This window comes from Peromyscus californicus, unplaced genomic scaffold (genome assembly GCF_007827085.1).
Source record: "Peromyscus californicus insignis strain IS unplaced genomic scaffold, ASM782708v3 Scaffold_19__1_contigs__length_69161282, whole genome shotgun sequence".
Classification (NCBI taxonomy): domain Eukaryota; kingdom Metazoa; phylum Chordata; class Mammalia; order Rodentia; family Cricetidae; genus Peromyscus; species Peromyscus californicus.
In genome coordinates, this window is record NW_026294491.1 from 52,519,744 (window position 1) to 52,591,832 (window position 72,089).

Below are 72,089 nucleotides of genomic sequence, written 5' to 3' on the forward strand. Positions count from 1 at the left end.
CCCTGGAAGTGGCTGATGGCCAGTTTATCCAAAATAACTGGATCCTATGGCTTCTGGGTGACCAGGCTTCCTCTGTATTATCACAGCCACGGCCCTCTTGGTCAAGGATGCTGACAAATGAACTCTGGCACAGCCTCTAACCATAACCACACCCTACTGGATAGAAGGCATTCTCAAAACTCCCTTGATTGGTGGATAACAAACACCCAATTGACACACTACCAGGCCCTGCTCCTCAATGCCCCCATCATTAGGTTCTTCCCAAGTACATCTCTCAACCTGGTGACCTTGTTGCCTAATCTGGACTCAGACATCGTCCATGACTGCACAGAGATCCTGCAGCAAGTACATGGAATCCGACCAGACTTGACTGACATCCCTTGACAGTTTCAACTGGGAAGGAACTAGGTATGCAGCAGCAGCAATAGTTACCGCCTCTGAGACTATCTGGGCCACTGCCTTGCCCACTGGCACCTCAGCACAAAAGGCTAAACTAATTGCCCTGACCAAAGCCTTACAGTTAGAAAAAGACAAGACTATCAATGTCTATACGGATAGCCATTATGCTTTTGCAACGGCACATGTTCATGGGGCCATCTACAGGGAAAGGGGCTTACTAACTGCTGAAGGGAAAACTATTAAAAATAAACAAGAAACCTTAGATCTACTGTCTGCCCTATGGCTTCCAAAAAGACTGGCCATCATCCGTTGCCCAGGACATCAAAAAGAAAATTCCTATAAAGCCCAGGGCAATAGAAAAGCAGATCAAGTAGCCAAGGAGGCGTCCCTGGCTGGCACCAACTTGCTGATAACACTCCCAGACCCTGTGTTGCCTGAGATGTTGGATTATTTTGCCCAAGATGATAAAGACTTTACCTTTTTACCTGACACCTGGGTTAAAAACAAATGGAGGTACACTTCGGATGAAAGATTCATCTTACCGAATGAGTTGGCCAAGTCCTTGACCTACCAGATCCACAGGAGAACACACTTAGGCCAAAGGAAATCAAAGAAACTCCTGAGACACTCAAGATTCAGTTTCAGAGGTTTAGTACATTATCATCATGGCAAGAAGCATGGCATCATGCAGGCAGACATGGTGCTGGAGAAGTAGCTGAGAGTTCTACATCTAGATCTGCAGGTAGCAGGAAGTGACAATGAGCCACTGAGCCTGAGCTTGATCTTCTGAGACCTCAAAACCCACCCCCTAGTGACACACTTCCTCCAACAAAGCCACACCTACTCCAACAAGGCCACACCTACTCCAACAGGGCCATGCCTCCTAATACTGCCACTCCCTATGGATCAAATGTGAGAGCCAAAGTTACATTTTAAGTTTTAATTACTATGCCTTAAAGATACAAGAAACAAAATTGTCTCTAATCTGCAAGACCCTTGCTGAGGACAGATAGTTCCTGAAATGCTGCAGGCTATTGTTTATGGAAGAAAACAAGCCACATATTTTTAATCCCCTAAACAAGTTTGTTTGACCCATCTGCACTGGATATGCTTGATCACATGTGGGCAGGAGATTCACAGGGAGGAAAGACATCAGAATGTGTGCTTGCCCCTGACTGGATCTGATGGGAAATACTTAAGGCAATGAAACCCTGATTTTGGCCCATTTTTCTGAAAACCCAGAGATGGACCTGGCCAGAGCCCATCCACCTGGCCAGTATTTAATTAAAACTTGTTTCAAAAAAATATATATATATAAAAAGCCGGGCAGTGGTGGCGCACGCCTTTAATCCCAGCACTCGGGAGGTAGAGCCAGGAGAATCTCTGTGAGTTCAAGGCCAGCCTGGGCTACCAAGTGAGTTCCAGGAAAGGTGCAAAGCTACATAGAGAAACCCTGTCTCGAAAAGCAAAAAAAAAAAAAAAAAAAAAAAAAAAAAAAAAAAAAAACCAAAAAACAAACTTGCTTCAAATTTGGCTTTTAATTGGGGTAGTGGTCTTCTTCTCAATTGGTGGGATTAAAACCAAGCATTCAAACACATGAGTGTATGGGGGCCGCTCCAATTCAAACTACCCCAATATGTGTTCTAAGTACAGGAGCACATGAACCACAGGGCATGAGTGAGATTCCTGTTAGTTCCCTATAACCTATCTCTGTATAGATTCACCCGAGAAAAATCCAACCGCCACATCCTCAAAGGTCACCAAATCCGGGTCCCAGCTTCCAGCCTTGCCTAGACTCCTCTGACAGATTTAGCCAGCTTTGCTCGGAGCACAACATGCGAGCTCACACAGCACCTCCGTCTTTTCAATTTCTAGCTCCTTTTTTGAATACTGGCACAAACCCTATGCCTGCTTTCCCTGACACGGGGCATTTTCTCTCTGTTTCCGAGGAGAGATTCACATCCCTCACATACAAACACCCACAGCAGAGATACTCGTAGACTTGTGTTCTGAGCCTATCTACCTTCCTAACTGGTAACTTTGAAAGCGTGACTTCTTTCTCCGCTCCCTCCTCTTGCGGCTTCTGAGAGCTCCAGACTGCCTGTCCTGTTGTTTGTTTTTCTCAAACTCCAGTAAAATGGTCCCTTGAGTGTCTTCCTGGGTCTGTTTTTAAACATTATGTTATGTTATTTATTTATTATTGTGGGGGGTGGGTAGGCAGGTGTGTGGTGGTCAGAGGATAACCCTCTGAGGTCAGTTCTTTCCTTCTAGAATATAAGTCTCTAAGATCAAACTGAAGTTACCAGGCTTGGCAGCAAGTGCATTTACCTGCCGAGCCAGCTCATAGACCCTCAGTTTTAAAATTCTTGTAACTATGAGTCTAAGACCCTGAAAATGAGCCCCTGTGTCCCCTGATAACAATGGCCGAACCTCTTCATGTGTTTGTCAAATTTAAGGCTTACGTCAGTGGGGGAAAGGTTACCTTTTTCCATCTTATCCTGGTCAAATACCAACAGTTTCCAGCACCCGCCCCCCACCCCACCATGATAAGCTCAGATTCTTAAACTATATAAACAGGACTCATATATTATCAAGAGTTTATTCAGGTGGTTGGGGTGTGTGTGTGTGTGTGTGTGTGTGTGTGTGTGTGTGTGTGTGCGCGCGCGCGCGCCATGAGCACACACACTAGGGGAGGGTATACATAGGCTCTTAATCTGGAAATGGGTAGAAAATGTGTGTAAGATGTTCAAGGAGCTGGGTTAAGTCATCAGCAATAGTCTCTAGTGAGACAGTTTTTCACAGTGTGTGCCTGGAAAGAAAACAACAAGAAGAACAAATCCCAGTGTACCCACAGCTCAATGTCTTTAGACTTTGTTTACTACAAATAATTTCTCATTGAGGACTAACTCCAACCTAATAGGAGGAGACCATATTTGAATCATAGAAACCACCAGGCATCCCTCTATGGGACTGATTTCTCCAACAGACAAGTCTCTTCCAGCCCCACGCCCAACTCTAGTTCAGCTCTATCTATGTATCTATGTATCTATCTATGTATCTATGTATCTGTCTATATCCATCTATGTATGTATCCACCTATATATCTATGTATGTATGTATCTATCTATCCATCCATGTATCCATCTTTTTATGTATCTATGTATCTGTATATCTATCATCTATCTACCCCCATCTATCCTAAAGCCTCATGTTCTGCAGCCTCCAGGAACCCTTGTATCCCTCACTATTCCGTGGGACACGAATCCTCAGGACTGAATCTTTCTGGGACAGTGATTTCCTCCATGTGTCAGGAAATGCTATCTACTGAAATGACAAAGTAAAAGTGAAAACAGATGCAGAATGATGAAAAATAAAACAGCAAAAACATTCTCTAAGGAGTTTTATACATGGGGTGAATTGCTACACAATCAGCAAACTACCAATGATTTCTCCATATCTGCAGAAGCTGACTGTTCTGATGGAAGCTCCACCTTAGGCCCTGGCACCCTGACATCCATATACCTAAAGAGTCTAGAATGTTCTGGTGGAAGGCCCACCTCTCTGTCCAGACCCTGTTCCTCAGAAAGTGCCAAACACAGCTCCTCCCCCAGAGATGCTCAAGACCTCTCCCATAGGGTATTTAAGCTGCATCCCAGAAAACAGACACGTGGTTTTTCAGTCTTTCTTCCCTGTCTCCTCTCTAGAGGGCTGGAAAATCATCCAGGAACGCTTCACCGATTAAACCGGGGCTTTTTCTAATTCGGTCTGATTTGGATTGCTGTGTCGGCAGAGAGGCTTATCGGGGTGAAAAAACTTTTCACTGACAAAACTGCCTGGTTTCAGAATTACCAGATAGTCCATTTTGCCTTTTGACCTGGATTCTGGCATAGGCTTAGTAAATACACGACCACCCTAATTTGTCCCATCCCTGCTTATCTTTCTCCTAAGAATGAGAGGCAATTCTGCCAACTTCCTTTCTTACAAAACCCTCAGTTCTCGTTAATGTTGGTGGCTTACGTGGGTTTCCAAACCAAAACCAGTGTTACTTACAAATCCATGCCGCCCTGGAATAAAACCGCCTTTGTGTCTGTGACATCTTGGCTTTACAGTGCTAATTTCAGAGTGGAAATTTTGTATCTGCCTTTGTCCCTGCAGTCCATTCACCCCAGCGGAAAAAGTCTTTGACCCCAAACCCAGTCGCCACCCACAGGCAGAGTAAAACTATTTGAGATTATCAGTACCATTTTGTCATCTACCTTGAAAAGCAAAACATTAACCCAGTGCTTTGCCGAGTTAGAATGACTTGGCACTTTTCCTTCTAATTGTCAGCGGAGACGACCCCCCCACAACCCCCACCTCACCCCCACCCCCTGTCCAGCCCTGAACGGGGTGGGTGTGGCTTCTCCCTAACGGGACTCCTCCCCCTTCTCCCGGAAGGAGTCAATCTGAGGACTAAACATTTGCACTTGTGGCTCTTTACTGCTGTGGGAGAAAAGAGAATTCTCCAGCGAGGTAAGGACTAGCAGAGTCCTTTTTCCTACAAGTTTGCGTGTCCTGCCTTTTAGATGCTAAGGAGAGTCCTTTAACGTCAACTCCTTAGCACATGAAGGAGTGTTTTATACTCACGCTGTGCTTTCTTGGTCGTGTGCCTAGAGAATGCCGCAGAACTCCCTCACCGCGTTTGTTTGACAACAGTTTTTCCAGAAATGTTAGAAGGAAGAATGTAGAAAATGAGGAAAGGAGAGTTTAATGGCCTGAGCAATTTTATTATCCTTATTACCGGTCCTTCGATTTCTGTGACTTCCTTAACAAGGACTGGTTAGAGGCACGGTGGACTGAAGCCTGTTCTTACACTCATCACGCATTACTCTTACACGCATCAGGGAGGCTGCGAGAGGAATCCGGGAAACTTAGAGCCTCTGGGAACACTGGCCACCAAGTGTCGGACCCTCCAGTTACATCTCCGCAGGCACCAGGCCTCGTCCTCCTCTTGCTTCTTACCCCTCATTCAGCAAAGCTGCACCCCCTTTTCCTTCTCATAGAGGGGAGGGGTGAGGACCGTGCCTTCGGGAATGCTGGAGCCTTTTTTTTTTTTAATTAGAAAATGTTTACTTAACTTATTCTTTGATAGTTGCATATATAACCCGGCCTGGTCACACTCATCCATCCCTTCTCACTGTCCCCACGTTCCCACCCCTACATTCATGTCTTTTCGGTTTGGTTTGGTGATCCACTGGGTTTCGGCAGACTGCCCGACGTGGGTGGGCCTGGCCTCCACGAGCCCCTCCCCCGTCTAGGACAATGTTGACAGACTTGGTCGTGGGCAGGCCCGTTGCTGGCAGTGCAGCTGTGTGACTTCGTGAGTGCCACAGCTCTGTCAAGGTCAGAAGACAGCGATGCACAGCACTCAGTTCTCCGGGGTTTTTGAAGGCTTCCAAACATCGGAAAATTTCACCTAGGCGTGGGGTTTTCTATGGTGTGAGAGATGCTTTCAGTTTCATTTGGGGGCGGGGTTTAGCAAAGTCCAGAGCTCCTAGGGTTTAGGAGAATTTAAATAAAAAAGTTTTGAACCCTTGTTTGCTTTAATGGCTTAGGAAATTAGGGAGCTAGATATCCGTTTTCTCCAAACTCTAACCTATTATACCTTAATCTGCTTCTCCTAGTCTCATAATGAGAAAAGATAGAGCATAGCACCTCACAATAATCACTGCCCTCTGCATGTGCATTTTATTAGTTTTTAAAAGATTTATTGTATTTATTTGTGTGAGAGGGGTGTGTGTGTGTGTGTGTGTGACTGTGGGTGGGAGCCCAGAAGAAGGCTTTAGATTCCTCCAAGCTGGAGTGAGAGGTGTTTTGGGGGATACCTACCTGTCTCCTTAGTTATGTGGGTGCTGGGATTCAAACTCTGGTCCTCTGCAAAAACTGCAAGTGCTCTGCTGAGCTGTCCCTCTAGACTTCCTTTCTTAGTTTTTAAAGAAAAATAACTGCCAGGAATTTAGAAAACCAGGGCACAGAATTGAATGGGTTGATAAAAACAAGTGGGGTGTCCCCAGCAATCTGAAAATATACCCTTGTAGTGTATATTCTCAGCCTGAAGTGTGTGCCTGCAGAGCAGAATCTAAATATAGACTTCATGTTGATTTTCCAGGAAATGTTCCATGTTCAAGTAAGCCACCTTAATTAAGATCAAGCACAAAGTAGAAACTGGTTCTTCTCCTTAAAAAATCAAAACAAAGCAGTGATTATTTGTGAACAGTTACCTAGCTGGGCTGTAATCAATTGGCCGATTTGTGCGCTAAGGCTGTAGTCGGTTACTTCGCTTCCCACCGATGCTGCATTTCTGTTTCTTATGTTTTTAGATCACACTGTTGGAGTTGTCGGAACGTTGTAGTGGTTCCTTTATTTCATTTTGTTGGTGTGTGTGTTTACCTACAATGTGTGTAAGTGCAAGCACCACACAGCTGTGCTCAGAGGACTGGTTCTGTCCTCCACCACAGGATCTGAGGGTGGACCGCTGCTCTCCAGGCTTGCAAGCCTAGCACTTTACCAGCTAAGCCATTTCATAGGCCTTTACTTTTATCTCCTCCTCTCCCTCTCCTTCCTCCCCTCTCCCTTCCTCCTCCTCCTCCTCCCCACCTACCCTCCTCCTCCTCCTCCTCCTTCCCCTCCTCTTCCTGATCCCTCCATATCAAGGAGTCCAAAGATGAGCAGAGTTTAAAGTCTCAAAAGAACAATAAAATGGAAATGTTTAGAATTTTGGGGTGGTAAAGCAAGAAGACCTAGATTTAGACAAGCTAAAGAGCAATGAATGCTCTTTTGAAATGACACATTCCCACACCAGCAGAGACTTTGCAAATTCCTTTTATTTTCTGAGTTTAATATTCCCTTCAGGTTTCCCAGCGAAAAACATATGCAAGTTAAAACAAAACAAAATAAAAAACCCAACCCACTATTTCTGCTACGTAGAAAACTGCCATTATGATTTATTTTTAGAAAGATTTGCTTTTTATTTATGTGAATGTGTGTGGGGGGGTGGTGGTGGTGGAGGTGGACGGGTAGGGGATGCTGATAGAGACCAGAAGAAGGTGTTGGATTCTCTGGCACCGGAGTTATAGCTGGGTGATTACTGCTTTATGTGGGTGCTGAGAATAAGGAGCTCTGTGAGAGCAGTGAGCGTGCTCAATCGAGGAGCTGTCTGTCTGGCTCCTGGAGACTGCTGCTGTTTGGATGATTGTGTTTAAACAGTGGAACAGTAGGGCTGTTACCCTATCAGCATGGTGGCCCTAGTTTACTGTTGAACTGCTTGGCTCTGTCCTCAGCGTTCTTCCTGGCAAGGAAGCGCTGTAAGAAATGGGAAACCTCATCCAACTACTGAGGGATCTGGATGCAGAGATCCATGACTAGGCCCTGGGTGGATCTCTGGGAGTCCAATTAGCGAGAATGAGGAGGGCTTATATGAGCGAGAATTGTTGAGACCAAGGTTAGATAAAGCACAGGGACAAATAGCCAAATGAATGGAAACACATGAACTATGAACCAATGGCTGAGGGGTCCCCACTGGATCAGGTCCTCTGAATGGGTGAGACAGTTGATTGGCTTGATCTGTTTGGGAGGCATCCAGGCAGTGGGACCAGATCTTGTGCTCATTGCATGAGTTGGCTGTTTGAAACCTGGGGCCTATGCAGGATTGTTTGGCTCGGCCTGGGAGGAGGGGACTAGACCTACCTGGACTGAGTCTACCAGGTTGACCTCAGTCTGTGGGGAAGGCTTTGCCCTGGAGGAGATGGGAATGGGGGGGGTTGGGGGGAAGGTGAGGGGGACGGGAGGGGGGAGAACAAGGGAATCTGTGGCTGATATGTAGAACTGAATTGTATTGCAAAATAAATTAAAATAAATTAAAAACTAAATAAATAAATAAATAAATAAATAAATAAATAAATAAATAAATAAGAAATGGCTGTGTCTTGAGCTATGGAGCCAGGTGCTCTTCCGGGCTGCAGAATAAACAGTTCAGAACCTGACACTCTACAAGGCTGTGCTGACTTCCTGGGAGCTCCCTTTGTGTGGGTCTGGGAGGGAAGTTACCTTTGCAGGCTATAAAAACTGAATAATAAGATAGGCAAGAAGAAACTAGTTTGAATGCCAGAACTAGCTTCAACTAGAGTTTCTCAGATCCCTTGCAGCTCAGGACATGGAGAGTCACGAGGGGAGACTAGCTAAGTGGAGCGGATGCTTACATTTTACCGGGCATAGAACCCACCAGGCAGAGGCAGGATTGCCTTGGAGTCACTGCCAACAGAAGAAAGAATGTGACAAATGTCTTACGTAGGAAAAATCTCAGCTCCTCAGAGATACCTTGTGAAAAAAACAAAAACAAAAAACCAATTATTTGGAGTTGCACAGGGCAAACCTAAATTCAGAGAACCATGGTGCCAGTAGGGGGAACATTGAAACGTATGGAGAACATGGTGCTTATAACTACATGTATGTGTGTATGTCTATGTGGGGAAATATTCATGTGTGAGTGCAGGTGCCCATGGAGTACAAGAGAGGTTGCTGGATCCCTGGGAACTGGTGTTCCAAGCAGCTATGGGCCATCTGATATGGATGCTGAGAACCAAATTCTGGTCCCTGTAAGAACAGACCCATCTCTCAAGCTTTTCAATCAGGTGTATTAGACAATGGTGAGGGGCGTCGGTAATCTAAGGATAAGAAGCCTGACCTCTGAGGGGTAAGAAAAGTGCGGGATGATGGTGGTCCCGCAGGCAGGATCCCACCTCAAGAAAAAGCTGGTGCTTTGTTTTCACAATGGCATCCATCTTCCCAGCTCTGACTAGCTAAGGGGATGATGACTCCTGAACCAAAAACTACAGCCACTTCATGGCCATTCTGTTCTCTAACATGTACACAAGTCCGTGGTCAGGACTAGATTTAAACCTGACTAGTGCAGGAACCAGATCAGGTTGGCATGTCACTCTCTACCAGTTATCACCACTGCTCAACACAGCAAAAATGCTCCAAGGAGGGTTATAATGAAAATTGCTTTGGACTTTTAAAAAAGACTAATAGATTACATGTAAACTCTGTGTGTGTGTGTGTGTGTGTGTGTGCGCGTGTGTGTGTGTTAAAGATGTAACAACCCGGCAATCTGAAACTGTGGCTTGCTTTTGTGTATGCACCTCATACAGGGCTTGCCTGAGCCTACTGTTGACTTTCCTGGTCTTAGTCTGAGGTGCTGTGGGAGCCTGCGGGAGTCTAGCTCCGACCTGTGAAGGAGAGAGGAATGAGGAAATGATAGATAGAAAGATAGGAATAGACGATAAGAAAGACAGAGACATGGGATAGTTTCAGGAGGGCGCTGGGTCAATACCCAGTCACCTGGAGGTTTATTCCAAAGGGCTTTTTATACAATGCCAAAGGAGAGGCAAAAGACTCCCCCCTTTCAGGATCAAAGCACAACATACAGCCAAGTGTAGACCCTTCAAAACACCTGGTAACCATGCCTGTGGCAAAAATCATCTTATTATGCAGCCCTGCTGGGTAAAGCAAGCTCAGATTCTCTAACCTTGAGTAATTTGGGCCCCCACAAGGTGCTTTTCTGACTCCTTTCTCTATGCTGTTCTCTCTGGCAGCTCAGAACAGAGCCCGTATTTCTCAATCTGAAGGGCAGTGACTGAGAGGTGCTGCTCCAGGAGCACAGTGGACAGAATCTGAAGACATTTGGGTTATCATAATTGAGAGTTGGGGAAGACTATAATATAATGCCAGAGGTTGCTTAGTAAATACCCTCCAATGATTGCCATAGACTCCTAGAACAAAGATTACCCAGCTCAGAAAGTCAGTAGTGCAGGGGCACCTTGGAAAAGAACAAGCTATGAACCTCATGGCTAGTACCAGGAAGGTGTGATTCTTGAATCTCACTCTCAGCCACAGGTGCATTGCACAACATGAATGGAACCCCAAATGTTTACCTTTAACATACATGCCACACTCCTGAGAGTTCCTATGATATGAAAACTCCTATGATATTAAAAATGCTACTTAGAACCTATGGTGTACTTTCCAACTCACTAATAAATAACGACATGGAGTTTGCAAATTATGTAAATGGGAAAATTTCAAGATTTCAGTGGAAAAGGAAGTGCATTTGAATGACAGATTTGCCACATCATGGTATCTAGAGATGCCAGTGTCTCTTATAACAGTTGAAAGAGGATTAAAATGAGAAACTGCCCATTACTCACTAGGCACTAAATAAACTGGTCATGTTCCTCTCAATATAAAATTATTGCAGCAACTACTCTTTTCCTAGATTGTGAAATAAAACTCACTGTAGATGTGGGACATGGGGTTGTAGTAGAAAAAGAATCCCCTTCAGCAGTGGGGAGAATTAGGCTTTGGCTACAGCCAGAGTGAAGCTGAGCCAGGACCTTCTGAACAAAGCAACACAGGAGCCACAGAGCTGTGGGGGGACTTTGCTCTGGCCCCTTCTCTTGTCAGTGATGTCTGCATTTTAAGGTTTGCCAGGAGCCCAGGCCCTCCTCCACTGTAGGGTCGAGGCTGCTCTGTTTATGTCCTCAAACTACCCATGGTGTGGTTTGATGCAATTTGGATCAAGAAAGTCTGACGGGGATTGCTAGCAACCTTGACGAGAACAGACAGATAATTCTTCTGTACTATTGTATTATTAGCCATAATCCTAAGGTACATTTAGATTGTGTACATTCATTTATTCATCCATTCATTTTTTTTTTAATACTTAGTGAACACGAGGAGCTATAACAATGGCGGGAAAGCCCTTATTTCATTATGATGAGGCCCGGGGCAGAATGGAGTCTATCCGCTGGCTCTTGGCTGCAGCTGGAGTAGAGGTAAGTTTCGAGATGGTCCATCTTCAGATGCACCTAAAAGAGACTGTGTCCACTGAGTTCCTCACATCAGTCAGGAGGTGTTTCCTGTGGTGGTATTGTGTTCCCCAAAATATTGTGCACCCTAATAAACTTATCTGGGGTCAGAGACAGAACAGCCACTAGATACAAAGGCTAGAAAATGGTGGCACTCACACCTTTAATCCTAGCACTCCAGAGGTAGAAATCCCTCTGGATCTCTGTGAATTCAAGGCCACACTGGAAATGGTCAGGCATGGTGACACACGCCTTTAATCCCAGAAAGTGAGCCTTTAATCCCAGGGAGTGGTGGCAAAAGCAGAAAGGTATATAAGGTGTGAGGACCAAAAATTAGAAGCATTTGGCCTGGTTAAGCATTTGGCTGGTTAAGCTTTTGGGTTTTGAGCAGCACAGTTCAGCTGAGAACCATTCGGATATGAGGACACAGAGGCTTCCAGTCTGAGGAAACAAGATCAGCTGAGAAGTTGGCCAGGTGTGGTTAGCTGTGGCTTGTTCTGTCTCTCTGATCTTCCAGTTCACCCCAATACCTGGCTGCGGGTTTGATTTTATTAATAAGAACTTTTAAGATTCATGCTACAGTTTCCTATTGCATGATGTCTAAAGAATTGTGACCTCTGAAGAATTGTGCCCTAGGATTAAGGCATACCTTTAATCCCAGAAGTCTAGGCAGGAGGATCGCAAGTTCAGGGGTAGGCTATGCTATAGAGTGTGACTCTATTGAATAAAAACAGACTTGTAGTTAAGATTATAAGTTTTAAAGATATATATAAATAGCTACGACATAACAAATAGGTGAAATTTTTTTCTTATCACAGCACAGACAGTAACAACTTCGAGGCATTAGTCACAACATGTGCACGACATTCGGATGGAGATTTAGAGTGTGAAAAATAAATAACTCCAACTGAATAGAAGTTCACTGAGTTGTATAGTCTTTGGGTCTGGTTAATTTCAGTGTGTGATTTTCTTTTATTTATAATTATTTTATAATTTATTTATAATTATTAATACAAATTAAAATAAACAAGAAATAGTTCATGGCATTTATAAGAATTAGAATTACAAATATTGGATATTTGGTAACACTAACGAATTATTACTGTTTTAGATGTGACCATGTCTTGGCGGGAGGTTTCTCCCCTAACAGAGTTCTTACAGTGTAGAGAACACATTTAAGTATTTAGAGACAGAATACATGATAGATGATGTTTGGGCTGGGTAAGAGGCAATTTGAGAGGACATTGCTCAACTCATCCTAAGAGAATGGCCTCAAAGAACAATGATATATTGTATTGATTACTATTCCATAGCAAAAAAAAAATATATAACATTTTAGCAAATGAAAGTAGAGTGGAAATACAAACCGCAGTTAAGAGACAGTCAGGAGTGGACAGCAACAGGCTGCTTGTTCAGGGTGGGGCAGACACTGTAGACATTATTGTCTTGAGCACCGAGTAAGTGCCAGGTTCTTTTAAGTCCCGAGGATACCCAGTGAGGAAGACGGTTGTCCCTGCCCCCAGCATCCTACACATCTGTGGGAATATAAAGAGTAAAGAGGTAAAAAAGGTGGCCCATTGTTGTTTGTTCCTGAGAGGGTCTTGTTTTATAACTCACTTACTGTGTAGCTTGGGATGCCCTCAAATTCCAGCAATTTCCCCACACATCACCACATATGTCTTCGAAGAAGAGATTTAAATGAATAGTGGAGCATCTAGGACACTCAGCATTTCACTAATGTTCAAGAGGTGCTGGTACTTTCCTGTATGACCCTGTTGGGTGCTGCCCTCTGGAGGCATCCTTGGGTAAAACACGTCTCAGTAAGATACCTGTGATCTGGGAGGGATTTACTTGAGCGGAAATCACAGACAGACTCAGGAGATTTTGCTCTTGGGTAGAAGAAGCTGGGAAGAATGGCTAAGGGTTGAGGCAGGATCCTGGGAGGGGACTTGCAGTGCTCTCCCAGCCTCCTGGCGCTGTGTTTACATGACCCTGAGGGTTGCACTTCACCCTTGCTCCTGGTGTGCATGGGGCTTTAGCTTGATGCTTCCCAAGTACAAAGAGAGCAGCCCAAAGATACAAATGGGCGCCTTTCTACCTTGGGTTCTTTCAAAATGAATCTGCTTTCCCGCCATGCAGATGTCCACCTGTGGCTCAGCCTCTGCAGGAATGCGGTCTAAAGAGAAGGGTGAAGTAGAAGCAATGAACTCAGTATCAAGGCCTCCTCTTGTCCACCCCAGGGAGACTGAAGAGGGAGCTGAGCACAGGCTGCCTGGGACCCTTGCTCAGACCTTCTGGGTCTTCTGTGCCCAAAGACTGATTATGACAGACCCATCCATTCCATCGTTCTCACCATAACCAACAAACTCACCATCCCTATCCGACCTTGGTGAGCCTCTTCCGATGACTGCTCATCCCCTCTGTCCCCTGTGTTTCCTGAATGGATGCTTGGCTAATTGGTGGCATTCACCACCTCACTATCTGTCATCTAATGCAGTGTGACAGTGTATGTCTACAATCCAGCATTCCAACCAAGCAGCCAGAGATGAAAATATTCCTGCCCATCACTACTCAGAACTATAGTAAGTCACAGTCTATGCAACCAGAGTTAGTACTTGTTGTCCAGTGTGATGTGGGGCAAGCCCTACACTGTGTACTTTGAAGTGGGTGCAGTGGCATGTGCTTAGGACCCCAGCTACTCAGGAGGTTGAAGTAGGAGGAGAATTGCGGAGTCTAGCCTGTGCAACATAGTAAAACTTTGTCTCACATTTTAAAAAAATCAATAGATGATTATTACAAATGAGGAAACAAATGTTGTGAGATCTCCAATGATTATGCTCAAACCACAGAGCTATTTATTAGCTACAGCCTAGATCATAAATCGTATGAACATCAAAATACAGAAATAATCGTGACTGTTTCTAATGACTTTATTTTTATAGATTCTATAAAGTCAAATATAGTTATATATTTGATATATGATATACAAAATGATACAAAAGCTGATTTGAGGTTTTTATTTTATGTGTATGGATGTTTTGCTTACATGTATGTTTGAAACACAAACATGGCTGAAGCCAGAAGAGGCCAGATCAGATGCCATGATCTGAGGCCAGAAGAGGGTATCAGATTCCCTGGAAATAGAGTTATAGACAATTGTGAACCATCATGTGGGTGCTCTGAATTGAACCTGGATCATCTGGAAGAGCAGCCAGTGCTCTTGACCACTGAGGCATCTCCCTAGCTCCCAAATTGAGGGTTGTTATACTAGTTTTGCAGCATATGCCAGGCTGGCCATGACCTTGTCATCCTCCTGCCTCAATTCCAGAATGCTGCCATTGCATAGGCATGTGCCACCCATGTCTGGCCAAATTGATTGCTATGGTTGTAGCAGGTACTGGGAACTCCTCAGGGCATCAGATCAGTCTCTGACAGCCCTGTCATGGGCTGCCTTTCTGACCAAAGTGATTGCTCTTGGATAAGCTTGATTTCTAGAGGCAGATGAAGAGCAGAGTAGATGGTCACCAATATTCAATTGCTTTAAATGAAAAGGAAATGAAAAGATAGTGTGAGGAAATAGCAAGACATCCATTAGAATTCTGACACATCATCCTTCTGGGGCTACACACACACACACACACACACACACACACACACACACACACACACTGAATATTTCTAAGTGGTTTAAATGGCTTAGTGAATTATTTCCCATAACAAAATGAAATCATATAACTGTGTGTATAGATTAGAATAATGAGAGTGAGATTTAACAATGACTTCAAGGTCAGATAAATACACAAAAATGAAGTGTTACAATAAACCTGTGCAATCATCAGAATCTGAATGATTTATTTAATATTTTTAATGTTTTATTTTGTTCATGTGTGTGCATATATGTACTATCGATGCATAGGTAGAGGCTGGAAGATAACTTGTGGGTGTTTGTTATTCCTCTACCTCGTGAGCCACAAATATCAATCTCGGGTTGTCAGACATGGCAGCAAATGCCTTTACCAGCTAAGCCATCTTGTCAACCTTGGTTAAATATTTTGTGGAAACATATATCCAATCAAATTAGATCATGAAAGTCATGATCCTTTTACTGTTTCACAGTGAGCACTATGAACCTTAAACTGAGAATTCTACTATGAAGTTTCATATATTCCCAAAAAGGAAATTCTACTTAAGAAGAGTTAATGGCATATCATACATAAATTATTAACTAGGTTTTATAAAGACTATTCTGGTTTGGTTTCTGTTGCTATGATAAAACAATGACTGGGTGCTGGAGAGATGGAAAGATGGCCTGGATTTGATTTCTTTTTTCTTTCTTTCTTTTTTTTTTTAAAAAAGATTTATTTATTTATGTATACAGTATTCTGTCTGCACATATGCCTGCAAGCCACCAGAGGGCACCAGAGCTCACTACAGATGATTATGAGACACCATATGGTTGCTGGGAATTGAACTCAGGACCTCTGGAAGAACAGCCAGTGCTCTTAACCACTGAGCCATCTCTCCAACACTCTGTATCTCCAGTTCTAGAGGATCTGATGCCCTCTTCTGGCCTTTGAAGGCACAAGCATGCAAGTGAAACACAGCCATATATTCAGGCAAAACAGTTATATCCATGAAATATTTTTTTAACATAAAAACAAAACACTGGCCAAAACCTGTTTTGGATGAAAGAATTTGTTTGGCTTACATGTTAAAGCCAATCATTGAAGGAAGCTGAGGCAGGAACTCAGGCAGAGACCATGGAGGATTGCTGTTGCACTGGCTTGCTCTCCTGACTTGCTTAGCTAGCTTCCTTTGGTAGTTCAGGCCCACCTGCCCAGGGATAGCACCACCCATGGTGGGCGGGGCTACATCTATTAGCAATGATGAAAATGCCTTACAGACATGTCCATGGACCAATCTGATCAATGACATCCCCCAGTTGAGACTCCCTCAGGTAACTCTGGGCTGTGTCAACTTGACAGCTGAAGCTGACTAGGACAGAGACTGTTGGTCCATGTCATCACATCTTGTGCCGCAGACCCAGTGATCCCAGATGCAGACTCCTGCAGTCTTGCAGCTTCACCATGAGAAGACCTTTGCAGGCTTTCCCTTATTGTGAAATCCCTCCCAGATTGTGAGGTTGTCATAGTTCTTGGTGAGGAACAGGGTGGAAGGGAAAGGACCTTCAGGATGAGCAGCTACATGCCATGAGTTGTGCTCTCTTGACAGGTCAGACATGCATCCAAACAGCTGTAAGCAGGTTGTTGCATAAACTGCCAACCCCAAAGTGCTCCCTCACTTACACTATGTATGGAAGAGAATGTATTCAAGTGAAGAAGCCTGCAAGACTAAAGAAAAACTGACAACTCCTTTGCTGTTTCTGCTTTCTAGTATGAAGAGAAATTTATACACACCAACGAGGACTTGGAGAAGTTAAGAAGTGGTGAGCTCAAGTACCCGAAGACCCCAGACAGGGGTGTCTTCCAGATAGATGGTTTAGACTGCAGGTCATGTGGGTGTGTTTATAAGGTGGTTCCCAGGGATGCTAGAGAGGAGTAGGATGCCAGTAGGAAAAACATAAAGGAGGAGGGTTCTTTGGGCAGATGTGAGGCTTACTTAACGTTAAAAAGGGCTAGGCCTCTGAGTATTTGCGAATGAAACATCCCCCAGTACCTTCCCCAACTTTCCTCTTTTTTCTCCACTTTTCTTGAGATACAGAGCACTCAGGGTCCCATGCTGCTCACTTGCTGCAGTAGGCCAGAGAAAAGAAGCAAATCCAGTGCTCACCTTGAGTTCTTCAGTCTGGTGGCTTGACCAGTTGACTCCCTGCCAGTCCCTAAGAATCTATAGTGAGGTGGTCCTAAAGTATTGGAGGTTCAGACTAGAGTGTGAGGAGGTAAAGAAACAGGAATGGGTGGCAGCCATGAGGCTAGGGACTCATGCCTTCCTTGGCCCACTGCCTGCTACGAAGATTAGAAGAGCACACAAAGATCCTGACATAGGCCAGGCGGTGGTGGCACATGCCTTTAATCCCAGCACTGGGGTGGGGGGCAGAGCCAGGTGGATCTCTGTGAGTTTGAGGCCAGCCTGGTCTACAGAGCGAGATCCAGGACAGGCACCAAAACTATACAGAGAAACCCTGTCTCAAAAAAAAAGATCCTGACATAGAAATTGTTCTCTAGACCAACTTTGCTATCCATTGATCACCTTGTTGCATTCTCTCCCACTTTCATAAGAATAGCTATGAGTAGAAGTCAACACAAAGAAATAGAAATTCCCTGGCATGTGTCTGGATGGGTAACAGAGACAGAAATGAATTAGTAAGCTACTGACCAAGGGCTGGGGAGCAGGGAATTATGGGACACTTAAAAATACTAATTGTATTTAATTAGAAACATTAAGTTATCAAGCTATAATGTGTTTCCTCTTGTATTTTTAGTCTTTTGATGGCTTTTTATTCTGAAAGCATATGTATAACCCACAGCATTTTTAAAAAATCTCTTTATATTTTTGTTTTCCTTTTTCAAAAGATGGAGTTTTGATGTTCCAGCAAGTGCCCATGGTGGAGGTGGACGGAATGAAGCTGGTGCAGACCAGGGCCATTCTCAACTATTTTTCCAGCAAATACAACCTCTATGGGAAGGACATGAAAGAGAGAGCCCTGTACAGTATATTTCTATTTCAGTATCAATGGATATCATGAGAAGGATCTAAGTCTTTCATTGAATGATCAGATCTATGGCAGGGGGTCATGGCCACCAGTAGGCTTGCCTTGGTATTTATAGTGGGTTGAAATATAGCAGAGTCCTCTAGAGATGAGGGATGAGTAATGGTAGGGTGGATCCTGGTGACTGTAACAATTACCAGGGATGTTCTCAGACACAACACAGGGATAGAGGCTGGAGAGCTCTCATCAGCTTTGAATTTGCGAGAAGAGTAGGACCATTATTCCAGGTGCTCAGGCTTTTCTGAAGCTGGCTGCTCAGAACATGAAGTCTAGAGATAAAGGATTGACAATGTAAGGATTTTATCTGCCAACTTTTAATTTCCAGGAATGATCATGGTCAGGACCAGGAAATTAAGCTACTAGATAATTATGTGGACTAGTCCAGTGTTCAAGGGTAATAGAATCAAGATGCCCAAGATCCTGGAGTCATCTGGCTCGTGTCATGTAGAACTACAGCAGCTGGATTGAGTCGGTGCCACCAAACCTGGCAGCTTACCTCCCAGTTGTGGTAGAACTGCTTCATTGACATTTAGTCAACTATGGTGGCAGGGGACGTGGCTCAGTCAGTAAAATCCTTCCTGTCTGAGCACACACATTGAAGGTGTGACATCCAGCACCCACATAAAGGCACGGTGCCACAGTGTGCTTCAGGAACCAGTGGATCCCACGTGTTTGTAGCCGGTCTAATAGGAACATCTGAGCTCCAAGTTTATCTGGGCACATGTCTCATGACGTGGAGGCAATAGAGAAAAACACCTGGCATTGACCGCTGGCCTCCAAGTGCACATACATTCATGAGAGTGTGCACATAAACACATAAAACACACACACACACACACACACACACACACACACACACACACGCCAATTTATTTCAAAAGAAAGTAAAATCTGTTATGAAATGTTGGCAGTTCCTCTAACAGTTAAATACAGTATTATTGATGACCGATCACTTTCTCAGTCTGGTGTATATCCAAGAAAAACAAAAATATGCCCTCTTCTGTTCTTGTACAGAAAGGCTCATAGAAGCTTTCAAACTATGGAAGAAATCAGCAAAATATGTAACTAGATGCACTTGACATCCTTCCCTACATAACAGACCAAATTAAGATAAAAGCCAGCAGCTGTATCACTGGAAATAGTTGGTGAACCTGAGCACTGAAGTGCCCACTAGACATTTCAAAGCCAATGCTGTCCATCCAACTAACACTTAGGATTCATGACCAGCAGAAAGTCTTTGATTATAGAATCTACTCTTCAATAAAAGTGGTAGCTTCTTCTACCTTCACAGTATGAGTGTTCTGAGATGAGACAGGAAGGGCTGTAGAAGCCTGTAAATGCAATAATTGCTGGTGCCTTTGCATATCTTAGCAAAGATGAAAAGTCTCATCCTGAGAAGCTCAAAAGAACCCAGATAAGGTCACAAAACAGATCCCTGAGGCACACTACAACCAACCTGTCAGAGGGGAAAGAGCATGGAAACAGACCCACAACAGGCCACATGTGAAGAACGTCACTAGACTAACTGTGAGTTCATCACCAGAGGATTGGTGCCACTGCACTTGCTTACATGGGTCATAGACTAGAAGGCCAAGGATGGTGTTAATAACTTCCGCTAGGAAAGAAGAGATAAGTACAAAAGGTAAACGTGGAGCAGAGCCACAAAAGAGAAAAGAGAGAATCAATTCCCGCCTATATAGGAAATCATCCAAACACAGCTGAACACAGATGGAAGGAAATACAAGAGCATGCAGCACAACCAGGAAAAATGAACAGAACTACGAGGGCTTGTCCACATCTTGTACTTGAATGTGAACTGATTAAATTTACCATTTGAAAGATATAGTATATGAGGAACCCCCAAAAGCACAAAACTGGAGGGATTACGGTACCTGACCTCAAAATGTACCACACAGCGATGGCATCCAACCTAGTGTGGGACTGGCATAAATCCAGACACACAGTGCCATGGAATGGAATTGAGAGCCCGGGAGCAAATGCATGTATATCTATCTACTCAACTGCTCTGCAGCAGACACAAGCACCTATACTGCCGTCATGGGTATCTACGTGCTTAGGAATGTAACTTAGACCTGTCTATGTCATGTTAGACCTCTGTTACAGTTTACAGAAAATAACTCAAAATGAATAAAAGACGTATGTGCAAAACTGGAAACTAACGCCACTGAGAGAACTTGTAACATTAAAAGAACGTGGACTGAGGCAGCAAAGGAAGCAGAAGTACCTGAGTTATTCCAGTGAGTTGCGAGCTCTCCACAGTTTTTCCTCCTGGTACCCACACCCCATTTGTTCACAGAATAAGCAAAAGCAGAAGAGGTATCCTATTTGCTGTACCCATGAGAAGTGCCTGAGTTTTTCCAGGTTCTCTCCTGGCAGTGACGCTAGGCAAGACACCAGTGCCCCCCAGCTGTATTTGGCCACACGTACAACAAAGGTTTTGACCCACGCGTTCCTTTTAGGTTTCTCTAAGGAACCGATGTTCATTGTAAAAGTCCTAGCTTCTGTCTGACACAGAACAGGAGGAAGGGGCAGGAGGTGGGAGTGGCACCTGCTGATGCTCTGTCCTCGGAGGTTTTCAAACTGAAAAATGCCAGGCCGGACACGTTCAACAGCTGTGTTTGTTTTTGTCTTTCAGGATTGATATGTATTCGGAAGGTTTGGTGGATTTGAATGAGATGTTTATTCTCTACCCATTTGACCCACCTGGGGTCAAAGAAGCAAACATCGCCCTGATGAAAGAGAAAGCGACCAACCGTTACTTTCCTGCCTTTGAAAAGGTTTGCAGAAGCTGTTTGGACTTCAAGATCCATAATAACGTGTGTGGGTGTGATGCCGTGTACCTGTTATCCCAGCCCTCAGGAGGCTGAGACAGGAGGACTCAGGCTGGGGATACTGAATAGCATGCTTTAAAGGGGTGGCATATCAGGGAGCTATTTAAAAAAGAGTTTAGACCAATGGTTCTCAACCTTCCTAATGCTTGGACCCTTTAGTACAGTTCCTCATTTTGTGGTGACCCCCCAACCATAAAATTATTTCCGTTGCTACTTCATTTTGCTACTGTTATGAATCATAATGTAAATATCTAATATGTGACCCTAAAGGGGTCATGACCCACAGGTTAAGAGCCATTGGTTTAGAACTTTTCTTAGTACACCCAAAATGCCGTACACTGTGAGTTGTGCAAGCATTGTTAATTTGTAACAATTCTGGAGACTGGAACGGAGATCAAAGTGCTGGCAGATGTAGTTATTGATGAAGGCTTCATGCCTGTCTCCTGGGTAGCTGGCTTCTAGAAGTGTCCTAACAGAGCCGATGGGTTAAGGAACCCTCCACGTCCTTTTATAAGGGCATTGGTGCAATTTCAGGGTCTCCTACTCATTTACTAATTTGAACCCCGGAGCCCCAATCCACTAACAGAATGATGCTAAGAGTTAGGGTCTCAACAGGAAGAAGCAGGGGCCCCAGCCTGTCTCTGTGTGTTCAGGATGTGTTCCCTTGAATTCTCCAGGTGTTAAAGAGCCATGGACAAGACTACCTCGTTGGCAACAAGCTGAGCAAGGCTGATATTCACCTGGTTGAAATGATCTACAACATGGAAGAGCTGGATGCCAACATTATAGCCAACTTCCCTCTGCTTCAGGTGAGCTATCTGGAGTCAAATGTTTGGCATGGGCTGGTAGTATTTCATCTCCAGCCTTCTTCTGGCTTGCACACTTATCCCTAGGCCTCCTAAATGAACTTCTAGGCATTTGTTCTAAGGCTTTATGATAATCTTGTTCTGGAAGAAAACGAATTAGGTGGTACCTAAGAAAAACCCAGCATCTCAGCCCCACCCTTCGTCTTATCCCATTGACATCTCTTTTCTTGCTCTCTGGGGTGCTCAGCATCTTAGGTGAAACTTTCTCTTTGCAGAGTCCATTGGAACTGACCCTCTCCATCTGATCTCTTACCCTCAGCTTTCACCCCTAGTCAAACATCAATTTCCCTCCTATATAGACACTCACACACACACATAACACACACACACACACACACACACACACACACACACACTTCCATCAAAAACTATCTTTATCTCAGTGTAAAAGTTGATTATAATTGACACTTGATTGACTATAATATTTATATTCTCTTTTTCTTTCCAAAGAAATGGATTCCATTAGGACCGCCCCTACTGCCCAGTCCATCATCCCCTCTCCTGCCTCTGACTAGACCCCTTCCTCTCCTGAAATGGTTCCACTTTTTGCTTTCATTAATATATATTCCAATACTCTCATTTATTCTCTCCTTCCTTTTAAACCTTCCCCCATAAAGCCTTTTCTATATTCATGCCACACATATATAATACATTTACATATTATACATTTAAATCTAGCTTGCGCATGTGAGTGAAACATGTTCTTTTGTCTTCTTCAGTCTAGTTTATTTGCTTATCATAATGATTTCCAGTTCCGTTCATTTTCCTACAAATGTCATAATTTCATCCGTGAAGGGTGAATACAATTCCACTGGGTTACTGCACCATATTGTTGTATTACGGTGATTGATTTGTATATGTCGAACCAACTTTGCATCCCCAGAAACAGTATCTGATCTTAGTGTGTCCTTAAATTAGATTTTTAATTGACATTTAAAAAATACAATTATAGAATATTTCTTTTTTTCACTAAGACTTTCCTAGAGGACATAACTAACCTTGTTACCACCCCCAACCCCCACACTTCACAAAGAGTTAGTGTACTTGAATGCTGTGAAGTAGATAAGAACAATTTTAAGGATTGGAACCTGAGTGGCAAAGAACACTTTCTATTTAAATTATAAAAATGTTTAAGTATAAAAGGAAGGAAGGAAGAAGGACAATCAAATGGACAATGGTGGTTTCAGATTGAAAAGGTCATTCACATTTCATGTCATACATTTGGTCTTAGTTAAACTAACAAAATAGAAACAGGATTACCATCATACAAAATATTCACCACAGCATGCTATATGCACCTATTCCAATCCTCTGTTCACCCCTTAACTCTTCCAACTCAATTACTTCCCAGGCCATTGGGCCTGCCAGTGATATATAGATATTCAGTATATAGACATAGAGCATAAAGATATTCTCTTTGATCCAGTCTTTGTTATGTCTGTACATTGGCTCAGTAGACAAACAGCTGTGATCTTGTCAGACCATCAATAAAACCAAACAATTGACTTATATCATATGTGTGGATGGACTTTTAGGATTTAATCCCTGCAAATGTTCTTCATACATTTAACAAACAACTCCCATGTACTCATTCACAGACTCATAGTCAATGTAAGTCCTGCCATCTGGCCTCTTGATAGGCTGGACCAGCAGAAGGTTGTGAGACATCATCACACAAACAATGAATGTTTTGTTGAAGCCTCCATCAACTTATTGACATATTTTATGTCTGTGTTTATTAAGAAATTGTACTGTAGGGAATGTGGATAGTTTATTCATTCACTTGTTTGGTTTTTGGTGTTGTCCTTAATCTGGTTTTGATATAAGTATGGAAGTCTAAATGAGAATATCCCCCATACACTCAGATATCTAAACAAGTGGTTCCTAGTTGATGACACTATTTGGGGAAGTTTAAGAGGTGTGGCCTTGCTGGAGGAAGTACGTCACTGGGGAGTGGCCTTTGGGCATCTATAGTGCCACTCTACATCCAATTCCCTCTCTCTACTTCATTCTTGGGGTGGAAGATGTGAGTTCTCAGCTTCCTGCTTCTACCACCATGCCTGCTGCCTGGTGTGTGCCTCCCTCCATGATAGACTCCTATGGTTCTGGAACCGTAGGCCCAGATAAACTCTTTTCCTCTATAAGTTGTTTTGATCATGGTGTTTTATCATGCAACAGAAGAGTGTCCACTACATAAGTGTAATAGTGACTGGATATATAGGATTGGTGTTGTAATGTTTCTTGCCTTCGGTTTCTTAAATCATTTTGAAAAGCATTAGTGTTAGGTCATCCTTAAAGGTTTGGTAGAATTCAGCAGTGGCCTTCCTACAGTCCTGGGATTGCTTTGTTGGGAGATTCTGAATTATTGTGTATTGTTTAAGTGGTTTACATTTTCTGATTTGATTTTGGCACATAATGTGTCTAGTGATTTCTCTGTTATTTCCTATATTTTCCAAATCTTTGGAATATATTTGCAAAATATTCCTAATGATCTTTGCAATTTCATTAGAACCCGTTAATTATCCCTGTTTTCATCTCTAATGCTGTTGATTTGGGTCTTCTCTTTTTCTTTTTGTTAGCTTTCAGAAGTTTTCAATTGTGGTTTTTTTTTTTTTTTCAATCAACTCTGTACTTGATAAAGTCTATGTATTGCTTATTCATTTTGTTGTTCCTAGATGGGATTTCAAATACCTCAGACTAGTTCAAATTCACTAGGTAGCTAGGGATAAGCTTCAGACCCTCCTACCACCCCCTTCCAAGCGCTGGGATTACAGGTATATGCTGGAAGCTTTCCTCTGAAAGCTGCTTTGGCTGTACCATAAAGGTTCTATTCATTCGCCTTTGATCCTAGATATTTAGCAGTTTCCTCCCTGTTATCTTTGATGACACTCTTCATTCAAGATTGTATCCTTCAGAAGAGGCTGGAGAGATGGCTCAGTGGTTAAGAGCACTAGCTGCTCTTCCAGAGATCCTGAGTTCACTTCCCATCAACCACATGGTGGATCACAACCATCTCTAGGAGTATCTGACGCCCTCTTCTGGCATAAAAGTGTACATGCAGATAGACCACTCATAGATAAAATAAATAAATCTCTTTTAAAAAATCTCAAAAATGATTGTATTATTCAGTCCCCAAATATTTGTTTACTTTCTTCAATTTCTCCTGTGAAATTACCATATCATATGATACAATAAGCTATTTTGGTTTTTTTAATTTGTGAATATTTGCTCAGTTTTTCCTATCCTCGGGTCCAACTTGGCTTTCCCATACTCCTCTGAGTTCATATATGAAAGGCTGGTTTTCTACCAGAGTTATGAACTGATGAGGGTAGGGTGTAAGGAAGAAGATAAAGGAGATTATAACTCAGTGAAGTCTTAACAAATCTTCATGCAAAGTGCTAGCAGGCTGTTTTCTGCCTCCTCATTTTTCCCCTTGTCATGGTCTATCTGTAACTGTCACACTCAAGCTGCTGGAGGAACTCAGATTTCCTAGGTTGTATTGCAAGCTGGCTTTGTCTTTGGGATCCTTCGGAAGGCTATGGATTTTCTTTCTTTCTTACTGCAGGCTCTGAAAACCCGAATCAGTGACATGCCCACCATAAAGAAGTTTCTGCAGCCTGGCAGCCAGAGGCAGCCTCCTGTTGATGAGAAAAGCATACAGAAGACAAGGAAGATTTTCAAGTTTTAAGGAAGGGACATAGACCCAGCACTACGCCTCCCTGTCGATCCTGAGGACTGTCAGGCAGTGAGCTTTCTCACTCACGCTATCAATGAATTAACGGGCTCCCACGACATAGTTTAGTGTAAACTCTTTTATTAGGATATGCTTGAGATGTTTTCTAATTTCCTGACTTAACTCTTTCCTATAATAAAAAAGTTTAATAAAAAAATGAAGACTGTGTGGTTTGTTTTATAGTCCTAGTATCTTTTATCTCATCTATCAGAGTCAAGTTTAGAAATTTCACTTGATATTCTTTTTTTTAAATTTATTTATTTATTATGTGTGCAGTGTTCTGCTTGCATGCATGCCCTCAGGCCAGAAGAGGGCACCAGATTACAGATGGTTGTGAGCCACCATGTGGTTGCTGGGAATTGAACTCAGAACCTCTGGAAGAACAGCCAGTGACTCTTAACCTCTGAGCCATCTCTCCAGGCCCTTCACTTTATGTTCTTAGGTTTACAAAATCCATGGCTGCAATTTTGGAGTAGTACCCCCAAGTAACACTTTTTTTTTTTCTGCTTAGAAACATTTTTATTTTGGTTTTGTTTGTTTATTCATTTGTTTTGAGACAGTATCTCACTTTGTATCCTTTGCAGTACTGGAACTGGCTCTGTAGACCAGGCTGGTCTCAAACTCACAGAGAACTGCCTATCCCTGCCTCCAGAGTGCTGGGATTAAAGGTGCGTGCCACAATACCTGGTCAGGAAAACTTATTTTTAATAATAAAAACCTTAGTTTTCATTAGCTATTTCTCTGTAAATCGGTTTAATTTAGTGATCTAAGGTGATTGGAGTTTGGTTTTATTTGTATGTTTGTTTATAATTTATTTATTTGATTTAGGTCTGTTGAGTGTTTACCTACATGTATGTATATGTACCATTTGTGTGCCTGATACTCAGAGGCCAGAAAAGGGTGTTGGTATCAGATACCCTGGAATTAGAGTTATGGTACTGGAACTGAACTTGGGTCCTCTGCAAGAGCAGCAAGTGCTCTTAACTGTTGAGCCATTTCTCCATCCCTAATGGTCGGTTTCAGTTACTAAGTCAACACAATCTAGATTCTCCTGGAAGGGAGTCCTAAGAGATTAGTGTCTAAATCAGGTTGGCCAATGGGCATGTCTGTGTAGATTTGTCTTGCCTATGTTAATTGTTGTGGGAACACCTAGACCACTGTGGTGGCACCATACTCTGGGTTTAGGTTCTGGAGTGTATTTAAGAGTGGAGAGAGCCGGGCGGTGGTGGCGCACGCCTTTAATCCCAGCACTCGGGAGGCAGAGGCAGGCGAATCTCTGAGTTCGAGGCCAGCCTGGTCTTCAAAGCGAGTTCCAGGAAAGGCGCAAAGCTACACAGAGAAACCCTGTCTCGAAAAATCAAAAAAAAAAAAAAAAAAAAAAAAAAAGAGTGGAGAGGATGAGGTGAGTAGTATACAGAGGAGGAGTCTTCCTCTCTGCTCTTGACTGTGGACATGACCAGCTGCCTCTGGGGCCTGTGTGACTTCCTCACGGTGATGGAGTGTAACCTAGAATTGTGAGCTGTGAACAGACAGCTTCTCTCTCTTTTTTTTTTTTTTTTTTTTTTTTTTTGGTTTTTTCGAGACAGGGTTTCTCTGTGTAGCTTTGCACCTTTCCTGGATCTTGCTCTGTAGACCAGGCTAGCCTGGAACTCACAAAGATCCACCTGCCTCTGCCTCCCGAGTGCTGGGATTAAAGGCGTGCGCCGCCGCCGCCGCCGCCGCCGCCGCCGCCGCCGCCCGGCCAGCTTCTCTCTTAAAGTTGCTTCTGTCAGGGTATTTTATCACACAACAATCCACAGAACTAAGATATGATCTTACATGGAAATTTTTACAACAGGACATCGGCTTCCTGTATGCTGTTATTCTCCACTTGGGTTCACACATCTGATTCATAAAAATGTAACAGGAGATTTCTTCAAAAATCCATTCCCCTGTAGTTTGGTCAAGACAACCAACCTGAAATTTTGAAAAGGAATATTTAAACCCATTGTTTTATGGAAATACCTTATAATGTATGTAAATCTGTGGGAGTGGCTTTTCCCTGACTGGGCTCTGTCTCCTTTGACAGGGAGGAGTTATTCAAATGATCCAGTTTTTTTTATAAAACAATCAGAACATCCTAGTGAACTGAGGATCCAAGAGGATAGCCTTTCACAAGCTCAGCACTGGTTCTCTTTCCACACCAGCTTTCCACACCACTTCCCAACATCCCTAAGTTATATGGAAACTGACTGCTTTGTAAGATGATTAAAAATATATAATTCATTTTGAGTATAAATGGAGGTACCCTGCACAGGTGAATTATGTAGATCCCAGAAGCCATAGGTTATTAAAAATCCTAATGCCCAGAGGTAGGATATCTCCCTAGGAGTTCCTGGTCAGGAAGGCCTCTGAGGCCCCGAAAGCAATAAACTCTATTGCCACTGCTCTTGGTTGCCTGCTAGAACTAGATGTTAAGATACCACTTCTGAAGACACCTCATGTTTGGACTGCGGGCATAGGAAATCAAGGTGGAAGTGAGCTGGAAGCTTCCTCCTTTCTGGCTAGCTCTATAGTGCTGTGTAGACTGAGGGACGGCAAGAGGAGGTCCCCGCTGTGGACCCTGTATGCTGAATAACCTGTGTGATGTGTCGGGCAAGAATGTGCTCACTATGCAGTAGTGGTAGGACTGTTATACTATAGGTAACCAACAGCATTCTGATTGTATTCGAGGCCCACTCTAAAGGAGAGAATTCATGTGAAACCTGGTCATAAGCATATGGCTGTGGAGAGTAGGTCCTGGTGACAGGAGGTGCTACTGTTCTGTGAAATGCCTTAGGTTAGTGCTGCTCTCAGATGTTGTGGTCAGAGAAGCTTCCTTGTGTGGCACACATCAATTGTTGTGGAGACTCAATTTTTTTTTTCAAACTTCTAAGCCTTAGTGTTTCTATGTCCCCTGACTGGGATGGGCCCAGTTTTTATTGATTCTGTGTAAACTGAAAGTGGCATCTGATAAATTGGATTTATAGATCTAATATCACCTATTATGAAATGTTTCTACGTAGTCATTCATTAGAAGAAAACTATATGTCTGTGTGACTTCTTATGCATTTTACACTGCTAGTCTCAGTTTTAAAATGTCAGTGATGCTTTAATACAGCTGTGTGTAACATACTTCACTTACCCTGGAAGCTCTGCCCTCACACCTCACAACTCACTGGGAACAAAAAAAAAAAAGAGTATAAAAGCAGGTCTACAACTGAGCTCAGGTCTTGGGGCAGCAGAGAGCTCCCATTTGCTGAGACTATAATAGGTATCATGTCTATTATCTCTAAAGCGTTTCAGAAAACAAATATTTCTCTTTATTTTGAAGAAATGATATATGGATCTGAATTTCATCAACTTTTCCAAGTTTGCACAGTTCCTCATGCTAAGGTAAGAAACAAGGCACCTTTGAATACAGAACTCCTTGAACTTCCAGCTAAATTGACATAGGTCCCATGTATTTATAAACAAACCCATTATCTTACACAGATAGATGCATGCCCTCAATTTAACCAGGTTTTTGGGTTATCAAAGTAAACCCAAGCTGAAGTTCACTAATTTTCTGTTCACTTTTTAAAAAATCCCTGAAATGCTTCTCCAAGGACAGAGACCCCAACGTAAAGGGTGTGGTGGTACGCACCTTTAAATTCAACATTGGAGAGGCAGAGGTAAGTGGATCTCTATAAGTTCAAGGTCAGCCTGGCCTATATAATGATTTCTGAGCCAGCCAGGGCTACACAGGGAGATCCTGTCTCAAGAAGATTAAATTTAAAACAGCAATATTAAAAAGGAGCACATGATAAAGACAAATGAGATATCCCCCATCCCCTTCTCTTCCAACTGTACTTGGCTCACACACTCAGACTGGGAACATCTGCAGCAGGTTTTCAGAGGACTAGGAGGGCTCCATGGAGGAGTGGAGAAGCTGACCTGAAACCAGGGCCCAAGCAGGTACCCGACAGTCAGTGTGTATATGGGTGAGCAGATTCCATCTGAGCCTTGAACACTTCTCAGTAAACGGAACACAAGTGCCTGTTCTTAGGGAGGTTATGGAGAAGAGAGCCTCTCTGAGTACTGAGTATGCGTGAGGAACATGGATGAGACCCCTGTCAGTTAATCTCCCTTGGTCTCATTTTCTATTGGTCCAGGAAGCTATATGCTCACCTTTCCCGGAGTCATAGGCCAGGTTTTGGATCCTCATATTGATAAGTAGGAGGAAGTGGTTTCTAATGAAGAGCATTGGATAAAATATGATGGAAGGGAAATTCATTTCCTCTGTAACGTGGCCCTCAGCCACTAACAACAGAAAGGGGGCGATGTCTGAGCTTTAGTTCCTAATACTTCACACACCTCACTGGTTAGCGTCAGCGTCACCCTCCCTTGCCTTCTGCTGGATGTTGCCCTTCCATTTCTCTGGCCAGAAGAAACAGTGTAGAGCCTCCAGCACAGTGTACAGAATATCCAGTCACAAGACAAACAAGCAAAGTATACTTCAAAATGTCTTCTTAAAAAACACTAAACTTCGAATCACACATTTAAAAGTACAGATACTTAAAACATGGTCATGCATCTTTCTTTTCAGAAATTCCTCCTGGTTATGTAGAAACACATTTCTTTAAAAACTGCACTTGAAACATGATCTCACAGCACTTGCAGTGGCTTGCACTGGGCTGGCACACAGTTGGGCCTGTCAACAGCTAACCTCGCCTTTGGGAAGGGACTCACGGACTGAACTGTTAGCAACAGATGGATCCTGGAGGATGGACGGTATTTGTCTTCAGTTATGTATGAGACCCATAATGGTGAGCACACCAGGTTCCAATGGACAACTCCAAACCCATAGCCACACTGCTGGTCCTGGTTAAAGTCAGTGGGTCACAGAACTAAACAAAAAGGCATCAGGGTGGAAATGGACTTGTGGGAGGAGGAGATGGAGTTTTGGGAGGAGAGGACAGGAAGAGGATGAGGATGGAAGGAATGAGAGCAGACAGAATGCATTATACACATGAATAAAAATTTCAAAGACTGAATTAAATGCATAAAAAAGAAATTGGACAATCAAAAAAATTAGGGCTCTACACAAGCAAGTTTCTGGATGTCTCTAGGCACAGTTTGTACTTTGGGGCATTATGTAACAGTCTGGGGAATTGTGTAACCATCTGTAGCTGAGTCCAGGCCTTGAGAATGCTGCTTCCAATAAGTCCTTGTGTTTCTATTCAAGCCACAAGTGTCACTGGAGCCATTGAATTTCATTGTCTGGGTCTTTGCTCTGTCCCGTTTTCCACATTACTAAGGCAGAACAGCATCTATCAGATGCTGACTGAACTTAATCAACATGTTCCTGTCCTTACAAAATCCACATAACATGTCCGTATGCACATACATAATACACAAAAACTGAAGTACCTTTTAAAAACTCCAGCCAAGTTAGTTTTGTAGGGGCTTGAGAGACAGTTAGGCAGTTTGATTAGTGACTGCCCTTCCAGAGGACCCAGCACCCCCATGTGGCCACAAAGATCTGTATTTCCAGTGCTGCAGGATCCAGTTCCCTCTTCTGGCCTCCCTGCTCACCAGGTACACAAAAGGCACACAGACATGCATACAGGACACTCAAACACACAGAATAAAAACATTCTAAAACTAATTTTGAAGATCTTCCCACCTTTGGTTGTAGTGTATAACAGATATAAGCCTGAAGCAAAAAGATTAGAATGCTCTGGCCCCCAGCATAGGTGGTGTGTGTTGTAGACAGAGAAAAGAAGCCACAGGCAGAAAGCAGAGGACTGGAGAGGACCACCCATCACAAGATAAGAGTGTTTGGCTTGAGGATGGGTAGCTGGAGACTGTGTTCAAGGGTACGATGCAATCTCATCATACATCAAGTTAGACTTCTGCTTCCTAAATATGGAGAAGTCTTTAAGCCAAACAAATCAACTGAATGCATGTGACATCTCTCCTGTGGAGAGGAGCGTCACTCCTGCACAGTCACCATGAACGAAGAACATAGGTGAGACCCCTGCCTTCAGTCTCTCTTGGTCTCATTTTCTATCGATTCAGAAAACCATATGCTCACCCTTGCCCTAGTCCAGTGGGTCTCAAACTTCCTAATGTTGTGACCCTTTAATACAGTTCCTCACGTTGTGGTGACTCCCAACCATACAATTGTTTCCTTGGTTACTTCATAAATGTAATTTTCTGCTGTTATGAATTGTAATGTAAACACCTGATATACAGTGTATCTGATATGTGAACTCTAAATATTTGATAAGCAATCGCAAAGGGGTCATGACCCACAGGTTGAGAAATACTGCCCTAATCATTACAGGCACTTTCCACTCCTCTCCTTTTATAGTTTGAATTGCTAGTGCAGCCCCCGTATTAGGCCAGTCCTTACCTTCACTGATTCTTCTGGGGTAAAACAAAGGCAAATTCACTAATTTGACCAGCGTGTGACTGGTGCTTAGCCAGTGTTATCCCCATCCCATTCATGTGCCCTGCTGTTCAGTGCAAGTGAGTGCAGGAACACCCCCTTTCCTAAATCCCAAAGCAAAATACGCCCTCCAGGGACATAACACAGATTTCCTGTAGGAGCAGGAAATTAGAAACTAGGTAAAGAACTGCAACTTTGCACTACCTTTAGCCCAGTCTGAGATCTGCTTTGACTCAGATGTGGCTTAACAGCCAAGGAGAGAAGAGGGACTGCTTCCTCCTTATCCTTGCCATGGGTGAGAGCCTCTCACTGCAGGGTTTCCTCAAAGGTTCTCACTGCAGGATCCCCTCAAAGGTTCCCAGGGTCTTGTGTAGGGTCCGAGAGCCCAGCTCCCAGCCCCTACCCAGGGTTCGAGAAGAGAAATGCTCCCCAAGACTAGGGAAATATAAGATTTCTATAATAATTTCACACACACACACACACACACACACATGCAAATGTTCTTCATTGTATGAATATATATTCATTAGCAACTTGTTAGTAAAAGCTACAGCTACAAGGCAAAGTCTCAGGGACAAGCATTCTTTGTAGATATGATAAGAGTCACACCAGGCAAAAGCTTGGTCAGCTTAATTGATGACTGGTCATAGCTGCAGCTGTAAAAAGTTCTGGCTTATCTCTTAAAGGGGTAGCTACAAGGGTTACAAGGGACAAAACTAAGCCAATGAGAGATTTAAGAAAGAGGCAAATTATGTATGTGCTATATCACATTTTTTAAGTGCGATTAATAATATCTGGACATGGTTAATCAGGTCACAGCCTTTTCCTGTTAATCACCTGAATCTCAGGACCTAAAAGCAGTTAGTCTACTGAACCTAAAATTCTGCATTAAAAACTGGTGTGCCCGCCAGATCGAGATGTAATCATGAGATTACATGTACATATTACTTGAAAAATGCATGGTGGTGGGGAGATATCATAGCAGCTATTGCACAAGTGGAATTACAGATGAGAGCAACAGTTTTCAGAGTCAGTGATCTATAAGCCTTGCTGACGGGGTTTCCCATCAGAGAATGATTCCTCTGGTGGGTTGGCATCTGAATTATCAATTGCTATGAGCTGTAATTGCGTCACAGCCCACAATAGCTCGTGACAATCGCTCCTGACAGTCTCGTGTGTCCCAAATCTGCCCTTATTTTACTCCCGCACTCTGCGTGTGAATATTCACGTCCATAACTGAGCATGTGTAAGGGTAGACTTGACTTTTCCCTCTCTTTACACGGTTTCATCAACTATAAGACAGAAGTAGCAACAACTGTGGTCCTGCACATGAGAGTATTTCAACCAATGATGAGCCTCATAATTGGGAGTGGTACTGTATGATTAGGGTGGAGATGAACGTTTTCTATCAGCTAATACAACGTAGCCATTGTAAATCAAAATACAGCACGCTGGGCCAGATTTGCGGTGATTTTAGTGTAAACAGATCCACTAACCTTTCTATAAAAACAAGAGTATGAAATTATGTACAATCCCTAGCTCTTTTATTATAAAAGGTTTCTTTTGAATTATGTATGTGAGTGTTTTGCCTACTTGTATGTCTGAGTGCTGCATCTATGTCTGCTACCCACAAAGGCCAGAAGAGGGTATCAGATCCTCTGGAATTAGAGTTACAGACAGTCATGAGTTGTCATGTGGGTGCTGGGCACTGAACTTGAATCCATCTGCTGGAAGAGCAACAAATGCTCTTAATTGCTGAGTCATTTGCAGTCCCCCAAATGCTTTTTAAAAGATTGATTTTTTTTAATTATGTGCAGTCATATATATGTATGTATCCCTGTATATGGGGTATGTATATATGAGTGCAAGAGCCTGCAGGGATCCAAGCTGTCAGATGCTCCTGGAACTGGAGTTGTAGGTGGTCTCAAGCTGCCCCACATAGGTGCTGGGAACCAAACTCAGGTGCTCTGTAGGAGCAGAATGTGCTCTTAACTGCTGAGCTATCTCGGCAGCCGCAATTCCTAACATTTGATAAAGACAGTAAGCAACTGGGTTTGGTTTGTGTATTTGCTCTAATATACTGTTCATTGTTATTTAAAGCATAATTCTTGTATTAAAAAAGGGCTTACCTCACACATCTTCAGTTAACTACATCTCCATCTTACATATCAAGAGGCGCTGCACAATACCTGACCTCCTCCATCTAGGTTTCAGAAGCACACTCTACGATGTTCAAATGATGAAGAGAAGGCATATTTCTCAGCAACTGTCCTGATCTTTAGTGATGCATGCCTACAGTTCACTGGAGTTTTACATAGACCATGAGAAACACCAGAAGTCATAGGCTAGCATTGGGGTGGGATCACTATGAGTTAAAGTAAGTGTTGCTTCTTCAGTTCTTTCTCGTCACACTAACCCCCATATATTTATTATTTCCATAATCTCTGACCTGAGAACCAGCCGAAGACAATCATATCTCATCCCATGGATTCATGAGAGTGTTTGATAAAATCTCAGAGTGGCTCCCAATAGATTCGTACCAAGAAGGCATTTGCCTACTTGTATGTCTGAGTGCTGCATCTATGTCTGCTACCCACAGAGGCCAGAAGAGGGTATCAGATTCCTTTGAACATTCCAGAAAGAAGACACACAGTGTTTCAAGAGAGTTGATACCTCTTAACCGTCCCTCATGACATGCATTTATGCTCTCATGGTTTGGTTCACTGATATGTGTATTTACGCATGGGCAAGCAAGTGGAGAGATTGTTGCTCTGACAGGCAGGATGAAGTGCGTCTGGTCACTCTTGACTGTACCATGTTAGAGATAGACTCTGATTGGGACAGCTTAGCTTAGTCCTAAATGTGACCCTGCCTAACACTTATATCAATGGGAAGGCAATTTTGCTGCAATATATTTCTAGAATTATGCCTTAAATAAAAATTTCAGTTTTGAAGATATACATAAATATATTTAATCTGATGATTACATCAATACACATCAAAGAATATATACATTAAAACTACATGAGGAGACTTATCAGAACTTGAGATTCTTATTTAAATGTGATTTAAACAAAGCATAAAACAATTTATGCATATTTTTTCTGGAATTACAGCTATAATTAATGAATAAATATTTAATGACATTACCCAATTATTACTGTTTTGGAGCTGTGTACTCAGTTCAGCAGTAGAGCATTTGTTTAGTATGTATAATTCACTGGGTTCCATTCCATGGTCTGTTAAAGAAGGAAAAGAAAGAACCATTCTACCTACTGAAGTGTGAGAATTAACTGTGGTTGTTTATAAAATCACCACAATGTTTTAGAGAGGCACATTGGTACAATTAAAAATGGCATATATGTGGTACATGTTATTTGGCCACAGGAAAAAATGACGCAAAGATACATGTTGCGACAGTGGAGGAATCTTGAGAAGATTATGCTAAGTGGAAGAAGTCAGAGCAGTCATGCATTGTATTCTGTTTACATGAAATGTCAGAGTAGAGAACCCCTGGAGACTGTTGGGAAGAGAATGTAACAACTGAACTGGAAAAGTCGGGGAAACTGCTCTGGACCTGGATAGAAGGGATGGTTTATCCACATCGCAAATGTGCTAAATAACCACCCAGGCATTATGACTTAAAAATGTGTAATGTTTGATGAAGTTTACCTTTAAAAAAAAAAACTCCCAGAAAGAAAATGTTAAGGTACAAAGGCTTAAAATATGCCTCAGCAAAAATAAGAAGTTTTCAATAAATGAAAAAGGAGGCTAACGTGTATGTGATATATACATGTGATATATACTGTGTATGTGATATATATATATGTGATATATACTGTGTATGTGATATATACGTGTTTATGCAGAAGAACTCCCTTTAGTTGTCACAATGGAGTATGGGTGAGAACACAGATGGCTTTCCTGACCTCACACCTGCCAGGTTGGACTTTGTCTTGCTCTCCGTATCCATCCCCTCTCCATCTCTCAGCCCAGGCTGTTACTGGGGGCTACACTGTTGTTGTCTGCATAGGACTCCTCCATACACATGCCTTCACCCTCCCAAGCCCACCCCCCACCCCAGTTTTTTTCTTTCTGTGTTATAACTGACCATGGTGACTGCAGATAGATCTTAACATTTCTATCATCACTTCCATCCACATGTTCTATGTTTTCATTGTATCTACTTAGAGATCACTGTGAATTAGAACATGAAACATTGTCATTCGCTGTACTGTATAAACCCATAAATGTATGAGCCTAATGTATAACACCTAAGCAAGAATTACTGGAAATGGGTGTTTTAAAAGTGTCTTTGTGGGTGCTGGAGAGATGCTTCAGTGTCAGAATACTGGCTGCTCTTCCATGGACCTGAGTTGGATTCCCAGCATCCACATTACAGTTCACAACCATCCAAACTCCAGTCCAGGGGGATCTGATGACATCTTCTCACCAGTGTGGGTAGCAAGGATGCAGGAGGTGCACAGAAATACCTGCAGACAAAATGCCCATCATGTGAAATGAACTGAAGAAAGACGTTTGTGGAAAACGCCAGTGAGCTGTTTTCTTCAGCAGCTCACTGTGTTCACATCTGTTTCTACTCCTATGGAGGCACCTGCCACTAGATTGAAGGTTTTATGTGGATTATTCAAGATGGCTTCGTCTCGAGTTCCACAGATTAAGTACATCTGTAAAGAACGTTTTCCAAATTCAATTCATATTTATAAGATCCTGGGATTTAGACATGGGCCTATCTTTTGAGGGAGACACATTATAAACTTAACTTACTCTACGGTATAGTGGACAAAACATGACAATTGCTGAATGAGAATGCTGGATAATTTGTGGTTGGGTATATTATTTCACTTTCTGTTAGAAATTATTGTAAACATCCTAAATTAATTGAATGAGTTGGTACTATGGTCATATTTTGTGCCCATTTATAGGGACTTGACACACACAAAAGCCCATGAGAGAGGCACATTAAACACATAATGTGAAAATAACCTGAGGCACCATTGTGGAGAAAATGCATTAGTAGCTGAAGGTAGAAGAGTGGAACACAAACCACATCCAAAGGCCTATCGGTGAGAAGGTAAGATCCCGGACACCCATGTCAGTGTGAATTTCAAAGAAAACATCTCTGCATAAGCACATTCCCACAATATTTGGGACATACTCATATTAATAATCACTATTATCTGAAACTCAGCTGTTTGCTCTGTACCTTACCTGGTGGCTCATTCAACAGCAATACTCCCTAGTGCCAATAGCTGGCTCTTTACAGCATCTCCCAGCTTAGCTAAACAGAGATTTCCTGCTTGTTTTAGCCCTTGCCTGCCACTCATGGAAACCTCACAGGGAGTTTCTTGTGAAAGTCTATCCTCACTGACAGACAAAGAGTTAAATCTGTCTGAATTCTGTTCTTCAAGTTTTCCACTGTCAGCACTGAAGAGGTAACATATTAACCAAAATTTTAGCAACACAGGCATGACTTTGCATTTTCCTTCTAATCTCTGGTGGGTACTTCTGGCCTCTGGGCAGTGTGGGAGCAGCTTTTCTCTTATTGGATTGTCTGCCCTTGCCTGGGAAGGGCTTATTCAAATTAGCAAATAGTTATAAAACATCAGAAACTCTTACTTGTTGTGGAACTCTTTAGAGGGAACAGCTTTTTAAAAAGGTAAGTGCTATATCAAATCAATTTTCCTAACACACACACACACACACACACACAAACACACACTTTGGCACCTAGAAAACACTTCAGCACAAGGAAACATCTGTTTTATGCTCACATTATGAACACTTGGTGCACTCAGGGCAGTCTAAGAATTGTTAATTCCATTTCTGCTGGATACACTGTTACAGAGATGTAAAAATGAAGGGTTTGGAAAATTGGAGTGGGAGAATTGTAAGAGAAAAATTAACTTCCTAAGGAGGAGAGAGAGGGGGTAACAGCCTGGACACACGGGAATTAAGTCCAGGGAAGAGAGTGTGGTAGTGATGCTAGAGTAGCTTTCTCTAGAGAGGAAACCAATGTGCGGTGTGAATTGTGAGGTGGAGGCAAGAAGTAAGGACAAGGAGAATTAAAGAGATGGGGGAGAAAAAACGAACTCCTCACCTCTGCTGGCTGAGATTTTGATTACGATCATAAATTGTGCTTGCAATCAAAACATCTGCGTTGATCATTAACCGTTTTTGACTTGTAGTCTATCTTATCTGCCTATAATCCAGTGGAAAATGCCTCATAAACCATTTATCAGAGCAATATGCCTCAAAAACCATGTGCAATGTAGTTGATTATGGGGAAACGCTTTGGATAAAAATAAGCATACCTACACATGTTGCCTAACCTTTTAACCCTTTAGGTCGTAGTAACTACATATTTAACACAACTATGTTGGATAGCTGCTGTTAATGCAGCCCTCTCTCTTACTCTCTCCCTCTTTCTGCCCATACAAACACTTGGGTATACACAACTATTCTTTTCTTTTTCAGAAATACTGAGTGTAAACTCACTGTATAAAGTAATTGAGTTCATCCAGATACTTGCAGTCAAGTACATCATTATATTTTGACCCTATTTATCCCTGCTGCCCTCTCTTGCCCCCTCTTCTGCTAGTCTCCTTCCTTGCCCCAAATAGTCCTCTTCCTCCCTGTACTCTCCCCTTCCTCTCTCTCTCCATGTCTCTGCCTCCCTCTCTCCCTATCTCCCTCCCTTCCTCCCTCCTTCCCGCTCTCCGTCCCCTCCTCCCTCTCTCTAATTAAATCTATACTAAAACCATTTTTTTGGCAGTGATTTTTTCAGTTTATTTTCAACATATGTACAGGGTATCTTGGCCATATCCTATCCCCACTCCCTCTCTCCCTCCCTCCTTCCATGTCCATCTGCCTCCCCTCTCAACACACCTCCCTCCCAACTTCCTCCTCTTGCTTTGCTACCCACTGAGTCCAATTAGTTTTGCCCAAATACACAAGGATGTGGAATCATCCACTGGGTCATGATCAACCTACCAAAGGTGATCCCCCAAAGAGAAGTGACTCTCCTGCCTCAGCAGCTGTCAGCCCCCCAATTGCTCTTCAAGCAGGGGTGGAGCATGGGGAAGCTCTTCTCTCTCACACTGGAATTTTTAACTGCATTGATTTTGTGCAGGTAACTATGGTGGCAATGGGTTCAAGTAGGCAACAGCCATGTCATGGAGGAGGACTGCACTTCACAGCACCCCTTCCCATTCTCCAGCTTGTAGGCTCTTTCTACCTGCTCTTCTACTGGACCTGCACATGTACAAGACCCTGAGCCTTGAGTGGAAGGCAGGCCTTTTCTTCATGAACTCCAACACTGCTTTCTGCTGACATATCCTGAAATTCTTCCCTGGGGCATGAATCCGAGTATCCCAGCTTCCAGTGAGCAGAGTCTCTGAGTAAAACTCCAGCTGCTACAGCTGGCAGCCTTGAGCCACATCTTCCACTGCCAGCAACAATGTCCTAAAACTATGTAGGCTAGGAAAATCCAGACTGAGATTTACTGCTATAGAAGCAACTTATTTTCCATGCCAGGAGTGGTAGAATGTCATCTAGTCTTTGCCGTAATTAAGCAGATCACCAGTGACATCCTCTCTGTAGGATTCAGGCATCTCCTGGCACAGGAGAGGAATGGCAGGGCAGACAGAGTTCCCCAAACTCAGCACCACTGTCAGTTGTGCGACCTTTCCTGGGAGACCTGAATAAGTATCTACTCACCCCAGATAGGGCACCATTGACAAATGAAGGCAACTATTTCATCCACATCTAATTTTGGGAACTAAGGACTTTACTAGGTTAATTACAGGAGCACGTTGATTCAAAGGCATTGGTAATGACTTAAAAGCTGCCTCCTACAGCTTCCTGCCTGGGTTGTAGGAAGGTCCAGTGGACAATCCTTTCCGAACAATTGTTCACTACTTTTGTCACCCTGGGAAGGGGACTTGTGAATCTTCTAGCTTTTATGATCTTCCTGAGCCTCTTAGGTTTCCTTAGCTTCATTAGACTCAAACATAAGTTTAGCTCTTCTCTCTACACAACTATCTTTTAATTCAGAGGAAATAGCTACATAACACTGCCCATTTGGGCTGGCTTACCCTTCCTATGAAGGACTTCCCTCTCTGTTTTATGCTGAGAGGGATTCATGACCTCTACAGCCTAAGAGTGTACAGTGCTTCATATGTATATCCCCTACCCTCAAGCTGTGACAGTATATTGAGTCCCCAGCCTTGGCACTGGGAAAGCAGCCTAAGCTCTGGCTGACCAGTCAAGGAGCTGACTTTTCAAGGGCTAACACTTGAGAAGTATGAATGGGAAGGACAAACACTGGAGCATTTGGCAGTTAGCTAGAATGCGCAGTTCGTTAGAATGTGGAAGTCAACAATGCCTTGAAACAAATGTTACTACTGGGGGGAAAGGGGCTGAAAGTCCAGGTGTCAAAATAACCAGGTCTAACAATTCACAGGAAATAAATCTGTGGAAAAGGATATTGAATAGATGTTATAGAGGAGCAGGCTGGCAAGATGCTGCACAGTAGTGTTTGTGTGAGATGTGGTCCTGATTTGAAGGGAAGAAGGCAGACATCTCAGACTTCCAAAATCTGTTCTTTCTGGCAAGTAGTACCCAAACCCCAGTGCAGAAGGGATAGCATCCCCATTGTCTTAGCTGACTTGCCTTCTCCTATGGGTCTCACTTGCTTATCCGTCTGAATCAGGATCATAGGTGGAGGCCCCTAGAGACAGATGATGTGAAGTTGCTATTGAGCACAGGCTGCTCTGCCAGCTTTGCAGGAGGCCCATGAATTCCTGTAAAACCTTACAGGGAAAGGACCAAATCAGACAACGATCATCCTGATGCATTGCAATTGCTCCAGATAGGGTGGCTGATGTTCCAACACATGCTCCTCTCCTAGGAACTAGGGCAATGGTGAACGTGCTTGTACTATGTTTCTATTATGAATGTTATATGTATTGATTCATTGTGTTGCTCTTTGGCCCCTGAAGGTAGGCAGGTGTAACTGTCTCTATAGTCAGAAGGGAAGTTGAGACTCAGATTCAATAATCTTTTGGGCCAACGTGTCTCTAAATGGAAGGACTTATGTATAAGGCTTACTTCTACCTCTTAAGGGTGTAGCACTCTGAACTAGATGTTAGGATTCACCAGAGATGTGAATTTACTTTACTACTGGAGTCACTATAGGTTTATCCTTTTTTTTTTTTTTTTTTTTTTTTAAGAAATCCATTTCTTTGGGGTTTTTTTGTTTGTTTGTTTGTTTGGTTGGTTGGTTGGTTGGTTTTTTGGTTTTTTGGTTTTTGGAGACAGGGTTTCTCTGTGTAGCTTTGTACCTTTCCTGGAACTCACTTTGTAGCCCAGGCTGGCCTCGAACTCACAGAGATCCGCCTGCCTCTGCCTCCCAAGTGCTGGGATTAAAGGCGTGCACCACTACCGCCCGGCAAGAATCCCATTTCTTTTGACATTTTTTCTTCACACTCTTTTTGCTTGCTTGTATTCTGTTTTGTTGTTGTTATTTTGAGTATATATCTCAACCTAGCCTCAAACTCTTTATCCTCCTGCCTCAGCATCCCACATGCTGGGATTATAGTCATGTACCACCACACACAGAAGCCAGTTTTCTTACTGGAACAAATAAAGCTATGTTGTCCTCATCACACTGAGTTCCTTAAGTCTTCAGAGTAAAACACTGAAATCCTTTATGAAATTTTCTTTCCCTGGAGTTCCAGAAAAGGTGCTCATAGAAGGGCATTCATGAACTAGAGGCTTTCTCATTCCCTCTTCAACCTTGACTAGACTGAAGGACACTGGGAAATGGGCAGTAGGTCCTCAGGAGAGCAGCATGGAGCTGAGGGAGGTCTCCAGGATGGAGTGGAGAAGCCTTGACTTGTACCAGGAGAAAATCAGTAATCAAATGCTATGAGAGTGGGAATGTAGTGTTTCTCACTGAACTTGATGAAACTCTCTGTAAGTCGAGCACCATGAGCTGTTCCCACGGTGGTTGCAGACAGGGCAGTTACTCCTGGGAACTGACTGTGACTCAGGAACATGTTGAGACCCCATCAAGTCATTGAGTCTCTCTCATTGTCATTCTGTGGACTCTGTGAGGCTGTGTGATAGATACTCTTTGTCCTGGCCATGAATCGACCTTTGGGAGGCTCTTGTTTGGAAAGTGGAGAACGTTAGAGTGAGGAGCATTATGATGAAATACTGTGGAACTCGATCCTCTATCAATAATAATAGGATTAGTGAGCAGATTTGAATCACTTGGCTCTGTGTCCCCAACAATCAAATACCTGAAGCCAAGTGAACTTTACTCTCCCTTTCATTCTGCTGAATTATCCCTCTAATAAGAACATGCAATACTCACATTCTAAACAGTCAGAAGGACGGAGTGGTTGCATTTCCAACAGATTTTATAATGTCAAGGTTGGAGCTTAGGAGCTCTACATCTTAAGTGACACTCTTAAAGTAGATTGCTATTTTATTTTATTTTATTTTTTTTTTTTTTGGTTTTTCGAGACAGGGTTTCTCTGTGTAGCTTTGCGCCTGTCCTGGAACTCACTTGGTAGCCCAGGCTGGCCTCGAACTCACAGAGATCCGCCTGGCTCTGCCTCCCGAGTGCTGGGATTAAAGGCGTGTGCCACCACCGCCCGGCCTAGATTGCTATTTTAAATCTAAGTACACATATTTAAAAAAATAATCTGTTGGTAAAGACAAGGAGGTTGTTTCAAAATGCACAACATCAAAACTTTCCAAAAAGAAATGTAGTGTTTTCTAACAGTCTTTGGGTCTGAGGGGAAGGGAGTTTCCCCAAGTCCAGCGCTGGAACCTCTGGTCTCAGTGACTCCTGGGTATTCAGTTTATTCTCATGACCTCACTGGCTCCATCTAGCCCAGGACCCACTGCTATTTTATTTTCTGGTTCTTTGCTGTGTTCTACTTCCAAGCAGCCTGAGATGGGGAGCATCAAATTTCCTTAATGGACTCAGCAGGATCATTTACAGTGACCAAATGAGCATACACACATGCATATATCCACACATACGAGGTATACACACTGAACTGAAAACACATTCATGTCCTTAACCTTTTTTGCACAGTGACACTTTCTATCCTTTTCTATTTCATTAAAAAAAGTGGATTCCATAACCCACCTAGAGATTTCCACCATATTTTGAAACTAATACCACAACTAATACAACCTAGACCTTAGTTTTGAACAGAAGAGTGAATACTGGAAAGGTGCTTCATCTTGGGCAGGCTCCTCTAGAAACCTCTGTCTCTATAGCCGTACACTGGAAAGAAATTTTATAAGTCCCAGTAGGTGATTTTTTTATTAGGATAAAATGAAGATGAACTGATGAGGGTGCCCAGTGTGGCAGACATGGACACCCCTGAACTTGGCTGTGTATTCTGTAAAATGAATTCAGCAATACTCCTTTTCCTTGACTTCACATAGAAATAAAAAGACACAAAGATAGAAAATCACATCCCAAAGAGGCAAGGAATTGGCAATCTATGTCGTGGGCAGAATATGACTGTTTTAGAGGGCAGCTGAGTTATTCTCAGCACACTCCCTCCGTTTGGTACAACATACCCTTTGAAGCCCGACCTCTGCTTTTGATCAAACACAGCCTAACAGCCCAAGGGCTGAACAGTGCCTGCTGCCCTGGTCGTGCTGTTTGGCCATGTCCTCTGGGTTTGATACGATCAGTTATAAGACTTCATGCATAAGGATACAGATCCTTCTTGTTTTTATTCCTCATGTGATTTTTCACGTCTTTCACTGGTTTGGTGAGGTTGTGAACCATGCCTCAAAGTTATCTGATAGCCAGTTTCCTTAACAGAAAAATGGAGAAATAGCCAGTTCATGCGGTCATGTGACTATTTTACACAGGCAGTGTGTTAGAAGAGATCTGGGCTGGGGCTGTAGCTCAAGGATATAGAGCTTCCCAAGCATATGCAAAGCCCTGGGTTAGACTTTCATGGAGAGGGGAAGGAGGAGGCAGATGAGAGGAGGGGAAGGGAAGAGAGAAAAAGAGAGTGGGGTGTAGTGGGTAGGACCATTAGAAGTCTACAATAAACTGTAGTTTCCTGGTACTCTGTTTTCCCATTACGTCCCACACATTTTTATCCTCCACTCTGACCGATGAATCGGTTTTTTTAAAAGGTCACATTTTAACCAATGGAGATGCTAAACTGGTTTGGTGAAATCTGAGGGTGGTTCTTGATGGGTAACAATTTGGATCGAGGAACATAATACTGGAATGTCTCCAGTACTGGCATAAGGAAGCCAGCCTTCTTCAGTGTAGTGGCTGCTATCCAAACACCCTCACAGGACAGATTTTTAATAGCCGGTGTGTTTCATTCCTGTTTAGAAAAACCAAGCGATTGCTGCCATGGCCGGGAAGCCAGTCCTTCACTACTTCGACGGCCGGGGCAGGATGGAGCCTATCCGGTGGCTCTTGGCTGCAGCTGGAGTGGAGGTTTGTTCCGACTTGAGTCATTTTAAGTTGAACGTGAAATTGATTTTATCAAACATTTTTCTCACATGAGCCGTAAAAGTGTCTTACTGAATGACCTAAAATAAAAATTGCTAACTATTTAGCGACCCACAGATTTATCCTAATAAATTATTGTTTTCATTAGCAATCATTAACATTAAAAGAAGGGCTGGAAAAACTGCTCAGTGGTTAAGAGCACTTGCTACACTTCCAGAGGACCTGAGTTCAATTCCCAGAACCCAACTTCAGGCAACTGACAACTACCTGTAACTCCAAGTCCAGATCTATGTCTTCTACTAGCCTCCCTGTACTCATAATACACACACACACACACACACACACACACACACACACACACACACACACACCAGAAAGGAGAAAGGGGATAAAAATAAATCTTCAAAAACACTAAAATAAGTGTAAGTAATTTATCAAAATCTGTACACACAAAACTTGAACACACCCATTAGCCTCAGCCCGATGGTTGTATGACTCATTAGTGTCACCATTCTCCTCCTCCAGATCTTGTCCGACTGGAAAGTCCTGGGACAGTGATAAGCATGAATTGTTGCCTCTATGAGAACAATGTCTTCTTGTAATCTAGAGCAGCTGTTGAGGCATCTGCCTGAGGCTCATATGAAGAGATGTCACCCTGTCATGACTTTGCTTGACATCCCTGAGAGCAGATAATGGAGCATGATTTTCCTCTCCCCAAATGAAAGATTGTTCCACGTTAAGATCCATGTTTTCAATTTTAAAGGAATGTTCCTGTGAATCTTCCTAAATGTCCCACAACAGTTCTGCTCCTCCAACCTCTTTTTAATCTATGCAGTCACCGTGCAGTAATAATTCTGAAATTCTGTTATAGCCTATGGGACCACCTTATAGAGGGTGTGAGTGAACATGAAATTTGAGATTTCCTTCAAGTGATCACAAAAGAAGAGGTGTAGATGAAAGCCTGTTGCCTTTATTTGATGATTGTTGAAAGTGAGGGGAACAGTGAGGAACATAATTTTCTGTTTACTTGTATACATATCCAACATGGTAACAATAAAAGGACTGAAGCATACACGCTTAGAAAAATGAATGTAATTACAATGAAAATACATGCTCCAGAGGAGGGGTGGGTAGGAGACACAGAACAAACCTTCTGTTAACCATGAAACACATTCATTCGTATTATCTAGAGCAGTCCGGTTGTTTGCTGGGTCCTCTGGATACAGGGCAAAAAAAGACAGATGCAGTGCTGGCCTCTGGGAAGCATATTGTCAGCATAAAAACCACAGTTCTCATCTTAAAAGGAATAAGAGGTAGTTTATTCTAGAATCAAGATGAGTGACCATTGCCCAGGGAACACCGATTTAGGTTACTCTAAATTTCATGTTCCAAGATTGTCTTAGTTAGGATTTCTCTTGCTATGAAGTGACACCATGACCATGGCAACGCTAATAAAAGAAAACATTTAATTAGGGCTGGCTTACAGTTTCAGAATTTAGTCCATTATCATCGTGGTGGGACATGGTGGCAAGCAGGCAGACATGGTGCTGGAGAAGGAACTGAGAGTTCTTCATCTTGATCTGCAGGCAACAGAAGTACATTGTCTACACATTGGATGTACCTTGAGCATATGAGACCTCAAACCCTGGCCCCACAGTGACACACTTACTCCAACAAGACCACACCTACTCCAATAAGGCCACACCTCCTAATGGTGCCACACCCTATAGGCCAAGCACTCAAACACATGAGTCCATGGGATCGTACGTATTCAATCCATCACAAAGATCAAAGTAGTTTTGCAGGGTTTTTATAGTTTTACAGATCAAAGAAAGTCATAAATCTAAGGAAGTTTAAAATACATTGGTGGGTATACCAGAGAGTCAGGGACAAGGCGATGAAGAGAGCTATTCTACAGGCCTAAGAGAGTCTCCGATGACATTCTTACCTCTTGGATTGGTGGAAGCTAGTGTTCTGCTAAATTAATAGTGTCCAAGAGGTTTCTATTTATTAATCACAAGATGTTAGTTCTTAGTCAATAGCTTCTAAAAGGTTTTTATTTATTATCACAAGATGTTAGTTCAAATACAAGGTGGGGCAAAGAATGGCTGTTCCCCAAGGCTAAAACTAGCCCAAGATATAGTAATTAGACTCTGGACTTACTTAACAGAATTCCAGTCTCTTTCCAATGCAGAAATTCCAATCTATCCATCAATCTCCACAGATGTAGAGTAGACTCCCTCCAGGAGTTTTTGTTCAAACCAGACACAGCTTCATCTGCAGAAATTTCATTTTATATATATATATATATATATATATATATATATATATATATATATATATATATTTATATATGACATGGAATCCTTTTTTTTACAGGGTTAAAAGGCAATTTTTCCAACTGTCTGAGCAGGAATCCAGTATGGATCTTCATGATTCAGTTGAACACTGCTTTCTAGAACTGTCACAAGGACAAAAACTTCTCAGTTCAGGCCAGAGGGAGCCCACAACTGGGTGACAGGTTTTCTGAAAAGGAAGTCATGGAAACTGCCAAGAGATCTAGTCCCTGGGAGGCAGTGGTCAGAAAGGGAGGCTACAATATGGGGTTCCATCTTCTAGCTGGGCTTCCATGGCCTCCTTAGCTTTGTAGCAAAATGTTTACCAAAGCCTCAGATTAGTCCCTTTTCACAATCATTTTGTGAATGTATTGATTATATGGCCTGATTCTGTTTCAATTTAATGAAGAAACAAGAAAAATTGTAAAGCCATCACAGACTGTTTTCTTTACAAAAAATGAGCAGTCAGTTTCCCCAAGCAACCAGATGCCGACCTTGTGTGTCAAGAATCCGGAGCTTCTGGGCAGAGTGAGTTCATGCAGGAAGAGCATGAGGCAGTGGTACAGCTTCCTCTCCTGCCTCTCAGCATGACTGAGGAGCCTGCTGAGAACAAGTCACCTGGATCCTCTGGCTCAGGTCTACTGTGTTCAAAGGGTGATCATTATAGCCCCATCTATCATCAGCAGCCTCAGCATCAACATCACATCCAGCCCCATCCCACCTTGCCCACCCTGCTGGGTCCCTGGATGTGAGACCAGGTGATCATATAGATCCACAAGAAACTGATCTTTGGAGCATGCTAAATAACCTGGAAATCCTGGCATCTTACAACCAGGAACTCCAGGAAAGTGGGAAAGTCACTGAAAATAACACCTCTATATTACTTAACTATACTTGCTTTCTGTGGGGAAATTGAGGTACTGGGTGTTTGGAAAACATTCCACTATTATTTTAAAGAAGAATACACTTCCTCCAACTTTACAAATAAGCAAATGAAGTCTTTCCCGTGATAAGTGATTGACTGTGCCATCTCACAGCTAGCATGAGACATGGCCACAAGCATGTCAACAAGAGGCACATGCCTTGATTGAGGAACCCAGGCCCTTTTCCAGACCTCTACCATGGCCATCCTGCAGCCATGAGAGGCTTCAGAAAAGATCCAACAGGATGTAGGCCCCTGGCACAACACAGTATGCCCTTGAGCTCCTGACCTTGGGCCTAGCTCTAGTCCAGGAAAACCCCACCACATGTCCACATATGGTAGAAGAAGCCAATTAAAAGTTACAGTTAGCATGTGGGGGACCTGCCCCCACCTTTACCTGGGTGCTCTTGAGGATAATGGGATAAGAGATTTAGATAGAAATATAGAATGGAGAGAAATAGATAGAAACACAGAATAGCCTCAGGAGGGCCTGAATCCTTATCCACTGGCCCAGAACTTTATTCAAAAGGGCTTTTTATAACAATGCCAAGGGGTGAGGCAAATACCTCCCTCTTGCCAGATACAACCAAGTGTAGACACTTCCAAACACCTAGTATCCAGGCCCATGTTCCAATCATCCTTTTATGTAGCCTTGCTGGTAAAGCAAGTTCAGATCTCACTAGGAAACCTCTGTGCACTCCCACACTAGTAGGCTCATGATAAAGAAAAAAATGTAATAACCACAGCAACTGCTGAAAGAGATAATAGTTTCCCTGCAGCTGAAAGCTAACCAAGCACTTTTGGTTGGGAGGTACATCAATCCTGATTCTGTTCCTATGTAGTCTGTGGACCCCAAGGCCCCCCTTGTTTTATCCCCTATAAAAACCCTGCCCCATTGTTACTCAGGGTCTCTCCTGCTCTGCTACCGCATCAGACAGATGGAAAGACATTGTTTTTTTTTATGGGCTTTTGGCTGAACTTTGCAATTTCAAGAAAATATTTAAATTATTGGATATGGATTCAGGGAGAAGTACATTATTCATAAATATAAGACCAATGTAACCTATATTTAAGAACTAAAAGGATGATATCAAAAAGAACCCATGAATAAGAATTCCTACAAAGAAGCTAAGCCTGCAGAGGCTGATTAAAACTATGGAGAGTTTGGCATGTCATAGACCCAGAGGCTGATTCCAATTTATCTTGGGCACTCTTTAGCTCTCTAAAGAGCCATTCTTTGTCCACCTCTGTGTCAGACCTAAAAAAAAAGCAGATTCTCCACCAATGGAAGGGCTGAGCATTTTATCAAATAGCATCAGGGGCCTAGAGTTGAGATTCCACCACTTGACTTTAACCTACCTCTGTAATGGTTCCAATGTTGTGTTTTAAAAATAATTACAGATCATTGTGTTTAAAGTCATTACAGATCATGCCTATTGGCAGATGTTGGGCACTGGCCTATGCCATCTTCCATGCTGGGTACACAGACATCTTCCTTCTGATCTTATGGGGAGTAGGCTGGAATATTATAAATCCCAAAGAAAAGACCAGCACTTTCCTTCCACTGGCATTCCTGTAACCTATGACTTAATCATCAACATAGGTAGAGTGCTGGGAAAGACGATGTCAACTGCAAGAAAGAGAAGCAATGTGCTGTGACCACAGCTCCTTTCTTAAAAGATCTGCTCTCAATTCCCACAAGCCGTGATTAGTTCACCTGTGTACTTGCCAAATTAAAATATGTCTTCCTTCTCTCATATTATCTGCAGACAGGAGTCATCAAAGTGAAAAGCCTGGAATGCAATGAAATTGATTAATAAAGACTTGTTTATTCTTTCTGTGTTCTAGTTTGAAGAAAAATTCCTAAAAACTCGGGATGACTTGGCAAGGCTAAGAAACGGTAAGAACAAAGATCTAAATGTTCCTGAGAGGGTTTCTAGTGGAAGTCTTAAACATTAGACATTACCTATGTAAGTGTAGTGTTCATTGATGGTAAATTTTAAGTCATGGGTCTCTGTGAGCAGATCTGGTGAATAGCTCAGTTAAAAGGGCTGAAACTCTCTCTGTATTTGCTGAAACCATCCCCAAAGCCCCTTGAATGTCCTGTCTCTGCTTCACATGCTTGCTGCATGTTGTGTGGGTTCCCACACAACCTTCCATCCACATACAATTCACTAAATGCTAGCAGAAAATATGTCAGCCACTTACCTTGAGTTCTATTAGGTTTTACAAACTAATTTCCTAGTGATGCTGCATTATAGGATTAACAGGAAGGTTGTGTTGATTGTATGGAATACTATGAGGGAGGATGAGAGAGAAAAGGGAGAGGGTCCACACCTATGGGTGAGGGTCTCTGGGCCTACTCAGCACATACTGACCCTTGTTGTTAGTGAAAAACACACAGGAAACCCACACAGAAGCACATTTATGATCTTGTCTTGATGTTATGAACAGACAGAGACTTTGAGAGCTTCTTTTTTATTTTAAGGGTACCAGCTAATAATACAATTATACCTCTTTCAACTTCTTCCTAAAATATACACAAACATAGTTAAACACACCGTCACACCTGTGCAACAAATACAGAAGCATTGTCAATCTGAAATAAAAATGTCAATAAGATAAAATGGTAGAACTTAGAGGACACTAAAAACAGAAAAAAATTAAATGTTATTCCACTGAAAATTTAGTTATCAAGTAATCGGTTGTTTTTAAATTATCTGTCATTTTATCAAATACTTTTTGTTTTGAATGTGTCTGACCATGGGTTGAATATATATAATATATGCATATATGTATGTGTTTGTGTCGTATTACATATGCCCATAAACATCTTTTTCTCTTTGTTTCATCCAACAGATGGGAGTTTGATGTTCCAGCAAGTGCCCATGGTGGAGATTGACGGAATGAAGCTGGTGCAGACCAGAGCTATTCTCAACTACATTGCCTCCAAATACAACCTCTATGGGAAGGACATGAAGGAGAGAGCCCTGTATGATATACTTGCTCTGGGAAATATTTAGGTCTTGTCTTGAGTGAACAGAATGATGGAAAAGGACCCATGAACACAATGGGCCTGGGTGCTTTGGCATACATACACTGACATCAGCTAAGTAGAGTACTATGGGATTGAGGGAAGAATATGAGAGGTTAGGGATATCTCATGTAGAACAGGAGAGGGTGGGGTCCGGTTTCCCTTTGTTTGGTCTTCAGAAGCAACATTCCAGACAATAGCTTCAGAGAAAGGAAAAGAGGTGGACAGCTTTGACTGTCAGTAAAGAGAAGGTCCCAAAGAGCTGATCTTCCAGTTCTGACAATTGCAGCCGTGACCCTAGGTTACCATGTAAATCTACATCAGTCAGGCTGATTGTGGCTCATAGAGTCTGGTGCAGAGACACCAGGGTTGCATGAAGCTTTTCGTGGGAACTAGAGGATTCTTGGGGGTGTCAAGACTGATCATGAGGTTTTCTCTCTCCTGATAGAACCGCCCCATTCAAACTAAATCTTCTGTGGAACTATGGGGTTTTTCTCATAAAGTTAAACATCAAGTCACCAATAACCCAGCAGTTCCATTACCAAATAGACACACAAGAGAAATAAAAATACATCCTCAGGAATAATGTTCACAGGATGTTCATAGATGCATTATGTTCAAAAAGTATAATGTTCAAACAGTAAAAAATGAGCCAAATGTTAGCAGAAGAATGGATGAAGAAAGGAACATTTCTTGCTAGCCCTTTAGGTCATTTGAAAGGGAATGTTACTGGAGGTGGTGGTGTTTGCCTTTATCCCAGCAAATTCAGTGACAAGGCAGGAGAATCTCTGTGAGTTTAAAGCCCACCAGAGCTATAGAGAGATCCTGTCTCAAAAAAAAAACCCCGAAAGGATTGCTAAACAGCAAGTAAAAATCTATTATTACTGGCTCCATAGCCCCATCAGAGGTGAACTATTTGGCCACTGCCTTTTATGTTTTCCAACTATAATATCTGAGGCAAGAGGGCTTTGGCAGAATGCCTGTCTGTTTTTCAGCATTGACATGTATACTGAAGGTCTGACGGATCTGGATGAAATAGTTCTCCATCAACCTTACGTTCCCCGAGAGGAAAAAGAGGGAAACCTTGCCAAGATCAAGGACAAAGCAAGGAACCGTTACTTCCCTGCCTATGAGAAGGTGAGTGCACGCTGTTTGACCTTCAGAGCGCTCAGAGGGCCTATTAGTCCTCAGGGGGCATCTGAGCAGCTAACATTGCTGCAACAAAAATGCCGAGCACTGTGTGGGTTAAACCTCAGACACTTATTTCTCACTGTGCTGGATGCTCTGAAGTATAAAATCAAGACATTGCATTGGTGTCTGGCCAGACTTGCTCCTTGGTTCTTGTATGCCTGCTTTCTCTCTGTGTCTTCAATGGCAGATGGGGGTGAGAGCTCTCTGGTGCCCCTTTGTGGGGAGGAGGAATGCTATTCATGAGCCCTTAAACTGTAGAACCTCTTCCCCTCTCAAGGGTCCTACTTACTAACAGCATCATGCTGTGGGCTGGAGTTCTTATCATCCTAATTTGTGGGAGACACAAACCATCAGTCACAACAGAGGCAAGAGGAAAAGGGCCTAGGTGTTCTTGGGCTATTGGTCTTCACTTCCAGAACGGACTTCATTATTGTTAATTCAGCACCCAAACACTGAAGGTGTTGTGTAAAGGTCAAATGTAAAGAGCCATTGACAGTTATAGCAAATACTGTGTTCCTCCCCTCCCCCCAAAAAATTGTTTTTCTGTGACTCATTACAGAATTTTTTCAGACAGATTTCACAGTCACAATTAGAACTTGGGATGTGTAAACATCTGAGCCATACTAAAGGCTGGACCTGATTGAGCAGGACACTGTAATCTTTTGGCTCAAGAGCATCAAAATGAGAGCAACACATCAGAAAACATTCTACCCCCAAGTCTAGGGAAGCCTGAAACAGGTCTCCATCAGGAAAGTATCACACTGTTTCAGGATGGACTCAGAGTATCTACACAATATTGTCAGAGGCATGGAAGGGAAGAGACAGTGAGGAGATGTGAAGAAAAACATAATTGCCAGAATTAGCAACACTGATCTCGGATTTTTAAAAGAAAGTTGCACAAGAATAAGGGAATAAAGTTCTATTTTCATATACATATGTACATCTGTTTGTTGTATGTGTACCATCCTACTTAGAGTTCCATTTACAAATGAAGAGGCCATGTTTCAGAATCAGACACTGTTAGGCCAAACTGGACAAAAAAAAAAAAAAAATGTCTAAGCTTGTCACTGAGGCAGGAACCTTGCAGATAAAGGAAGAACCGTTTGAGTTCCATTCACTTCTACTTCACTGACTATGGGCATTTCCCCTTTTTTCTTCAGGTTTCAATAATGCTAAGTTATTTTAGCAAAAAGCTCATATTGTTCCCATTTGTTGTGTAAAAACTTACTTAGCATTAGATTATTCTTCCTTTATTCAACAAATCCTAATTCATTGCTGTGTGTCAGATCCAGGGTACAGAATAATATAAATGCTCATATCCACAGACTCTCCCTCTTGGCCCTTGGGATGCTTACAGATTAGAATTTATCCCATGAAGAGATGCTCTCTGTTCATTACAGTTTGTCACCTGTACTGTGAAACCAAAGAGCCCCTTGAATATCTGTTAGCTACATAAATTACAGTGTCATTTTGTTCTTTTACCAAGCAGTCATTCATATTTCTATATGTATACATAATCTGGTATTTGATAACATATTATATTTAATTGGTAGTGTTACGACGTTTTTCTTCTTTATTCTTCATGACTTTAACATTGAAGGATTATTTTAGCAAATATTACATGTCACTCCAATATTTTTTATAAAAACTATCATTCATCTACAAAGGTTGAGATAGGTATGGTGATGCAAGCCAGTAAGCCGGGTGCTCAAGACATAGAAGCCAAAGGATCAGTTCAAGACTAGGCTAAGTACACAGTGAGTTTGAGGGCAGCCTGGGCTACATGAAACCCTGTCTCCAAAATAGAAAGAAAGAAAAGAGAGAGAGAGAGAGAGAGAGAGAGAGAGAGAGAGAGAGAGAGAGAGAGAAAGGAAGGAAGGAAGGAAGGAAGGAAGGAAGGAAGGAAGGAAGGAAGGAAGGAAGGAAGGAAGAAAAAGAAAGAAGTGAAGGTAGGTTAGTTAGATTAAAGAACACATGGGTACCGTCTACTTGATGGCAAATCCGGCATCCTGTGGTGCTGGCTTTGTTGTAGGTGTCCATTCCTCCCCTCCCCCACCTAAACATTCTTCTTTCCACCACAGTATCTTTTTCTAGCATTCCAAAATTAATTGGAGACAGACATGCAGTTAACCCCTTGTTGCCTTGGCACTGCAGAGGCTGCCATAGTATAAAGAGCCTGAGTCAGTGTTGCAGAGGAGATGATGATCGAGCTCACTCCAGATGCCGTAGATATGAGGGCACGGGGAGAGCAGAATGAGGAGGAATGTAACCACTGAAGTGGTCTACTCAGTGTGAAGGATGTCTTCACACAGGTGAAGCCACTTCCCGCTAAGAGGCTACAGAGTAGAGTGAGGCAACACCCTCAATGTTAGAGCTTCACACCTTTAGTGTGTTGGGGGGGGGAGTGTCAGGAAGAAATAGTGTGGCTGGAGCTGGGAGTGTCACACATGTATGAAAAGCCGTGAAGGACAGATGACAAAATGATGGGCAGAGATCTGCTTCTTGATTTTATCATGAGTCAGGGCAGAGAGCAAGAAGTGGGGCTCCATACACACCCGAAAAGGCAGCAGAAGGAAAATTTGATTTGAGAGCCTCAGAAAAAGTCAAGAGGCCCCAGTGTGATGGCTGTTGTCTTCAAGATCTGACTAACATCTTGAACCCCTCAGGTGTTGAAGAGCCATGGACAAGATTATCTGGTTGGCAACAGGCTGAGCAGGGCTGATGTTTACCTGGTTGAACTTCTCTACCATGTGGAAGAGCTGGACCCCACCATTATGGCCAACTTCCCTCTGCTGAAGGTGCTCTATTTCAAGCTCTCTGAGGGGCAGCCCATATCATACCTCGTGGGGTCCAATATTTTAACCCAACTTCTAGTTTCTTCCTGCCTTCATAGCTACCCCTTGCCCCCAGCACTACCTACAAAATGAGATTTTAGACCCTAGGTCTGAGACATATGCTATCTCAAGACGGCAACGTCTTGTACAATGGAAAGAGTCCAAGACCTCGCTTGGTCCACCCCCCCCCCACACACACACACACACACCCCGTTCCACCTTGGATTTGATCCTGATTTTGATGAAATTCTCTTTATCACTGCTGTAGCCTTGTTCTTGACAGTGATCCTATCTGGAGAGGCCTTTTCAAGCTTCTCCATTATCAAACATTGTATTTCTCTCTACAGTGGCCTCTTTCACAGACATATTTCCCCAATCCAATAACTCCCGTGTGTGTGTGTGTGTGTGTGTGTGTGTGTGTGTGTGTGTGTGTGTGTGTGTGTGTTGTATGCATGTGTTCATATGGGTGTGTACGAATGTGCTTATGCATATGGAAGCCAGAGGTATACGTAGGATGCCTTCCTGGATCACTCTCCATCCTCTCTTTGAGTGGAGTCTGTCACTGAGCCCGGAGCTCATCTATTCAGCTAGGCTGGCTGACCAGTGAATTTCAGGGCCGTCTTCTCCACCCTCTGCACCACAGCGCTGAGGCAAAGACACATACTGTTGTACTTGCCTTTATGTGGGTTTGGGGGATCCTAACTCACACCCTCATGCTTGCATAGCCGGCACTTTGCCCACTGAGTCATTCCTCAACCCTCCTGATCCTATGATTTGTCTTTGTTTTGTGTGGTGCTAGTGACTAACCCTTGCATACACCAGGCCGTGCTGTACCACTGGGCTATACTGCCAGCCCCAGCAATTCCCACTTGTCTTTCACAGTGTGAAGGTTGCTTGTGACCGGACCAAGGTTTCCTTGTCTATTTTCTACCACTATTTCTGACTCCGTTGTCCCAGATCTTCATTTTATCTGTTTGGGTGTGTCTATGTATCAACATCTGAGAAACAAACTGTTCATCCTTAAATTCTAGAGAAATGATGAGTCTGCAGGACTAAAGTCCAGAGAAGAAGATGGGAACAACTTGAACAGAATGAATCTTTAAGATATACCGGGGGAAAGCTCCATTTTTTCCCTCTCAACTTCATTCTCTCTGGGTATCTGTGTCCAGCCTCCACCCTGCTGCTGATGGAGGGGATCGGTTGGGTTTTTGCCTGGCAGGGCTGCAGGGCTGTACAAGCAATAGCGATTTCTCCAGCTGCTCTCTGAGGCTCTGGTTTGTTTGTTGCAGGCACTGAGAACCAGAGTCAGCAACCTTCCCACTGTGAAGAAGTTTCTCCAGCCTGGCAGCCAGAGGAAGCCTTTCGAGGATGAGAAATGCGTAGAATCAGCAATGAAGATTTTCAGTTAAGTCAGGCAGATATGATGAACAGCAGCCACAAGGTCAACCTTCTAAAGCTTTGCAACAGTGAAGTGTTTTGATTAAATGTTGATCCTGCTTAGTGTGAGGCTTACAAGTTTTCTAAGATTTGTGCATTAATTCAAGTAGTCATGACCTATGTGGATTTGTGGGATGCTATTTGGTTGTAGTCAAAATTGAAATCATGATCACTTCCTGGGATATTCCCTTGAATTTCAATAAAACGGTACAAGTTTCTTGGACTCTGGAGTATTCAAATATTGTCATGAAATAGCTGTTGTAGCTTGTTCAACAGAGGTAAGTAGAAAATTTCCTGTCAAGCACTGGCTCATGCAAACATAATCTTTCCTAATGGATCGTGCCCTTTCTCACCTAGTACACACACTCATAAGCACACTCACACTCTGAAGAACTGTTTCCTTCAACTAATTAATCTTTTTCTTATTCAAGTACTCAACCAGTATATTTATGTTAAATATAGAGCATTCATTCCTCCTGGGGCTGCATGAATGATGAATAGAGCAAATAAAATCTTTCACCCAGCTCCAGAAGCTAAAATTACTGTAATAAAAATTTAGGTATTCCTAATACAAAATTGGACATTCTGTGTGTCCCATTCCTAAGGCTTCTATGACAATGTACACAACACAAACATTGTGCATCAAAGTAATATAAACTTATTCTCCCACAGTCCTGGGGGAGGGTCTGTCTGAAATATAAGTCTGCGACGCACCAGGTTCTGCTTTGGTGACTGGTTCTTCTTCACTTCTTCCAAGCACCTGCTGAAATCATGGTGAAATTCCTTGATTTGTTGATATAGTACCCAAATCTCTACTGCCATGGTAATATGGCATTTTTGTGTGTGTGCGCGCGCGCGAGCACACACACACACACACACACACACACACACACACACACACACACACACACAGAGATATCCCTCTTACCAATCATTGTTTTATGGACAGCCCCAATCTAGTACAACATCAACTTTTTACATCAGTAGAGACCATCTTTCCAGATGAGATCACACTTACAGGAATTACAGTTAGGATTCAAACATATCTAGGATAAAATTTATACTAAAGTCTCATGCTAGGGAGCAGTTAACTCTGGGTATATACCTAATAGGAATACCTCTGCTGGATGCTGAAATGAGAGGTGATACAGTTATTTTTCATTCTACTATGACAAAAACACCTGAGAAAAGTAACTCATGGAACAAATGGTTTATTTTGGCTTACACTTTGGGGGTGCAGACACTACGCAGGGAAGGCGTGATGTTGAGAGTAGCTTCAGGTATGTTATCAGGGATATGAAGCAGCTACTCACATTTCATCCCCAGTCAGGAAGCAGAGAAAGAGAGAGATGAATACTGACACTTAGCTCACATTCTCCCTTTTCTTCATTTGGGGATCACAGTCCATGGGATGGTGCCTCTTACATTCAAGGTAGGTCTTTCCTCAGTTAACCCTCTATGGAAACATCCTCACACACCGACCCAGGGGTTTATCTCTTAGTTTATTCTAAGTCTCATCAAGTTGATAATCAAGATTAATCAATAATCATTATATTAGTGACTTTTCTATTGCAGTGATAAAACACAATGACCAAGGTGATCTACAGAAGGAAGGTTTTAGTTGAGATCACAGTTTTAAAGGTTATGAGTCCATGATATCAGGAAGTGGCAGGCATGGCAGAGGGAACAGCAGCTGAGAAAGCAAACTAGAAATTTCTCTAGTCTTTAAACCCTCAAAGCCCAGCTCCAGTTTCCAACTCCAGTGACACACTTCGTCCAACAAGGCCATACCTCCTAAGTCTTCCTAAACACCACCACCTACTGTCAATCAAGTATTCAAATAGACAGGACTGTGGGGAACATTTCTCACCCAAGCCACCACAATCATCATTACTTAATTTTCTGTCCTGGAATAGTTTGAATATAAAAAGAATAAAGGCATTGAACTTGAAGCTATCTTAAAAAAAAAAAATCATCCAAAAACTGGTTTCTCATAGAAAAGCAGAAATTAGGATCGTTAGTTCAAGTTCATGAGACCGGCTGGAGGTCATGTTTGCAAAGACAGAAAGCATTACTTTAGGTGAAACATTGTAGTACAAGGAAGGGGAGCTGACAAATAGGAGCTTTAAGGAACAGCTTGTTAGGTGGACTTTGAAGCCACAGGGAAAAAGTCTGGGTTTTGCTCTGAGAAATTACAGAAAGCTAAAGAGTAAATATAGGCATTACTTTTCCAGTATAACGTAAGATTTAAAATTCACACTTTTAAATGTTTTTTGAAACACTCAAGCCTCTATCTCAGAAACCAAGAATTTCGCCACTATGTGTTAGTTTATTGTTGCTGTGAAAAACACTCCAGAGAGACAAGTCCACGGCAGGAAAGACGGGTTTTTTGTTCACAGTGTCAGGGACTTCACTCTCTGGTCAGCTGGCTCCGTTGTTTAAGGGGCTGAAATGAGGCTGAATATCAAGAGAGTGTGAAGAAGAGAGCTGCTCAGGTCTGGACAACTGAGAAGCAGAAAAGGAACATTCCAGCCAGGGACAAGATGTGCTTTCAAAGGCATGGCCCCCAGCAACCTTCTTCCTGTAGTTAGACCCTAATTCCCACAGTTCACTATCTTCCTATAGAATATTCACGTTGTCAATCAATCAGTGGATTAATCTGTTGCTTATGTTAGACCCTCTCATTATTCAGAAACATTTTAGGATTGGATTGCGTACTTGGGAACCAAGATTTCAATGCATGAGTCTCAGGGTAACATTTCGTATCTGAACCATGACAGGCTAGATGTGGAGGTTCCAATGAGAATGATCCCCATAAGCTCATATATTTGAATACTTGGTTCCCGGTTGGTGGAACTGTTTGGAAGGATTAGGAGGCGTCCTTGTTGAAGAAGGTGTGTCATCGGAGATGGAACTTGGAGCTTTCAAAAGCCCATGCCATTCCCAGTCTCCCTGTTATTGTCTTGCCCTGCCCACCGCCCTCTGCCTTGTGCTTGTGGATCAGATGGAAGCTCTTGGTTACTACCCTAGCACCATGCCTGCCTGCCTGCTGCTGTGCTGCTCCGCACAATGATGGTCATGGACTCTAACCCTCTGAAACCGTAAATTTCTTCCATGTGTTGGTCATGGTGTTTCATTACAGCAATAGGAATCTCTTATTCATACAGCCTATCAAAATGAAGCCCATTAAAACATTTAATGTATTCATTTGACCAAAAAGCCTTTCATAAATATGGCATCAACAAACCACAAAGTGATCTGGAATCCATGCAGTGATAATGGAGGAGAAATTTTATATTGTGTTTATGGAATCAAAACAAATCAATATATATGTGTATATTCTTGGTTAAGGTGGAAGGTCATTGACTAGAAGGTCATTGGCAGTGTCTGACCAGTTAAGTGCAAGTTATCGTGCTACTCACACAGGACGTGGGTGACAAGCTGCATTTCAATTACTTAATATGAAAACTGAAAGACCCTAACCCTTCAGGCTTACACCCCCCAAGCCCCAGGAGAATAAGGAACTAAAAAGAAAACTAGTTCCAAGGGCAACCTGACTCAGCCATTACTCAATCACCCCTGTAACAATGTAACAATGTAAAAAGATTTCTGTTAAGAGATGTGCTCAACTGTGACTGGGATAGTTGCAAGTGTTCCAGGAAGGACCACTGTGACCTTTGTGTAAACTCCACTCCCACCCTGATACCCCCTTGAGGTTTCGGGAAGAATGTGCATGCGGACGTGACTGTACCCACTCTGTGATCAGACCATGATCTTGTGAAACGAAATTGTATGGGAATTGTAATCTTATGGCTTTTGTGGGTTTTTCCTTTTTTTTTTTTTTTTTTTTTTTTGGTTTTTCGAGACAGGGTTTCTCTGTGTAGCTTTGTGCCTTTCCTGGAACTCACTTGGTAGTCCAGGCTGGCCTCGAACTCACAGAGATCCGCCTGGCTCTGCCTCCCGAGTGCTGGGATTAAAGGCGTGCGCCACCACCGCCCGGCGGGTTTTTCCTTTAAAAGTACCCATGTGATTGCAATAGTCGTGACTCTTGCTCTTTGGAGCAGAGGAGCCTGACTGTACAGCTGCATTAGTAAACACCTCTTGCTGTTGCATCAACTGGATCAGAGTCTGGGTTCTTGGGGCGCCCCATCGAGAAGGTAGTACCTTGGGTCTGGAGTCTATCAAAAATCAAGGTGCTGGTGCCATCACAGCTTGACACATTCCCAACTAACCATATAACTCTCACATGAAATGCAGAAACCAACTCCATTCAAGAAGCCAAGTAGCTCAATGACCAGTAGAAAATCTCGTTGCTTTATGTCTTTGCAGAAGTGTTATATATTCACACCAATGCTTTTGTTTCTTCTACCTATTTGACTTTATTGCTTGGATATATTCTGGGCATTTTGAATTTGACTGCTTCCTGTAGAACTTTTTTTTTATTAAATGATTTTATTTATGTTCTAGATTAGAAATAAATTACCCTGAATGCCAGGAAAACAGGATTCTAATTTAGTGTACTCTACAAGTTAGCTACATGGTAAGTCAGCATCTGTGTCCAGAGAATGACTAAGGTAGGATTCCCAATCTCAGTCGTAGACATCTAGAAGCATCCCTTGCCCCCTCACATTTTACTCAGTTGTGATTCCCACCTCCCCTTTCCCCAGGTTCTGACAACCCCAAATGTCTCCAGATGTTGGATAAATATCTGGTGTATTGAGTAAATCGGGCCTGTTTTAGAATGCCTGCTCCAGTTCAAAATAAGACATGAAAAGAAGAGGAAGGCTTGGGAAGAAGGCATTTGGTGGAATTGGGAAGGGGCTAAAGGAGAAGGGACCTTGATTTTTAAAAGCATGTCTGTGGTAAACTGTAGAAGAATAAATCAATAACTTTAACCAATTAAAAACTCAAAAGTCTGAATGGGAAAACTAGATAGTTATTCATATAACTCGTTTTGAAAATCTAATGTCACTCAGGTGTGTACAGGCTCATTATCATTACATACACACCAGCGCTGTCCTGGAATATATGCTGAAATTCTGGGTAGGAGGGAGAGGAGTCTTAAAAGAGAGTCTGGGAGTTCCTATCAATATGCTTTAGCCACCAGCTTATCCCCTACCGTACACCACAGGCAAAAAAAAATACAGCAAACAAAAATTAATGACAGGAATTTGAGGAACCCAAGGGCATCCCCATAGGACCTTGAAATACAACCTCACATTCAGATTCCTTATGCTTATACTTCTATTTCATTATTTTGTAAATCAGTTAGGTATTCGGAATTATCTTCTTATGATGGATTCTTGTCAACAGGCCGGTGAAAAGTCTTTACACAGGATTCGTCAGGATTGGAGAAAAGGATCAAAGGTTTCCCCCTCATGATTGGGGGCAGCCAGTCCCTGGTCACAATGGCTTCACAACACACACTGCTCCGGATTCTGTAGCAACTCCTCACTTTGTCCAGTGGGTTCCTGTAAACCAAGGAGGGCATGGGGTGCAGAAAATAAAACCAAGAGATTTGGGGAAGTGAGGGTGAGAAAACACAAGAAAATAAAAAAAAAAAAGGCATGCTGAAGTAAAAGAGAAGAGAGGGGAAGGGGGTGGGTCTGGATGAGAGGAGGGGTTGGGAGAGACAAAATAGAGACGGCATCTACAGCACAATCCCTCTAGTGATGTTATGTTTATCTTGCCTGAACAGATAGATGTGTGAGGACTTGCTTCTATTCCTTATCTCACATGAAAATGGAACAGATTTCTATCAGTCTCCTCAGAAATCCTGGCAGATTCTGACAGCAAATATGTGTTTCTGAGATGAGACTTTTCAATAATGTAATATATATACATATCTATTATATATAGTATAAATATATATACATACATATATGTATATATATATATGTATATAAAAATACTGGAGCTGGGAAAAGAAGAAGAGGGGGAGATGTGCTTTCCTCTGATTACTCTTGAACACTGACATTGTTCTCTTCTAGTCTTGCTTTAGATCACCCTGCACTATGAGGAGCCCTGCCCCTGTGACCTCAGCCTGGAGCTGGCCAGCTATCATCTCTGCACTATACTCCGCACTACGGGCTCTCTCCTCTGAACAGCCCCTCACTGCTCTCACCTCCCCTCATCCAGCTTTACTCAGTGTCCCTGCCTTCTCTTCTACATCTGCCCTGAACTCAGCATTCCTTTCTCTCAAAGGCTTCTAAAACGTATGGTTCAAGGACAGAGTGTATTTGTTCCCAACTGAACAAGCTCAGGCAGCCTGCAGTCCAGAGCAGAGTGAGCACTGTTTGCCTCTGAACCATGGCCACACAGTGTACAAGTCCCCCATAGCAAACACCACCTTTCCCTGGGAAGGCAGCTACAGCCTTGGAGCCCTGGGTAGGAAATCCCCTGTGAGAGGCTCTTCATGAGCCCCACAGAAAATGGTTCTTTTCATAAATTCTGAGTCTCCTTCTTTTATAGCCGTAAATGTCCACATTGCATCCTCTTTCTTGGCCTTCTGTACACAATTTGCTTGCTGCTACAAAGATACTTTTAGGGGGAAATTCTTGTATTCATACAACTTTAACTCATCTCCCAGAGCAAGCCCAGTGGCCTTGCAGTCTGCCATCTTCACAAGAAAACTGAGTGAACCCAAATGTTTCTGTCTAAGCATCTTGTCCTTGTAAACATGTGCTCTGTGAGCTTGAGCTAAAGCATAACGAAGACTGTGTCCTCCATCTTTCCTTCTTGAGCTCTGACCCTAAACTGAGCATGCTCAGAATACGTTACTGTGTGTGCTGAAGAATATGCCCATACCTCAAGTGCTTTCCTATATGAATATGCACAGGATCGCCTGCATAAAATCCCCACACTTCCTTTGTCTGAAGAAGACACTATGCTCCACTCACCAGCATCTAAGAAGAAATCTTTCTCGCTCCTATTTGCTTGTGTTGGGGGTTTCTAGTCAAACCCCCTGCATTCAGTTACAGAACTGAAATACAATCACAAGTATTCCTGCCATGTGCCTTAGAACTCAGAGCTGTCTCTAATGGGTCTGCTCCCCCACCCATGCCCCCAGCCCTGTCCTCAGCATCCTCAGGAAGACTATTTTTCTACTTCCTAGCTAGGTTCTCCCTCTGAGATCAACCTTAGGGTAAAATCCCCCAAACCAGGGAGTCCCAGTGCTCTAGACTCTGCCACCTGTCCTGAGAAGCTAAGACAAATGCTAAGAAACCGGGAAAGGAGCTTTACTGATGATGTGATACCAGAAAGCACAGAGGTCCGGTGATCTAAAATCTGTCTGCAAACTATCTCCGTGTTACAGGGCAAGGACTGCAGATCTACATGACAGGTTTCTGGTAGTGTTGGTCTAGCTTAGCAGTTCTCAATGTGTGGGTCGTGACCCCTTTGTGGCTTGAGCAAACCTTTCAGAGGAGTTGCCTAAGACTATCTGCAGATCAGATATTTACATTATGATTCATAACAGTAGCAAAGTTACAGTTATGGAGTAGCAATGAAAATAATGTTATGGTTGGGGGTCACCACAACAAGAGGAACTGTATTGAAGGGTCAAAGCGTTAGGAAGGCTGAGAACAACTGCTCTAGCTGATCTAGCCATCACCTCAGGATCTGCCACCGAGAGGGGTTTTGATGCCAACGAAGTCTCTGGTGCTCAGGCATTTGTTTCAGTGCTTTGTCTTAAGATGACCATCAGTAGGCCTGTGGCTTCTGAAACCCAAACAACTGTGGGGAAGAAAGATTCAGGAGAGCTCAGAAAGACGGGAAGGAAATGAGATGGGCTCAGGAATAAAATCTACTTAGCCAGACCGATCCAAGGCTTTTTTTCAGAGGCCCCATGAAAGGACAAAGGAGCCCAGCTCTGTGTCCTTGCTCAGGAGCCAACTTGGCAAGGCCAGTCTGGGGCTGAGGCATGGGCCTTGTATGAATAAAGGTTCCAGTTCCTGGGAACTGGGCTTTTCCCCTCTGAAGAGACTGGAGTTATCAGTCCCAAGGCTGCCGTGTGCTCTGGGAGTTCTTGAGATAGCCTGTGTTTCCTTTGTTTGATTAGCCTCGCACTGGCTGACTTTGTTCCATTGTGTGACAGTTTCTGCTGACTCGGTCCCACGTCCCCCCTGGAAACAGTATGTAAAGTGCTGTTTGCTTGGCATAGACAAAGTTTGTGCAAGACCTCCTGACCCCAGCTTTTATCTTCTTTATCCTCTATCTTCTCTATATGTCTCGTCCCCTGACACCTCCACCTCCTGTCACTGAAGAAGGACCTGCTGGTCCAGGTCAGTCCCCCAGCTGCTGAGAAGAGAGTCACAATCTCTCGTGTAGACACAGTGCTCCCCGTCTCTGGGCACAGTCAGAATCACTGCATCATCTGAGGTTTCACAGTAACAAGAGCAAGAATGCAAGCTTTGGGAATGACTGCTGGGTTGGTTTCAGGGTTTGGGTGGTGGTGGTTGGATATTTGTTTTGTTTTTGAAACAGGGTCTCCATATGCAGCTCTGGTAGTCCTGGAACTTGCTAAGTAACCAAGCTGACCTTGGATTCACAGAGATTTGCCTGCCTCTGCCTCCCAAGTCCTGTGAGTAAAGGCGTGTGCCACCATACCAGGATCGGCCTGGTTCAAAATCCCAGCTCCGTCTGTTAGTAGCTGCTTCACCCTTGTTGGATGGGATGTTAGAATCCATTACTGGTCGGACTGCAGTACAGGCAGCAGCCATTCCCCTTTCAGAGCACAGGCAGTGTCCCTCCCCCACTGAGGCGTTATCTCTGAGACCCTAGCTGAAAAGGAGTACTGGTGGTCACACATCCTGCTCCCCGCCCCCTGCTTCCTAATACAGGTATGTGCAGTGAAATTTCCCACACCATCAGAAAGGTGTCAGGAGAGACCTCCCATTTCTCCTTCCAGAGTCCTCCATGCTGTCTCTCTCGGAGCCCCTGTCACACTATTATCTATCTGCTCATAATGTTAATGTTGAAAATAAACTCCTTCCTCCTCAACAATCCATCTCAGTGACCTCCTCAGACTCCTAATCTGAGACCTTTGAACCCTTGACCTCTGTGCCTCAGGTCCCTCATGCCCAAATCTGGTGTGAAATAAGGGTTTAATGAGTTAAAAAGAGCTTGCAAGGGTGCCTTCCACAGAGTTAACATTTGATAAGTGTTCTTCAGTAGAGTAACCAGAGGCCGGACGGTGTTGTGTGCATTTTACCGCCAAAGAAACTGAGGCTGGCAAGAGTCATTTATGTCAGATCTAGAAGCGAAGTCCAGGTTTTCTGGGATGACTCACTGTCTGTTTCATGTAGTGATAAGGAGAATAACACTGTTGTTTACAGATACTCGCCAAATGCCCACTGTGCTCAGCCCTTCACACACAGTCCTTCATTTATTCCTCGTAACTAACCAGGCAACTGCCTTAAAATAGTTCTTTGCTTTCAAGTTAACAGATAAAACTGCATTTTCCCATGAAGTAGGTGTCGTTAACTCCATTTTAGAGCGGGAAAACTCGAGGCCAAGAAATCCAGAAGGCGCCGGGCAGTGGTGGTGCACGCCTTTAACCCCAGCACTCGGGAGGCAGAGGCAGGCGGATCTTTGTGAGTTTGAGGCCAGCCTGGTCTACAGAGCAAGATCCAGGAAAGGCGCAAAGCTACACAGAGAAACCCTGTCTCGAAAAACAAAACAAAAGAAAAGAAATTCAGAAGGCAAATATTGACTGCTGTGTCAGGGATGGGCATTCAGGATGAGGACACAGGTCTCTGCAGCCCCAAAACCTGGGGTACCAACAATGTATGTTCAGTGACCTCTCCAAAGCAACAGACCAGCTTGTTTTATAAACAGCCGGGAGCAGCCAGGACACACTGGGTGACCTTTGTGAGCTCCTCAAAGACGGGAGTCCTTGCTATTGCTGTGCCCACGTCTCGAGACCCGCGAGCAAGACCACCACAGAGCCGATATCCGATGCAAAACACACAGGGGTTTATTGACTACAAGCAAGCCCGGCTTGGTCTATGTCCAACACTCCGACACAGCGGGTGGAGGAGGACAGCCCTGGCTCTCAGAATGAGGGGTTTTTAAAGGGAAAAACCGCAAGCAGGGTGGTACAAGCCTCTGGGTCATAGGATTGGGTGAGAATATGTAACCTTTGAATTTACTGGTTGAGATCCAGAGGAATTTTCAACAACAACAGTTATCAGAAGGATACTTGGAGCCCGCAGATGTCCTCGGACATTTGGGACCAGCAGATGTTGTTTATCAAAATTACTCATTGGCCAGCCCACCCTGGTGGGGTCGCCTCAACCGGGACCTTGGCTGTTTATAATTTCTCTTGGAGCTGTTTTGAGGTTTTTACTGGAACTAAGTTCAGCTTCTGACCAAGTGCCGTTTAAAATGGAGTTTTTCTGTACTATGGAGTTTATCTTGCTCTCTCATTATCATCCCTCACTTCTCCCTCTGCACAGGGCACCAGACCACCACAGGTGACGCATATGCTCCCATGGAAAGATCTGCAAGTCAGTTCCCAATGAGCTTAAGACACTAGGCTCAGGAGAGGCAGATGCCAGGTGAGCACTTGGTAGCCAAGGCCAGGGCTGGGGCCAGCAGGATTATTCCATGGCGCTGAAGAGACAGAAGCCGTAGGTGCCAGAACACAGAGGGACCCCGGTGTCTGGTCACACAGGCTCGTGATGGCCGTCGATTTTCAGGAAGAAAACTCAAGGCGAGAAAGCTGGCACTTCCCACGGAAGCAGCAGGTCCTAGCAGGGAGCTGCTCCTGCAACGGCTGCAGTGGCTGCCTGCTTTAAGGTCACAGCTGAGGTCTGAGGGACACAGCCCTTCAGCAGGCGCTGTCTGGGCCATTCCGACTCTGACAAGCTCTCATGATCACACATGGTTGTGGCTGGCAGCCCAGGCAGACATGACTGTTTTGGCTTCTGTCCTTTCTATTTTTCCTCTATCACCAGGCAGGCACTCAAGGTCCTGGATCTCACAGCTCATCTGATTGGAGGTGGTGGCCAACCCATATGCCCTGGCAGTGCCCAGTGCTGCCCCCTGGTGGAAGAGCAAGGATCAAAACACCATCTGGGTCAGGAAGGAGCAGATATGGTCAGGAAGGGAAGAGGGGAGCTGTGTGGATGGTCCCAGTGACTTTAAAGAGTCTCTCTGCTGTCCCCATAGGTAAATGATTTACCGTGACTCAAGGGGCAGCAAACACAACAGCTCTGACTCCCAGATGGACTTTGATGTGGGAGGCTGAGTTGTCTCTTCACCTCGGCTTCCCTTTGGAGGCCCCACAACCCTCATTGAGTTTAGAAGGTCCCTCATTTACAGTTTTCCTGGAATTGGAGTGCGTGGGGGGAGGCAGCTTGAGCAGAAGGTAGTCACTCTTTTATTATTAGGTCAATATCAAAAAGATGTGAAAGTCATGGGCAAAACTTGGCATCAGTACCACCTGAGGAAGGCCAGGCAGGGCTCTACACAATCAGAAGATCTCAGGGGTATTCAGAACTGCATTCTGATGAGTTTATGCTTAAGGAAGAATGCTCTGAAAGACAAATATGGCTCTCCCTCTTTTTAGCACCCTCCTCCACATATCTTCATTTACTCCCTGAACACCCCACCCCCACCCCACAATCTATGGGAAATAGAATTTTCTGAAGACTTCTTACATAATCCTGAACACTTGAGACCTGACTGTGATGTTGTCTTGTGTTTTTTTTTTTTTTTTAACCCCTTTCCCCTTCATCAGAATGGGTGCTGAAGACAGGAAATGTGTGACTGGGTCAAATTCTCTGTGAAAAGTCCCTAAGAAGTCACTGCATGAAGCTGTGAAGGTGAGGCCTCACTTGCGATGGAGACCTCGAGATGGGGGAAATGTCAGGCACAACGTGAAGCTGGCCCAAGAGAGAGTTTCCATGTGCTGTAGGTGGCAAAGGGTGGCAAGGAGAGGCTTCCAAAGGTTATTAGAGCCCAGGTGATGCCACCACAAGCTCCATATGCCAGATGTAGCTTGAGTTTTCCTGCCTGGCCCACAGTCAGGACAAATCTCTCTCACCTGCCAGTCCCACAGCTGCTCAGACCCAACCAAGTAAACACAGAGACTTATATTGCTTACAAACTGTATGGCCGTGGCAGGCTTCTTGTTATCTCGTTCTTATATCTTAAATTAATCCATTTCCATAAATCTATACCTTGCCACGTGGCCCATGGCTTACTGGCATCTTCACATGCTGCTTGTCACGGCAGTGACTGGCAGTGTCTCCTGCCTTCCTGTTCTCTCAATTCTCCTCTGTTAGTCCCGCCTATGCTTCCTGCCTGGCCACTGGCCAATCAGTGTTTTATTTCTTGACCAATCAGAGCAACAGATTTGACATCCAGACCATCCCACAGCAGCCAGAGACAGAGACGTCAGTTCCGGTGTTTCCCCTGCTGGCTTTTGTGTTGTTTCAGTCCAGTCACTCCTTGCTGTCTGCCCATTCCTCTCTTGTGTAAAGAGCATCTTCAGTCTGTGCCAGGACGTAGTGGAAGTCTGTACTTACTTTTCGCATGGATTCACACGTAAGAGCGCACCGAGTCTTAGAAGCAACTTTTGAAAAAGAATCTGCAATGTGTCCCCATGCCCCCATGTCCCCATGTCCCATCATCGAGTGCAGTACAGACTCTCAAGCTTCCCATGTCAGAGCTGCAGGAGAGATGATTACGGAGCCTTACCTCCAGGCTTCCAGAGTTATTGGATTAGGAGCTGCGTCCGAGGATCTGCTTTTCTAACACACTCTCAAATGTTGCTGATTTGGGAGCCACACTTTAGACAATCATTGTGTATATTTAAGCCTAACCCTCCAAGAGGGCTTAGCTAGGTAACAAACAAGCAAACAAAAACTCCAAACTGTTCTGTTTCCACCTCAAAAGTTAAGGCCCACTCCTCAGAACAGTCACCAGACCTAGAGGAGTGCCCTGGGCCACGGTGAGAGGTGACATCCAGTGAGCCTGGGAAGTGCTTCAGAGTGAAGGGCATTTGAGAAATGGAGAGCCTCTGTGATGAGCTCATGGACACCAAGGCCCCGACTGACACACAGCTGGTCTTTCAGACAAGCCTGTAAACATGACACAGGGGGCTGCATGTGGGGAAATGGAATCTAAAACCTGTTGTTACCGGGAACTAAAGTCATGAGTATCCTAGCTCAAAGGCTTTTGTAGAGAGGATAAATAGCTTGATGGCAGCACACTGTATTGACACAAGGACTCGGTGTGTGTTACATCGAGTATTACTTGGGCTTGAGGAGAGCAGAGCTGCAGGGCAGATTGAGTTCTTTGCTTGAATCTATTCACTTTGAAGATGTCATATATGAAAAGAAAAATGTTCTCTAGGATACAGACAGTGCTGTTGGATGTTCTGTATGGCAAATGTGTTGCTGATTAGTCAATAAATAAAACACTGATTGGCCATTGGCTAGGCAGGAAGTGTAGGCGGGACAAGGAGGAGAATAAAGCTGGGAAGTGGAAGGCTGAGGCAGAGAGACACTGCCAGCCGCCATTATGAGAAAGAGCAAGTGAAGATGCCGGTAAGCCACAAGCCATGTGGCAAGGTATAGATTAATGGAAATGGATTAATTTAAGCTGTAAGAACAGTTAGCAAGAAGCCTGCCATGGCCATACAGTTTGTAAGCAATATAAGTCTCTGTGTTTACTTGGTTGGGTCTGAGAGGCTGTGGGACTGGCAGGTGAGAGAGATTTGTCCTGACTGTGGGCCAGGCAGGAAAACTCAAGCTACAAATGGCGTCCAACGTGGTGGCAAGAGTTTCCACCTAAAAACTGAGAAAAAAGATTCTAAAATGGAGCTAAAAACAGTTCCTAATTGTCTCTTTCAAATGAGTGGCAGCTGCCGGTTTGAGCTACTTGTGGGTTCCTAGCGTGCGCGCTTGATCTGCAGTATGGCGGGAATGAGGCCTCTGCAAGTGGCACTTTAAGCTGAGTGGTGGATTTAGCTTTTGCTAGTACAAAACAAAAAAAGAGGTCTCTGGGCTACATGCTGCTTGGATAAAAGCATAGACCCACAATAGCTCCCAGAGCTGGCAGAAAACATACCACGCCATGTTGGGAAGCTGAGGTGGGCGGAGCCAGCAGCCACAGCTGCTGCAGTTTAATGCAATAGATTCGCAATAAGACAGATTCAGATGTAATAGTTTACAATGGGTAAAACATACGTAGGCTTGAAAGAGACAAAAGAGGTGATATATACAGTTATATAAAGAAATAAATAGTTTTTAAAAATAAAGTCTTTAAAGAGACAGTAAAGATAGTATAAAAATAAGCCACGTAAAAAATGGATATTACACAGAGAATCTGGATTGTGTTGTCTTTTGGATTTTTAACTGCAGAAAAACATTTGATTGTAAAAGCTGTTGAGTTATGCCAAAATGTATATTTTAAAGGTACCTTGACTTCAAAATTTGGATATAAGGATATGTTGCTTTGGAAAGGAGACTCTGCTTTTGTTCCCACAGAAAGCCAGAGGCTATGGATTTGTTCCAGATTAAGATACATCAGGTTTGACCAGCCAAGATCCCCTGAAAGGTCTCCGATGACACCATGGCCCAGATGATCCAACATCCAGAATGGTTTTAAGGCAACTGGCTCAGACGATACAGCCTCACGGACTACTCCATAATCCTAAAATATTCTTTGTGTCCCCATAAGATACAGCGCCCCCCTCCAGCAGGAAGTAGTAAGAGAAGCTACGCCCAAATCCCCAAATTATATGTAATTTTACTTTGTTAAGGTTAAAAATCTTCCTTTTTGAAAAAAAAAGAGGGAAGTGCTGTGGGATGTTCTGTATGGCAAATGTGTTGCTGATTAGTCAATAAATAAAACACTGATTGGCCATTGGCTAGGCAGGAAGTGTAGGCGGGACAAGGAGGAGAATAAAGCTGGGAAGTGGAAGGCTGAGGCAGAGAGACACTGCCAGCTGCCATTATGAGAAAGAGCAAGTGAAGATGCCGGTAAGCCACAAGCCATGTGGCAAGGTATAGATTAATGGAAATGGATTAATTTAAGCTGTAAGAACAGTTAGCAAGAAGCCTGCCATGGCCATACAGTTTGTAAGCAATATAAGTCTCTATGTTTACTTGGTCGGGTCTGAGCGGCTGTGGGACTGGCAGGTGAGAGAGATTTGTCCTGACTGTGGGCCAGGCAGGAAAACTCAAGCTACAAGTTCTGAGAAATGTCATTGAAAAAGAAAGCACGAAAATATTGTTCTGAATCATGGAATTACGTCACTTTGTTTTACTGAATGTAGGAAAGTGTTTTTAATTAATCTATAATTTTGCTATTTGCCCTTTATGTCCTGTTTTGTGTATACACATATATTAATAATATTTACAGTATTAGCACAGGAATATGTGTTTGTTTTAAAATAAGGTATAAACTAGACATGGTTGTTCACATCTATATTTCAGCTCTTGGAAGGCTAAGGCAAAAAGGATTGCAGTGGCTTTGAGGCCAGCCTGGGCTACATAGTGAATTCCAGGCCAGCCTGGGCTACACAGTGAATTCCAGGCCAGCCTGGGCTACATAGTGAATTCCAGGCTAGCCTGGGCTACACAGTGAATTCCAGGCCAGTCTGGGTTAGAGTGAGATTCTGTCTATAAAACTAATTAAGTACTAATATTCTATATACTATATACACACATGCTCATTCAACATAGCTTTTCCTAAGGAGCAGAAGTAGAGTAGCCACATGGACCAGAAAGGAAAGAATCAAGACTCTGTCTGCTTTGTTTAATATCGGTAAGCCCCTTGTGATTTTACTTTTTAGAGATCAAAAAAGTAGGGTCCCCAAAGCAGGGTCCACCTGGAAGACCTAAGACAA

At 43.2% G+C, this 72,089-nt stretch overlaps 2 protein-coding genes across 2 annotated transcripts; both read left to right on the forward strand.

Annotated features, from left to right (window-relative positions):
* The first annotated feature begins 4,803 nt into the window (after window positions 1–4,803).
* Window positions 4,804–25,657, forward strand: LOC128114908 (glutathione S-transferase A6). Its single transcript, XM_052745347.1, has 7 exons — window positions 4,804–4,911; window positions 11,163–11,270; window positions 16,698–16,749; window positions 17,837–17,969; window positions 20,690–20,831; window positions 21,563–21,694; window positions 25,317–25,657. The coding sequence occupies exons 2-7, from the start codon at window positions 11,184–11,186 to the stop codon at window positions 25,437–25,439; spliced, it is 669 nt and encodes a 222-aa protein (XP_052601307.1). The 5' UTR covers window positions 4,804–4,911; window positions 11,163–11,183; the 3' UTR covers window positions 25,440–25,657.
* An 11,848-nt stretch (window positions 25,658–37,505) lies between these two features.
* On the forward strand, window positions 37,506–56,450 carry LOC128114104 (glutathione S-transferase alpha-3). The gene is made up of 7 exons (XM_052743958.1): window positions 37,506–37,618; window positions 44,351–44,458; window positions 49,580–49,631; window positions 50,591–50,723; window positions 51,761–51,902; window positions 54,623–54,754; window positions 56,080–56,450. Exons 2-7 carry the CDS (start codon window positions 44,372–44,374, stop codon window positions 56,197–56,199), a joined length of 666 nt encoding a protein of 221 aa, XP_052599918.1. The 5' UTR covers window positions 37,506–37,618; window positions 44,351–44,371; the 3' UTR covers window positions 56,200–56,450.
* Window positions 56,451–72,089: the final 15,639 nt, after the last annotated feature.

What these genes read in the sequence shown, in the direction of transcription:
- LOC128114908 (XM_052745347.1), top strand. Translation starts at nt 11,184, where the DNA reads ATGGCGGGAAAGCCCTTATTTCATTATGATGAGGCCCGGGGCAGAATG. An exon ending in ACTTTCCTGCCTTTGAAAAG is followed by an intron (nt 20,832 to 21,562) that starts GTTTGCAGAAGC and finishes TGAATTCTCCAG; the next exon opens with GTGTTAAAGAGCCATGGACA. An exon ending in CCAACTTCCCTCTGCTTCAG is followed by an intron (nt 21,695 to 25,316) that starts GTGAGCTATCTG and finishes TTCTTACTGCAG; the next exon opens with GCTCTGAAAACCCGAATCAG.
- LOC128114104 (XM_052743958.1), top strand. Translation starts at nt 44,372, where the DNA reads ATGGCCGGGAAGCCAGTCCTTCACTACTTCGACGGCCGGGGCAGGATG. An exon ending in CTTGGCAAGGCTAAGAAACG is followed by an intron (nt 49,632 to 50,590) that starts GTAAGAACAAAG and finishes TTCATCCAACAG; the next exon opens with ATGGGAGTTTGATGTTCCAG. An exon ending in ACTTCCCTGCCTATGAGAAG is followed by an intron (nt 51,903 to 54,622) that starts GTGAGTGCACGC and finishes TGAACCCCTCAG; the next exon opens with GTGTTGAAGAGCCATGGACA.